Below are 72,089 nucleotides of genomic sequence, written 5' to 3'. Positions count from 1 at the left end.
GGGGAGAAGCTGACAGCGATGCAGGTGGATGCTTCCCTGGTATCATGGATTCTTGATTACCTGACTGGCAGACCACAGTACGTGTGCTTGCAACACTGTGTGTCCGACAGAGTGATCAGCAGCACTGGGGCTCCACAGGGGACTGTCTTGTCTCCCTTTCTCTTCACCATTTGCACCTCGGACTTCCAACTACTGCACAGAGTCTTGTTATCTTCAGAAGTTTTCTGATGACTCTGCCATAGTTGGATGCATCAGCAAGGGAGATGAGGCTGAGTACAGGGCTACGGTAGGAAACTTTGTCACATGGTGTGAGCAGAATTATCTGCAGCTTAATGTGAAAAAGACTAAGGAGCTGGTGGTAGACCTGAGGAGAGCTAAGGTACCGGTGACCCCTGTTTCCATCCAGGGGGTCAGTGTGGACATGGTGGAGGATTACAAATACTTGGGGATACGAATTGACAATAAACTGGACTGGTCAAAGAATACTGAGGCTGTCTACAAGAAGAGTCAGAGCTGTCTCAATTTCCTGAGGAGACTGAGGCCCTTTAACATCTGCCGGACAATACTGAGGATGTTCTACGAGTCTGTGGTGGCCAGTGCTATCATGTTTGCTGTTGCGTGCTGGGGCAGCAGGCTGAGGTTAGCAGACGCCAACAGAATCAACATACTCATTCGTAAGGCCAGTGATGTTGTGGGGATGGAACTGAACTCTCTCACGGTGGTGTCTGAAAAGAGGATGCTGTCTAAGTTGCATGCTATCTTGGTCAATGTCTCCCATCCACTACATAATGTACTGGGTGGGCACAGGAGTACATTCAGCCAGAGACTCATTCCACCAAGATGCAGCACGGAGCGTCATAGGAAGTCATTCCTGCCTGTGGCCATCAAACTTTACAACTCCTCCCTTGGAGGGTCAGACACCCTGAGCCAATAGGCTGGTCCTGGACTTATTTCATAATTTACTGGCATAATTTACATATTACTATTTAACTATTTATGGTTCTATTATTATTTATTTTTTATGGTGTAACTGTAACGAAAACCAATTTCCCCCGGGATCAATAAAGTATGACTATGACTATATACAGTTGTTCAGTGTGTCCCCTAGTGGTCACAGTATGTATATGCAGCTGTTCAGTGTCTCCCCTAGTGGTCACAGTGTGTATATGCAGTTGTTCAGTGTGCCCCCTAGTGGTCACAGTATGTATATGCAGTCGTTCAGTGTGTCCCCTAGTGGTCACAGTATGTATATGCAGTCGTTCAGTGTGTCCCCTAGTGGTCACAGTATGTATATGCAGTCGTTCAGTGTGTCCCCTAGTGGTCACAGTATGTATATGCAGTTGTTCAGTGTGTCCCCTAGTGGTCACAGTATGTATATGCAGTCGTTCAGTGTGTCCCCTAGTGGTCACAGTATGTATATGCAGTCATTCAGTGTGTCCCCCTAGTGGTCACAGTCATCGTCGTGGCTATCCCTCGGGGTCGAGGATGATTGTCTTCGTTCTGAAGAAGTGGCTCACAGAGCGAAGATGCCTGTGTGTGTATTTGTTTAACATGTACTTGATGTTGCACTCCAAGAAGCACACGATACTTCACAAATCAACCAACTGATTCCAATGGCATGGAAACCACGACGATTGGAGCTGATAGATTTGTTGCAGCCTTCATCCACCTTCACAGCAGTAGAGTTTGAAGTAACTTCGTCTGCCTGTTCCACCGTTGAGGTCTTGGTTGGATTGTTCTTTGTCAGGGACCTCACCCTCGACCTTACCACCATGGGTGACCTTACCAGGGCCATAGCTCCAGGCAGCATCGTTCTCGGGATCACAGGACCACACAAGCTTCTCCACCACGACAAGGTGACAATCTATGAAGAGTGGTCACAGTATGTATATGCAGTTATGTCTGCTCAGTAACCTCGTGACATTATTTGTCCTCTAGTGGTCACAATATGTACATGCACTTGTTCAGTATGTCCCTTCATGGTTACATTTGAATGATTCCGGAAGCTTCTTTGGTGTTGTACATTTTGAATAGGGGCTATCTGATTTGTTAACTCTTATCTACAAATTTGTATGGGATGTTTCTTATCTATGAGTATAAAAGGGGTCAACCTCAAGGTTCCTGCCATCATTACTTCTCTCTCCCTTTACTTAGTAGACCTTTATCACTGTAAGTTTTTCAATTTTCTTTGCTCTATTAGTGCTTCTCCACGTAAACTTTAACACCGTAACTAACCAAGAAACTATCGACACATACAAAATTCTGGAGGAACTCAGCAGGCCAGGCAGCATCCAAGGAAAAAAAGTACAGTCGAAGTTTTGGACAGAGACCCTTCTGAAAAGAGCTGTCTGGCGTGCTGAATTCCTCTGGAATTTTGTGTGTGTTGCTTGGATTTCCAGTATCTGCAGATTCTCTTTTTGTGAAGTAACTATCAACCTCCATTTTAAATATACCACTGGACAACAAAGATTTTGCTTCCTGAATACCTTTAGATGTATCTTATGAATTTTGGGCTACTGATCATGAAAATTACCATGAAATTTCCCTATCACGCACCATTTTTTGAAATCACTTATGTTTATTATTATTTCAATTCATAATTCAAGTCAATTAAAATGTTGCCCACAATGTAAGCTGGAAGGTTTCCTATCTTGTCCAGGCATGTTTGGGCATGCTTTGGCGGCGCGTGCTGCATGGCAGGACAGGTTTTAGTAATAATTATTGGGTTCAGGACTGTAAGGATGGAATTTGCTATCACCAGTTACAAAAATTTCTATGAAGGATTTTGATATTTGAAAAAGATGCTTTCCAGAATAACTGATGCCAAGATTAAGGAAGACATTTTTGTTGGTCCACAAATCAAACAGGTCATCAATGACAGGCAATGTGAAGAATTTCTAGTGGGACCGGAGAAAATCACATGGAAGGCATTCAAGAAAGTTGTTGAAATTTTTCTCGGCATCTACAGAGCACCAAACTACATGCAGCTGGTTGAAAGCATGCTTCGAGCATATAAAACCATGAAATGCAATGTCACTAAAGATTCATTTTCTGCATTCCCATTTAGACTTCTTCCCTGCAAATCTTGGTGCTGCTAGTGACCAGCATGGTAAAAGGTTTCACCAGGACATTGTGGTCACGGAGAAAAGATACCAGGGCAACTGGAATCCATCAATGCTGGCGAATTATTGCTGGACACTTAAGCGAGAAGCCTCAGACACTGAGTACAAATGAAAATCATTAACAAAATGTTTTTAACTTAGTTGAACTATTGCAAAGCATCAGCACCATTATGCAATTAAACACATTATAATCAATAAAAGTTAATTTCTTATTTCTCCAAATTCCTACATGGTACAAGTAGTCTGAAATTATATTTGTGTTCATCTTCCAGCAGTCTATCATAAACAGAAAAATTTACTGAGGAAGCAACACTTTTGAAAAAAAATTGTTGTCCTGTGTTAATGACTTGGGCTCCACAGCCATCTGTGGTAATGAATTTCACAGATACACCTCCATCTAGCTAAAGAAATTCCTCCTCATTCAGCAGGCCAGGCTGCATCTATGGAAAAGAGTAAGCAGTCAAAATTTTGGCCCTTTATCAGGACTGGTAAAAAAAATGGAAAGTTAGAGCAAGAAGGTAGGGGGAGGGGAGGAAGAAGTACAAGGTAGCAAGTTATAGGTGAAACTGGGAGGGGGACGGTTGAAAAAAAGAGCTGGGAAGTTGTTTGGTGAAAGAGATACAGGGCTGGAGAAGGGGGAATCTGATAGGAGAGGACAGAAGAGCATGGAAGAAAGGGAAGGAGGAGGGGCACCAGAGGGAGGTGACGGGCAGGTAAGGAGATGAGTTGAGAGAGGGAAATGGGAATGGGAATGGTGTAGGGGGGCCAATTACCAGAAGTTGGAGAAATCAGTGTTCTTGCCATCAGGTTGGAAGCTAGCCAGATGGAATATAAGGTGCTGCTCCTCTAGCCCAAGTGTAGCCTCATTACAGCAGTAGAGGAGGCCATGGACTGACACCAGAATTGGAATGGAGAAAAGACTTGAAATGTGTGGCCACTGGAAATCCTCCTTTTTCTGGTGAACAGAGCTAAATTGCTTGGCGAAGAATTCCTCCAGTCTACATCGGGTCTTACACCATACAATAGATAACTCCAAGAGACTCACAGGTAAAGTGTCGCCTCACCTGGAAGGTCTGATTGGGGCTCTGAATGGTAGTGAGGGAGGAGGTGTAGGAACAGGTATGGCTCTTGTTTCACTTGCATGGATAAGTACCAGGAGGGAGATCAGTGGGGAGGGATGAATGGACAAGGGAGGGAAAGATGTATTTGATGGTGGGATCCACTTGGAGATGGTGGAAGTTATGGAGAATTATGTGCTGGATATGGAGGCTAGTGGTGTGGTAGGTGAAGACAAGAGGAATCCTAACCCTGGTGGGATGGTGGGAGGGGATGAGGGTACACATGCGCGGAATGGAAGAGATACAGGTGAGGACAGTGCTGATGGTGGTGGAACAAAAACCCCTTTCTTTGAAGGAGGAGGACATCTCATTAGTGCTGGAATGGAACAGGTTGGGTCTGTTGTCTAGAGGGAAGCAGATGTAGGCAGGAAGGAACTGAACCTCGGGGAAAAAAACAGAGTTGACCTCACCTGCCTGTCCAGGTAGATCCATTGTTTCTCCTTGTTCCTGCCCCACCAAACTTCTATCTGCATACTGCAACGCAGTTTTATCTCCCCTAGTTCAGTCCCTTCCTACCTACATCCATGACAATTCACACACTCTGGATCTTTTCAATGATTTCAAGTTCCCTTGCCCCATTCGTTTCATTTTCACTATGGACATGCAGTCCCTATACACCTCAATCCCCCATCAGGAGGGTCTTAAAGCTCTCCATTTCTTTCTGGACAACAGACCCCACCAGCTCCCCTCCACTACCACTCTCCTCAGTCTGAAGGAATTGGTCCTCACTCTCAATAATTTCTCCACCAGCTCTTCCCACTTCGTGCAAACCAAAGGTATAGCCATGGGTAGTTGCATGGGTCCCAGCTATGTCTGCCTGTTTGTCAGCTACGTGGTACAGTCTATGTTCCAAACCTACACTGGTATCACCCTCCAGCTTTTCCTACGCTACATCAACAACTCCTTCCTGCACCCATACTGAGCTCGTCAATTTCATCAACTTTGCCTCCATCTTCCACCCTACCCTCAAATTTACTTGGCCCATTTCTAACACCTCCCTCACCTTTCTCGATCTCTCTGTTCATATCCCTGGAGACAGTTATCTTTTACAAAACTGCTATCTTTTACAAACCCACTGATTCACACAGCTAACTGGACTGTATCTCTTCCCACCCTGTCCCTTGTAAAAACGCCATCCTCTTCTCTCAATTTCTTTGTCTTCACTACTTCTGCTCTCAGGATGAAGCTTTTCATTCTAGAACAAAGGAGATGTCCTCCTTTTTCAAAGAAAGGAGTTTTCCCTCCTCCACCCTCAATGCTGCCCTCACCCCCATCTCTTCCATTTCGCAGACATCTGCCCTCACCCCATCCACCTGCCACCCCACCAGGGATAGGGTTCGCCCTGTCCTCACCTACCACCCAGCACATAACTCCCTGTAACTTGCACCATCTCCAACAGATAAGGGGCCCAAATCTCACCAATGCCTCAGCATTGCATCCTTGTTCTTGTGATAGCTTCCATTTTTATTCCGACAATCAGATGGCTTTCTGGGAGGGAATCACCAATTACTGCAGTAATGGACTCCTTGATCATCTCTTCTGCTATATCCCCCACCTGCTCATCACTTCTGAAACTTCTACATCCTGGAACATTGAGCTCCCAGCTCTATAAAGCCCTGGTTAGACCACACCTGCAAAATTGTGTTCATTTCTGGTTGGTCCCGTTATAGGAAGGATGTGGAAGCTTTAGAGAGGGTTGCAGAGGAGATTTACTCTGGACTGGAGAGTATGTCTTATAAGGATAGGTAGAATGAGCGAGGGCTTTTCTCTTTGAGGCAAAGGAGGCTGAGAGGCAACTTGAATATTATCATCATTATGTGCTGTGTCCTATGACATCTTCCTTCCGTCTTTATTCCGTCTACTGAGTGAGGGATTGTTGTCCGTGGGGAAGATCCCCTTCACACTGTTGATGTCCTATGACATCTTCCTTCCGTCTTTATTCCGTCTACCGAGTGAGGGATTGTTGTCCGTGGGGGAAATCCCCTTCACACTGTTGCTCTATCCATGACCATGATTGTTCTTGGCAATTTTTTCTACAGAAGTGGTTTGCCATTGCCTTCTTCTGGGCAGTGCCTTTACAAGACGGGTGACCCCGGCCATTATCAATACTCTTCAGAGATTGTCTGCCTGGTGTCAGTGGTCACATGACCAGGACTTGTGATCTGCACCAGCTGCTCAAACAACCGTCACCCCCTGCCCCCATGGTCACCTGACCCTGATCGGGGGCTAAGCAGGTGCTACACCTTGCCCAAGGGTGACTAGCAGGCTAGTGGAGGGAAGGAGCGTCTTGCACCTCCTTTGGTAGAGATGTATCTTTACCCTGCCACACACCCAAGATGATAAGAAGCACAGATCGAATGGACAGCCAGAGATTGTTTCCCAGGGCAGAAATGGCTAATACAAGGGGACAGAATTTTAAGGGTGGTGGAGGAAAGTATGGTGGGGGGATGTCAGAGGTCAGATTTTTATGCAGAGGTGCCTGAGAGACAGCTATATTAGGGGCATGTAAGAAACTCTTCAACATGATGATAGAAAAATGGAGGGCTGTGTGCGAGGGAAGGGTTCGTTTGATCTTAGGTTATAAGGTCAGTAAAACATTATAGGCCAAGTGTGTTGTAATGTTCGGTGTTCTGAGTTCTGTGTTCTGTGTTCTACCTTCTGTGTTCAAATTCCAACTCTGCAACACTCCCTCAGAATCCCAGTCCAGAGTATAGTCTGTAGTGACTGTGCAAGGACGTATCACAAACCTCCCGACTCCTAACACCTAACTCATGCAACTAAGGTTTTGGGTATAGGCCAGTCCATCAAGGGTGAAGCCCTCCCCCGCCCCACTGAGCACATCTACAAGGAGCGTTGTCACGGGAAAGCAACATCCCATCATCCAGGGCCCTCACCTCCCAGGCCATGCTCTCTTCTCACTGTTGCCATCAGGAAGAAGGTACAGGAGCCTCAGCATTCACATCACTGTGTTCAGGAACAGTTACTATCTCTCAACCAATAGGATCCTGAATCAAAGAGGATATCTTCACTCAATTTCTCTTGCCCCATTATCACAACCAGTGGTTTCACTTTCAATGAGCCTTCACCTCATGTTCTTGATATTTATTGCTTTTTTATTTATTATTATTATTTCTTTTCTTTCTGTATTTGCACAATTTGTTGTCTTTTGCACACTGGTTGCTTGTCCATCCTGTTGGGTACTGTCCTTCATTGATTCTATTGTGTTTCTTTGTATTTAGATCATAAGACATTGGACATCGAGTCTGCTCCAGCATTTGATCATGCCTGATCTATTCCCTTCTCAACCCCATTCTGCTGCCTTCTCCCCATGTGAATGCCCACAAGAAAATGAATCTCAGGGCATTGGAACCAGTGTACTCCACCGGGCACATTGTAGCACAGCATCCAGGCTGGAGTCAGTACTGCCCCCCAGTGTTCACTCAGCAGAAGACAAGCTCTGTTGTGGTCATCTGCAGATTTTGGTTTTGTTGGATAGCTTGAGTTAAACTCTTTTATTGAGTGGTTTTATCTTTCTATCTGTATGCTATGTGTGCTTTGTGCTGTGTGTGACTGTTAGTATTGTGTTTTGCACCTTGGCCCCAGAGTAACACTGTCTTGTTTCGCTGTATACATGAGTATTCATTTATGGTTGAAAGACAATCAAACTTGAATTGAATTGAATTGAATATGGTGACATTCGCGCACTTTGATAATAAAATTCCTTTGAACTTTGAACAAAGGAAGTAGGAATGACTCTGTCACAGGCTCCGTTGAAGTAATTTCAGGCTCTCTATCTTCTACACGAATGTACAGGCCTCACTTAGCAACCACATTTGATGAAGAGTACAGAGAATTCTTGTTACTATTGATTGATGGTCAGTAAGAAGTTCTTTTGGTTTGTAAGCTCTCCGCTAGTTATTTGACACTTTAACCTCGCCCGTCTCTCTGCATTACTTTAAGGATTGTAGCAGCTTTGCTGTATGAGCTGTCTAAGTTCATTTGATTTAATTCAATTTTCATGCAGATTTATCACTGAGACTTTCAAAGTCCCCCAGCTGTTATCAATATTGATTAGTTGCAAAATTTCATGGACTTTGCCATCCATTTCTCCGTTTAATGATATTAGTCAACTAGTTGTTCCACTTGGAAACTGCTGACTTGAAGAGCTTAAATCATTTACAGTACTTTGCCGAATCTTTTATGAACACAGGCCATTTATTGAATTCATTACCACATTCAGCTTACTTGATGGCTGTTTTCCCAACATCACACACACAGAAACAGGCATAATGTCCATTTATAATGTGCATTAATTTCATTTATTTATTTTTCCTGTGCTTTTTACCTCAACGTTTCTGTATCTGCAGTATTTTGCTCCTCCTCTGCCTTGTACCTCACATCTCCAGCAACTACAGTATTGTATAATTCCTGTGCCTTGTACCTCAACATTCCTGCATCTGCAGTATTGTATTTCCGTGCTTTGTTCCACCATTCCCGCATCTGTGATATTGTATTTTCCCTGTGCCTTATACGTCAATATTGCTGTATCTGCGGTATGGTAGTTCTCCTCTGCCTTGTACCTCCCCGTTCCTGTATCTGCTGTACTGTGGTTCTCTGCCTTGTACTTCACCATTCTGGCATCTGCAGTATTGTATTTCCCTTTGCTTCCCATTCCTATACTTGCAGTATTTTGATCCTCTTGTGCTTTGTACTTCACCATTGCTGTATCTGCGGTATTGTGGCTCTTCTGTGTCTTGTACCTCACCATTGCTGTATCTGCGGTATTGCGGCTCTTCTGTGTCTTGTACCTCACCATTGTTGTATCTGCAGTATTGTAGTTCTCCTTTGCCTTGTCCCTCACCATTTCAGAATTTTATTTATTTAATTTTGAAATACAGTGCAGAACAGGCCCTTCCATTCCACCAAGGCTCCTGCCCAGCAACCCACTGATTTAACCCCAGTCTAATCGGGGACAATTTACAATGACCACTTAACCTACTAGCTGGTATGTCTTTGTACTGTGGGAAGAAACCAGAGCACATGGGAGAAACCCAGACATTCAGTACAAGCCTCCTTAAAGAGGACTCCAGAATTGAACTCCAAACTCCGAAGCCCCATGCTGTGATAGTGTTGTGTTAACCACTACACCGGGGCCCATAATGAAGGCAGACAAGACAAGACTCTTCATGGAAGCATTATTTCAGCACAAAGTTTTGCAAAAAGACCTGAAGTCAGATGATCAAAACTCTGGTTGAAGAGGTAAGGTTCTAAAAGACAAGTGGATCGGTATAGGGAAGGAATTCCAGAACTCGGCATCCGGACAGCTAAAAAGCCAGCAACCGTGGGAACAATAGGAATCCAACTGGCTCCAGAGATCAGGGGTGGAGAAATGCAAAGAACTCAGAGGTACAGAGATGGGGTTGCAGAGGTAGGGAGATGTGTTGGGGCTAAGGAGGTAATTGAGGTAGGGAGGAGTGTAGGGGCTGGAGAGGTTTACAGAGATGGGGAGAGGCTGGGGAGCCAGAGCAGTTTGCAGAGGTGGGGAGGGGTATAAGTGCTGGAGATGGTTATAGAGATGGGGGTGGGTGCTGTAGGGGCCAGAGGGATTTACAGAGATGGAGAGCAGCATAGGAGCCAGAGGGGTTTACAGATTAAGCGGGTTTAGGGGCTGGAGGGTGTGTTCAGAAACAGGGAGGAGGTTAAAGAGGAGGGAGAAATGTAAGGGATGGAGGGAGATACAGAGAGAGGGAGGGGTATAGGGGCTGGAGGGGTTTACAGAGACAGGGAGGGGTGTAGAGACTGGAGGGGTTACAAAGACAGGAAGGGGTGTAGGGGCTGGAGGGGTTTACAGAGACAGGGAGGCATGTAGGGGCTGGAGGGGTTTACAGAGACAGGGAGGCATGTAAGGGCTGGAGGGGTTTACGGAGACAGGGAGGGGTGTAGGGGCTGCAGGGGTTTACAGAGACAGGGAGGCATGTAGGGGCTGGAGGGGTTTACAGAGACAGGGAGGCGTGTAGGGGCTGGAGGGGTTTACAGAGACAGGGAGGCGTGTAGGGGCTGGAGGGGTTTACAGAGACAGAGAGGCATGTAGGGGCTGGAGAGGGCTGCAGGGGCCAGAGAGGATTACAAAGAGAGTAGGAGGTGTAGGTACCAGAGGGTGTCGTGAGTCCTGCAGGACTGTGCTGTGAGCTGCAGAGTGTTGGGCTCTGAGGTTTCTGGAGCACCTGCATTTGTTAATTGCTTTCTTAACTAGAGTTATTATGCCCCTGTTTTTTCTGTTTAATCTTGTCAAGTTTATTTTGACTAGCATGGGTTTTCCACATACTGTGATTATTTGAAGTAGACTCCTGATTAGCATTTATCGTGGGGTCCTTGATTTGAGAATGATTTCCCACCAATGTTCTGTTGGAATTCCTATGTATAAACTCTTGTTTCAGTCTCTACGTGGAAGCATGTTATTCCTCTGCAACTGGATTCAAACATTGCCAGTGCATACTGTGACAGAAGGACCCCGAGGTCACTGGACCGGCGGAAATTCAACAGCAACTTGGATATCAGTCAGCTGGAGACAAGGGTGCCTTCTATACTCAGTTCATGGCCCGAGTCTATGTTCCGAGTGTCCCGATTCTACGTTCTAAGTGTACGTTCAAGCTTCTCCAGTCTATATTCAAGACTTTTTACAAGGTTCTCTAGGTTGATAAGGTTTGCTAGGTCTCCCATGCATTCAATGTTCCCAAGTTATATGCAACGTTCCCGAGTTATGAGCAATGTCCCTGAGTTTACTAGCCCTTCTCGAGCATCAGATCTGTCTTGAGTTTACCAACGCTGTCTCAAGTTTACCAGCCCTGTCTCAAGAGTATCGGGCCACTTTTGAGTTTACGAGCCCTTTCTGAAGAGCATCGGGTCTGTCTCACATCTACCAGCCCTGTCTCGAGTTCCCCAGAGCTCCCTGGGCTGCGAGCTGCCAGCCTTAGGGAAGGAGGTACTGCCATGCGCTGCAGAGCTTCGGCTCTGAGGTTGCTAGAGCATCTGTGTTTGTTAATTGTTGCTTTAGCTAGAGTCGTTAAGCCTTTCTGTTCTCTGTTTAATCTTGTCAAGTTTAGTGTGACTGGCACGGGTTTTCTGCGTACTGTGATTATTTAAAGTGGCCTCCTGATTAGTGCATCATGGAGACCTTGTTCTGAGAATGATTTGTCTCATGGTATTGCTCAGTGAAGCCACTGATGCTCTGCTGGTATTCCTATGAATAAATTCTTGTTTCTGCCTCAAAATGGGAGTCTGTCGTTCCTCCACCCTTGGGTTCAGTTGTTGCTACTGCACAATGTGACAGAGGGGAGATATAGAGGCAGAGAGGGCTTTAGGGGATGGAGGAAGTTACAGAGACAGGGAGGGCTGTAGGGAACAGAGACAATTACAAAGAGAGGTTTCATAAGTTGTGGAATTGAATATTCAATGGTGAAAATAGTTCAATGGTTCGACTTAAGATCAGAGAGTGTATACAGCGTACAACCCAAAATTCTTACTCTTTGCAGACATCCTCGAAACAGCAGAAAACCCCCAAAGAATGCATGACAGAAAAAAAAATAAGAACTTCAAAGTCTCCCCGCCACACTCCCACGCACAAGTAGCATCAACTCTCCCCCTCCCTCCCCCACTTATTCCAACATAAAGCATCAGCATTCCCACCAGCTACCATGCCAGCAACAGCAAAGCCCCCAAAGAGAGACCATGCTCTACAGTCCATCAAAAACTAACTGTTCACTCTGACATTTCAACATCCCACAGGCTCTCTCTCTCACTAACAAGGGAGAGACAGATATTACTTCCATCCGCAGTGAAAGAGTTCAGAAGCAGACGCTGCTTCAATATTACAGTCAGTCTGAAGTGTTGCTTTTTATTTTGAGTTCCCTGATCCGAGAAACGGCAGCAAACTCTTGCACACCATTGAGAGAGTGTGATCGATCACCAAGCACAGAGCTGCTGACAGCCACTCTTGCCGTCTCAATGTTCCGGGTTCCACTACGCTTCACTGGAGAGAATCCGTGTCCACAGTGATGGGCAAAGCCGCACCCCAAAGGCACTCCATTTCAGGCTGAACCTGGACATATCAAAATTGTGGCCAGTTAGTGAGCTCCAAGAACGGGAACCGCAGTTTGAGTGCCACTGTAGATCAAAGACCCCGATTTTACACAGGAGGTCACAGTAACATGAGGAAACATCAGTTAAACCAATGGTGGTGTACTGTGTGCAGCTGTGGGGGAATCGTGATGACACTGGAGAGGGTGTAGAGGAGACTCACTGGCTGGAGTGTTTCATGGAAGAGGAGAGACTATCAGGTGGGTGTGACTCCTTGGAGCTGAGGAAGCTTAGAGAAGAACTGATAGAGTTGTAGCAAAATTATGACGGTTTTGAATAAGGTGGTTGATTGTCTGTCATGTCCAACGATGACAGGAAGCCAGTGGGAGAGAGTTTTTAAGCTGGAAATGTCCTTGCACCAAGGCTATTCCATTCTCTCAGCCTTAGAGGTCCGAGCCCAGTGGTACCAGTTCATCATTCATTACGTGCCTTGTCGTATGACGTGGGCGATCATGGTCTTATCCATGAGCATGATTGTTCTTGGCAAATTTTTCTACAGAAGTGGTTTGCTGTTGCCTTCGTCTGGGCAGTGTCTGTACAAGACGGGTGACCCCAGCCATTAGATTAGATTATGAGAACACAAGTCCTCTTTTATTGTCATTTAGTAATGCATGCATTAAGAAATGATACAATATTCCTCCGGTGTGATATCACAGAAACACAGGACAGACCAAGACTGAAAAACTAACAAAAAACACATAATTATAACATATAGTTACAACAGTGCAACAATACCATAACTTGACGAAGAACAGGCCATGGGCACGGTAAAAAAGTTCAAAGTCTCTCGAAAGTCCCACATCTCACGCAGACGGGAGAAGGAAGAAAACTGTCCCTGCCGTGCCCGACCACAGTCCGACTCTGAGTCGTCTGAAAACTTCGAGCTCCGATCAGTCCTCCGACGCCGAGTACCGAGCACCATCTCTGCCAAATGCTTCGACCCCAGCCTTGGTCGCCAGCAGCAGGCAAAGCCGGGGATTTTCGGGCCTTCCCTCCGGAGATTCTCGATCACACAGTAACAGCGGCAGCGAACCAGGTATTTCAGAAATTTCTCCAGATGTTCTTCTGTGCTTCTCACATCTGTCTCCATCAAATCAGTATTGTGCATGGCATCCTACTTAAAAATACGATATCATTTCACCGGAGAGCTGCGCGCGCTGCATCGCGTCGCCATCTTCTCCTCCCACCATTATCAAAACTCTTCAGAGATTATCTGCTTGGCGTCAGTGGTCGCATAACCAAAGCTTGTGATATGTACCAGGTGCTCAAACAATAATTCACCACCTGCTCCGTGGCTTCACGTGACCCTGATCATGTTGGGGTGGTGGGGGGGCTAAGCAGGTGCTACACTTTGTCCAAGGGTGACCTGCAGGCTATCGGAGGGAAGGAGCACCTTACACCTCCTTTGGTAGAGATGTATCTCCACCCCACCACCCATAAGACCATAAGACATAGGCACGGAATTAGGCCATTCAGTCCATCCAGTCTGTTCCATCATTCAATCATGACTGATCCCGGATCCCACTCCGCCCCATGCACCTGCCTTCTCAGCATAACCTTTTGCTTTAAATATACCTATGGACTTGGCCTCCACAACTGTCTGTAGCAGAGCCTTCCACAGATTCAGTACTCTCTGGCTAAAAGAATTCCTCTTTACTTCTGTTCTAAAAAGTTGTTCCTCAGTACTGAGGCTGTGCCCTCTAATTCTGGATACCCCCCACCAGAGGGAACATTTTCTCCACATATACCTTATCCAGTCCTTTCAACATTTGGTAGGTTTTAATGAGATCCCCCTGGCATTCTTCTAAATTCCAGTGAGTACAGGCCCAAAGCTGCCAAACACTCCTCAAATGTTAACCCCTTCGTTGCTGAAATTATCCTCGTGAACCTCCTCTGGACTTTCTCCAATGACAACACCTTCTTTCTGAGATACGGGGCCCAAAACTTGACAATACTCCAAGTGCGGCCTGACTAGTATCTTATAAAGCCTCAGCATTATCTCCTTGTTTTTATATTCTATTCCCCTTGAAATAAATGCCAACATTGCACTTGCCTCCTTTACCACAGACTCAACCTGTAAACTAACCTTCTGGGAGCCTTGTACGAAGACTCCCAAGTCCCTTTGCACCTCTGATGTTTGAATTTTCTCCCCATTTAGATAATAGTCTGCATTCTTGTTCCTTTTACCAAAATGCATTTTCATACATTTCCCAGCACTGTATTCCATCTGCCACTTTTTTGCCCATTCTTCCAATTTGTCCAAGTCCTGCTGCAATCGCATTGCTTCCTCAGCACTACCTACCCCTCCACCTATCTTCATATCATCTGCAAACTTTGCCACAAAGCCATCAATTCCATTATCTAAATCATTGACAATGTGAAAAGCAGCGGTCCCAATACTGACCCCTGAGGAACGCCACTAAAATCCAAGCAAATGACATCTACTGCCTTTCCTTTGTCCACCCGACTTGTAACTTCCTCAAAGAATTCTAACAGATTTGTCAGGCAAAATTTCCCTTTACCGAAACCATACTGACTTCGACTTATTTTATCATTAGTCTCCAAGTACCCCGAAACCTCATCTTTGATAATGGACTCCAGCTTGTTCCCAACCATTGAGGTTAGACTAACTGGACTATAATTTCCTTTCTTTTGCCTTCCTCCCTTCCTAAAGAGTGGAGTGACATTTCAAATGTTCCAGTCCTCCAAACCATGCCAGAATCAAGTGGTTCTTGAAAGATCATAACCGATACATCTGCTATCTCTTCAGCATATGCTGGAAATCCAGAAAAAAAGCACACACAGGCCCCTTCACCTTGGGCAACCCATGCACCTCATTTAGACATTTACTGCGCAGTTTGGTGGCAAGTTGGAGATATGGTTCTACCAAAGGAGGTGTAAAATTCTCCTTCCCTCCGCTAGCCTGCAGGTCACCCTTGGTTTAGGTGTAGCCCCTGCTTAGCAACCCCGCCCCACCTGATCAGGGTCACATGAAGCCATGGGAGCAGGTGGTGACGGTCGTTTGAGCAGCTGGTGCAGATCACAAGTCCTGGTTATGTGACCACTGACGCCAGGCAGACAATCTCTGAAGAGTATTGATAATGGCTGGGGTCACCTGTCTTGTAAAGACACTGCCCAAAAGAAGGCAATGGCGAACCTCTTCTGTAGAAGATTTTGCCAACAACAATCATGGTCATGGAAAGACCACAATCACAATCCATATGACACAGCACATAATGAGTCTACAACACAGTAAGAAACTCTTTGAGCAGAAGTACCTGAAACTGGAGTGTTTAGAGTGAGGATTAAGAGATTTGGAGGGGATGGGAGGAAGAAGGATGTTAGAGTCAGAAACACACTGAGAGAGTGGTGGAATCAGAGCTTCTCTCAACAATTAAGAAGGATCGAGATAGTTCATACCATCCAGGACATCTTCTACCCCAGTAATGAATGGTTCCTTGGTACAATAAGATAGACCCTTGACCGCTCAATCTACCTCATTATGACCTTGCACCTTACCAGGGGGGCGCCATAAGAACGTAGCTGTTAGTATGACACTATTACAGCTCGGGGCGTCAGAGTTCAGAGTTCAATTCTGCGTCATCTGTAAGTCCTGCCTGTGGAATACGTGGGATTTCTCCGGGTGCTCTGGTTTCCTCCCACAGTCCAAAGACATACTGGTCAGTAGGTTAATTGGTCATTGTAAATTGTCCCATGATCAGGCTGGGGTTATATCGGGGGTTGCTGGGTGGTGGGGCTCAAAGGGCTGGACGGGCCTGTTCCACACTGTATCTAGGTATTGTCTACCTGCACTGCACTTTTTCTGTAGCTGTTACACTTCATTCTGTATTCCGTTCTGCCTCACTGTGCAGTGATCTGATCCATAAGAAAGGTACGCAAGACCTTTCTGACTTTTGCCCATTTCCTTTCCTGTTCTGATGAAGGCCGAAAACATCAATGGTTTATCTATCTCCACAGCTGCTGCCTGACCTGCTGAGGTCCTTCAGCATTTTGTGTGTGTTGCTCTGGATTCCCAGCATCTGCTGAATCTCTCGTGTTGCTGTTGTTGTAAGTTTTTCACTGTACCTCAACACTTCTGACAATAATTCAAAGGTTCAACGATTCAAAGTACATTTATTATCAAATTGTGCATGCCACAAAACAAATAAACCACGGAACCTGTAAAAAGAAAAAAAAACATCAACCGCACCCCCCCACGCGCAAAGAAGTCACGCAAACGGCAACAGAAAAAATGAGCAGAAAGCACAGACTATAAAACACAAAATCGAATGAGTCCAGGCATATTCAGTTCAGTTCAGCTCAGTGTCATTATCTGGAAGCCATCCCAATTCAAAATCACCCAGAATAGCAGTAAAAAAAAAAGGTGTGACCAGAAACCAGAAACACATCGTAACGCAAATGCAGAGTGCAATCTACAAACTGTGTCAAACTTCCTCCTCCAGCAACGAGTGAGAGACTGGTAGACAGCACTGAACACTCACTCGCCTGCCGCAATAATAAACCACTTCCAATTCCCAGTACAGACCTAGACACAGAAGGTAAGGAGCAGTGACAGGTCAATGGGATAGTGGAGATGGAAAAGAAACGGTTGCTGGATTGATAGTCAGGAAGTAACCAATTGACTAACTGAGAATCTATTTGTAATAGGATACAGCAAGTTGGAACCTTAGGCCAGCAGCCAATGTTCCCCCTACGGCGTGCGCGCGCACACATCTTTTGCTCCTAGCGCACAACGGAATTTAAACATCGCACAAAAGGTTGTCACCCTCTACTTCATGTTAATATACTTAACATGTTAAGTATATTTCACGATCGTACACAATCACATTTCCTTTTCTGGTTTCTGATGTGGACACTGTTGACAATATGGAGTTTGCAATGATTTGCCTGCAGATTTTAGGACTGGCTTACTTGTATTGTTTTTATTGAGGAAATTAGTGATTCACGATGTCGAAATCCAAAGAAGCAAAAGGCGTGAAGCGCAAAGGTCCTGCTAGTTCACTTAGAGCGGAATGGCTTAATGAAACAGTAGAAACACTATACTGAGATCTCATGATGTCAGGAACATGCAGGTATGAAGAATATTCATATACAATACAGAAACTAGTGTTACCTGTATGTATTGTCACGATGCAAAAGTTGCTGGAGAATTTGCAAGCGGGAGGAAGTGGACTGATATTTGGAAACTTGACTTTTTAAAGTGTTATTTAGCAAGCAAATCACATATGGATGACATGCAAAAGCTCCAACGGGAAAGTCCTTCATTATGCACTACAGACCTGCTACATATGTTTTCTGAGAGTGCAGAGGAATGAGAGCGAAAACAATCAAACCCAGAGGAGATCAAAGTTCTTATTGCCCGTGTTTTGCTGGCCTCTGTACTTAACGGTTCTTACACGTTGCTGTATAGTTATATGAGAAATAAGACTCACTGATATGTATTATTTTATTTATTTTAAACAATAAACAACACACTGGACTTGGTAGCTTATTATCCTTAAAATATCTTCAGGTTTACTTCCACTTAAAAATTCAGTGTGTACATGTTGTGCACACAGCAGAAGATTTTCCCGTACACAGGTCATTACAAATTAGAGGGAACTTTACAAGCAGCCAATGACGGGGGGTGGGGGGGTATGGTTTAGGAAACAGGATGTCATGTGATTCATCACATGACCTTATTCATACGTGAATAAATCACGGATTGAACCTGATTAGCACTAGTGACTTCCGATCTACGGGAATTGATGGGAGGAATTCTTCGTGTCAATAATCATTGACAGGGATACCAATTACTTGCCTACAAACTTGAGGCCATCACCGCTACTGGGGCACAGGCCACCGACAGCAGCTCACTGTCCTGGGCTGACTTCACATTGTGTCCAGATGTAGCCCCTCTTCTAGGTGAAGATCCTTCCTCTCCCAGGGAGCTCTGGAGCTTCTGCTGGCATTTCTGTACCTCCGTGTTTTTACGGGATAGCGTTGCTAGCCCTATGCCCAACCCTGCTCCTTTCGCAGCTGGGCTTGGCACCATCCATAGCAGAGATGCCAGATAACCACCCTTGACCCAAAACATCAGCTCCTTATTTCCCACCACAGGCACTGACTGACAGGTTGCATTCCTCTAGAAAGTTTCTTTAAAAACGTCTAGGTTGTGAGAATTTAATGCATTTTGAGATATCCTAGGGGACAGGATTTCAAAACAGGTGAATCTGTCTACACTTAGAGTCATAGAAATATACAGCACAGAAACAGGCCCTTCGGCCCATCTAGTCTGTGCCAAACCATTTAAACTGCCTACTTCCACTGACCTGCATGGGCACTACAGCCCTCCGCACCCCTTCCATCCATGTATCTATCCAAACTTCACTTAAACATTGAAGTAAAGCTCACATGCACCACTTGTGCTGGCAGCTCGTTCCACACTCTCACCACCCTCTGAGTGAAGAAGTTTCCCCTCATGTTCCCCTTAAACTTCTCACCTTTCACCCTTAACCCATGACCTCTGGTTGTAGTCCCACCTAATCTAAGTGGGAAAAGCCTGCTTGCATTTACCCTTTCTATACACCTCATAATTTTGTATACTTCTATCAAATCTCCTCTCAATCTTCCTCATTCCAAGGAATAAAGTCCTAACCTATTCAGTCTTTCCTTGTAACTCAGGTCCTTCAGCCCCGGCAACATCCTTATAAATTTTCTCTGTGCTCTTTCAACCTGATTTACATCTTTCTTATAGGTAGGTGAGTAAACCTGCACACCCAAATTAGGCCACCCACAGCTCCAATCCGCTAATTAAATTTGTTGACGACACTACACTGATTGGCCTAATCTCAAATAATAACGAGGCAGCCGGTAGAGAAGAAGTCATCACCCCGACACAGTGGTGTCAAGAAAACAACTTCTCCCTCAATGTTGCAAACACAAAGGAGCTGGTTGTGAATTACAGGAGGAATGGAGACAGGCTATCCCCTATAGACATCAATGGATCTGGGGTTGAGAGGGTGAACAGCTTTAAGTTTCTCGACATACACATCACTGAGGATCTCACGTTGTCTGTATATACCAGCTGTGTGGTGAGAAAAGGACAACAGCGCCTCTTTCACCTCAGACGGTTGAAGAAGTTTGATATGGGCCACCAAATCCTAAGAAATTTCTACAGGGGCACAGTTGAGAGCATCCTGACCTCTGCATCACTGCCTGGTATGGGAACTGTACCTCCCTTAATCGCAGGACTCTGCAGAGAGTGGTGCAGACAGCCCAGTGCATCTATAGATGTGAACTTCCCACTATGCAGGGCATTTACAAAGACAGGTGTGTAAAAAGGGCCCAAAGGATCATTGGGGACTCGAGTCACCCCAACCACAAACTGTTCCAGCTGCTACCATCCAGGAAACAGTACCACAGTGTTAAAGCCAGGACCAACAAGCTCCGGGACAGCTTCTTCCACCAGGCCATCAGACTGATTAATTCATGCTGACACAACTGTATTTCTATGTTATATTGACTGTCCTGTTGTACATACTGTTTATTATAAATTACTATAAATTGCACGTTGCACATTTAGATGGAGACGTAACGCAAAGATTTTTACTCCTCATGTATACGAAGGATGTAAGTAATAAAGTCAATAAAGTCAACCATAACTTCAACATCAAATCCCAACTATTGCACTCAGTATTTTGATTTATGAAGGCCAATGTGCCAAAAGCTTTCTTTACAACCTTATCTACCTGTGACACCACTTTCAAGGAATTATGGACCTGTATTCCCAGATCCCTTTGTTCCACCGCACTCCTCAGTGCCCAACAGCTCAGTGGCTCAGTAAAGCAGCCAACATAATCAAATATCTGATGAAGGGTCTCGGCCCAAAACATTGACTGCTTATTCCCCTCCATAGATGCTGCCTGACTTGCTGAGTTCCTCCAGAATTTTGTGTGTGTTGCCCAAAATAATTAAAGACCGGGGTGTATGGGGTGTCAGGGAGGGGTAGCACCTCTGGTGGGGGAACATGTCACGTCCTTTTCAAGGCGGTTAGTCCACCTTTGGTCTCCACCTGGCACTCAGCTCTCACCTGTGGCTCCCTGTAGCTGTTTGCATGCGACAGCGGCCACACCCCTGGCAACGGCTTCGACAAGCCGACTAAACCAGGTGAGGCTAGCCGACGGGTCTCAAACCCTCGGTGAGATAGGGAGTTGTCTATCCCAGCATGTGAAGACAGACCCTGGCGACTGAGCGGACGAGACCAACGGAAGGTCCAATGGTCAAGAAGGCGGTCTCTGCAAGCGTCGTGGAACGTGTAGAGCAGGACAAGACACAGAAGACGTCCTGGTCATCCACTGCACCTAGTCCCATCTCCAGCCATCTTGACTCTGTCTTGCCACTGGATCCAGATGAGAATTGGGAAGAGAGAGTGAGGCTGACGCTGCGCAACTCTCCCTCACTTAAATCCAAATCACACGCTAGTCTCAACACCATCATAATGGTGTCGAGGTCCTCATCGACGACAACGATGGACGAACAACAATTAAAGACCCCATGCATCCCAGACATCTTCTCTTCTTCTCTCTCCCATCGGGCAGAAGATACAAAAGCCTGAAAGGATGAACCACCAGGCTCAAGGGCAGCTTCTATCCTGCTGTTATAAGACCATTGAATAATCCCTTAGTATGATAAAGTGGACTCTCAACCTCACAACCTAACACGCTATGGCCTTGCACCTGACTGTTTAGCTGCACTGCACACTCTCTGTAACTGTTATACTTCATTCCAAATTCTGTTATTGTTTCACCCCGTGACATACACTTAGAGTCATCGGTATATATAAAGATTAGCTTTATTTGTCACATGTACGTCAAAAAATCGAAACATACTGTGAAGTACATTGTTTGTGTTAACAACCAACACAGTTCACAGATGTGCTGGGCAAGACATTACTTACTACAAAGCAAAACCCAATAGCATTAATGGCTACGAAGCTTCTTTCTATGCCCGCTTTGAAAGGGAGCACACAACTACAGCTGTGAAGATCCCTGCTGCACCTGGTGACCCTGTGCTCTCTGTCTCAGAGGCTGATGTTAGACTGTCTTTAAAGAGAGTGAACCCTCCCAAGACGGAAGGTCCTGGTGGAGTACCTGGTAAGGCTCTGAAAACCTGTGCCAACCAACTAGCGGGAGTATTCAAGGACATTTTCAACCTCTCACTACTACGGGCAGAAGTTCCCACTTGCTTCAAAAAGGCAACAATTATACCAGTGCCTAAGAAGAATAATGTGAGCTGTCTTAATGACTATCCCCCAGTAGCACTCACATCTACTGTGATGAAATGCTTTGAGAGGTTGGTGATGACTAGACTGAACTCCTGCCTCAGCAAGGACCTGGACCCATTGCCTATCGCCACAATAGGTCAATGGCAGATGCAATCTCAATGGCTCTTCACACGACCTTAGACCACCTGGACAGCACAAGCACCTACGTCGAGATACTGTTCATCGACTACGGCTCAGCATTTAATACCATCATCCCCACAATCCTGATTGAGAAGTTGCAGAACCTGGGCCTCTATAGCTCCCTCTGCAATTGGATCCTCGACTTCCTAACTGGAAGACCACAATCTGTGCAGATTGGTGATGACATCTCCTCCTGGCTGACGATCAACACTGGCGCACCTCAGGGGTGTGTGCTTAGCCCACTGCTCTACTCTCTCTATACCTTTACTGGTTGGGGAAAGTAACCGTTTTTGAGTCTGGTGGTCTTGGCGTGGATGCTACATCGCCTCCTCCCTGATGAGAGTGAGACAGTCTATGAGCAGGGTGGGTGGGATCCTTCATGATGATACTGGCCATTTTCCAGCACCTCTCTGTATCTATATCCTTGATGGCGGTTGGGTAGGTGGTCTATCATCAAAAGTCCCCACCATCCGGGCCATGCCATCTTCTCACTGCTGCTGTTGAGCAGCAGGCACAGCAGCCTGAAGTCCCACAGCACCAGAAAGTCATAGAACACTACAGGACAGAAACAGGCCCTTTGGCCCATCTAGTCCATGATGAACTGTGATTCTGCCCAGTCGCATTGACCTGTACCTGGACCACAGCCCTCCATACCCCACCCCCCCATTCATGTACCTATCCAAACTTTTTTTAAATTTTGAAACCAAACCTGCATCCATCGCTTCATAGAACATAGAATAGTACAGCACAGTACAGGCCCTTCAGCCCACAATGTTGTGCCGACCCTCAAACCCTGCCTCCCATGTAACCCCTCACTTTAAATTCCTCCATATACCTGTCTAGTTGTCTCTTAACTTTCACTAGTGTATCTGCCTCCACCACTGACTCAGGCAGTGCATCCACGCACCAACCACTCTCTGAGTAAAAAACCTTCCTCTAATATCCCCCTTGAACTTCCCACCCCTTACCTTAAAGCCATGTCCTCTTGTATTGAGCAGTGGTGCCCTGGGGAAGAGGCGCTGGCTATCCACTCTATCTATTCCTCTTATTATCTTGTACACCTCTATCATGTCCCCTCTCATCTTCCTTCTCTCCAAAGAGTAAAGCCCTAGCTCCCTTAATCTCTGATCATAATGCATACTCTCTAAACTAGGCAGCATCCTGGAAAATCTCCTCTGTACCCTTTCCAATGCTTCCACATCCTTCCTATAGTGAGGCAACCAGAACTGGACACAGTACTTCAAGTGTGACCTAACCAGAGTTTTATAGAGCTGCATCATTACATCACGACTCTTAAACTCTATCCCTCGACTTATGAAAGCTAACACCCCATAAGCTTTCTTAACTACCCTATCCACCTGTGAGGCAACTTACAGGGATCTGTGGACATGTACCCCGAGATCTCTCTACTCCTCCACACTACCAAGTATCCTGCCATTTACTTTGTACTCTGCCTTGGAGTTTGTCCTTCCAAAGTGGACCACCTCACACTTCTCCAGGTTGAACTCCATCTGTCACTTCTCAGCCCACTTCTGCATCCTATCAATGTCTCTCTGCAATCTTTGACAATCCTCTACACTATCTACAACACCACCAACCTTTGTGTTGTCTGCAAACTTGCCAACCCACCCTTCTATCCCCACATCCAGGTCGTTAATAAAAATCACGAGAAGTAGAGGTCCCAGAACAGATCTTTGTGGGACACCACTAGTCACAATCCTCCAATCCGAATGTACTCCCTCCACCATGACCCTCTGCCTTCTGCAGGGAAGCCAATTCTGAATCCGCCTGGCCAAACTTCCCTGGATCCCATGCTTTCTGACTTTCTGAATAAGCCTACCATGCGGAACCTTGTGAAATACCTTACTAAAATCCATATAGATCACATCCACTGCACTACCCTCATCTATGTGCCTGGTCACCTCCTCAAAGAACTCTATCAGGCTTGTTAGACACGATCTGCCCTTCACAAAGCCATGCTGACTATCCCTGATCAGACCACGATTCTCTAAATGCCCAGAGATCCTATCTCTAAGAATCTTTTCCAACAGCTTTCCCACCACAGATGTAAGGCTCACTGGTCTATAATTACCTGGACTATCCCTACTACCTTTTTTGAAGAAGGGGACAATATTCGCCTCCCTCCAGTCCTCCGGTACCATTCCCATGGACAATGAGGACATAAAGATCCTAGCCAGAGGCTCAGCAATCTCTTCCCTCGCCTCGTGGAGCAGCCTGAGGAATATTCCGTCAGGCCCCAGGGACTTATCTGTCCTAATGTATTTTAACGACTCCAACACCTCCTCTCCCTTAATATCAACATGCTCCAGAACATCAACCTCACTCATATTGTCCTCACCATCATCAAGTTCCCTCTCATTGGTGAATACCGAAGAGAAGTATTCATTGAGGACCTCGCTCACTTCCACAGCCTCCAGGCACATCTTCCCACCTTTATCTCTAATCGATCCTACCTTCACTCCTGTCATCCTTTTGTTCTTCACATAATTGAAGAATGCCTTGGGGTTTTCCTTTACCCAGCAACAGGCCCTCCAGTCTCAGCAACAGCCTTGTAAATTTTCTCTGTATCCTTTCAATCTCATTTACATCTTTCCTGCAGGTAGGTGCACGGTTGTACTGAACAAAGTGCCTGCTGACTGTATATCAAAACATACAGTGAAATGTGCCATTTGCAACAACAACCCACACAGTCCGAGGAGGTGCTGGGGGTAGCCCGCGAGTGTTGCCATGCTTCTGGCAGCAATATAGCATGTCCATGACACACTAACCCTAACTTGTACGTCTTAGGACTCAGAATGGGGTTTAATGTCATTGGCATGTGTCATGAAATTTGTTGTTTTTGCAGCCACTAATGTATACATATACGATAGTTAAATGGAATAAGTAATACAAAAAAGTAGTGAGGTAGTGTTCATGGGTTCAATGTCCAGTCAGAAATCAGATGGCGGAGGGGAAGAAGCCATTTATGAATTGGTGAGAGTGTGTCTTCAGGTTTCTGTACCTCCTCCAGAATGTGGGAGGAAACTGGAGCACCCGGAGGAAATCTACACAGTCACGGGGAGAACATACAAACTCCTTACAGAGGCCAGTGGGACTTGAATAGAGGAGCCAAGCAGCACTTCGACAAAACTTCAAGTGGTGTTTATTGTCTTGGGCACAAATACAGAACGAGGAAAGAATGTGCCAGTGGGTTTTGCAGACCCAGGCAACTTCTTCCAGTTCATCCACGAAGCTTGGAATGTAGAAGATTAGGAGATTTGATTGAGATATGCAAAATTATGAGAGGTATAGGTAGGGTAAATGCAAATCGAAACACTGAGGTTGGGTGGGACTACAACCAGAAGTCACGGGTTAAGAGTGAAAGGTGAAAAGTTTAAGGGGAACATGAGGGGAAACTTCTTCACTCAGAGGGCTGTGAGAGTGTGAGACGATCTACCAGCACAAGTGGTGGATGTGAGCTTGATTTCAATTTTTAAGTGAAGTTTGGGTGGTACATGGATGGGAGGGCTATGGTCCCAGTGCAGGTCGATAGAAGTAGGCAGTTTAAATGGTTTGCCACAGACTAGATGAGCCAAAGGGCCGGTTTCTGTGCTGTACTTTTCTATGACTCTATAAACTGCCCATTAATGCAAATATCTAATCAGCCAATCATGTGGCAGCAACTCAATGCATAAGAGCATACAGACATGGTCAAGAGGTTCAGTTGTTTTTCAGACCAAACATCAGAATGGGGAAGAAATGTGATCCAAGTGACTTCCACCATGATGTGATTGTTAATGCTGGATGGGGTGGTTTCGGTATCTCAGAAACTGTTGATCTCTGGGATTTTAATGCATACCAGTCTCTAGAGTTTAGAGAGAATGATTCAACAAGAAATCCAGTGGCCGGCAGTTCTGTGGGCAAGAATGCCTTGTTAATGAGTGCCGTCAGAGGAGGATGGTTCCAGCTGACAGGAAGGTGACAGTAACTCAAATAACTTTGCGTTACAACAGTGGTGTGCAGAGGAGCATCTCTAGACACACAGCACATTGATCCTTGAAGTGGATGGGTTACAGCAGAAGACCACGAAGATACACTCAGTGGCCACTTTATCAGGTGCAGGAGGCACCCAATAAAATAGTCACTGGGTGAACGTGTGACAGACAAAACTGATCTCTTTAATGCTGTCTGTTTCAGACATTTTTCCTAATGTAGCAGTTGCAGGTTTAATACTGACTACAGCTCGAAACACCTGATCTAATCTGTAAACATACTAAAGACAGGCATGTCGATTGAAGATTGTGTTGTTAATCATAATTTATCATCAGAGGGCAAGAATATTGACTTCTCAGACTGAATTTCCGTTTCTCCGGTGGGATCAGTCAACAGGTTAATCCACTTGGTAACTAGTGGCTCAGCTGAACTCCTAGCATCTCGCAAACAACAGGAATTCTGCAGATGCTGGAAATTCAAGCAACACACATAAAAGTTGCTGGTGAACGCAGCAGGCCAGGCAGCATCTCTAGGAAGAGGTGCAGTCGATGTTTCAGGCCGAGACCCTTCGTCTTCAATGGATCTGGGGTTGAGAGGGTAAACAGCTTTAAATTCCTCAGCATACACATCACCGAGGACCTCACGTGGTCTTTACACACCACCTGTGTGGTGAAAAAGGCACAACAGCACCTCATTCACCACAGACGGTTGAGGAAGTTTGGTATGGGCCCCCAAATTCTAAGAACTTTCTACAGGGACACAATTGAGAACACCCTGACTGGCTGCACCACTGTTTAGTATGGGAACTGTACCTCCCTTAATCGCAGGACTCTGCAGAGAGTGGTGCGGACAGCCCAATGCATCTGTAGTTGTGAACTACCCATGATTCAAGGCATTTACAAGAATAAGTGTGTAAAAAGACCCATAGGATCATTGGGGACCCAAGTCACCCCAACCACAATCTACTCCAGCTGCTACAATCCAGGAAACAGGACCGCGACATAAAAGCCAGGAGCAGCAGGCTCCGGGACAGCTTCTTCCACCAGGCCATCAGACTGATGAACTCACGCTGACTTGTGTGTACTCTATATTACATTGACTGTTCTACTTATTATACATTATTATAAATTACTATGGTTGCACATTTAGATGGAGCTGTAATGTAAAGATTTTTACTCCTCATGTATGTGAAGGATGTAAGAAATAAAGTCAATTCAATTCACTGTTGCAGGAAAGCAATATCCATCATCAGGGACCCCCACCACCCAGGACATGCTGTCTTCTCGCTGCTGCCATCAGGAAGGAGGTACAGGAGCCTCAGAACACACACCACCAGGTTCAGGAACAACTATTACCCCTCAACCCATCAGCCACTTGAACCACAGGGCATAACCTGACTCAACTTCACTTGCCCCATCATTGAAATGTTCCCACAACATATCAACTCACTTTGAAGAACTCTTCACCCCATCTTCTCGATATTTCTTGCTTGCTTATTTGTTTGTTTGTTTGTTTATTTATTTAGTGTTTGCACGGTTTACTGACCTTTGCGCGCTGCTTGTTTGCCTGTCCTGTTGGGTGCAGTCTGTTATTGATTCTATTGTGTCTCTTGGATTTACTGAGTATGCCTGTAATAAAATGAATCTCAGAGTTGTATATAGTTACATATATGTTTTTTTATAATAAATTTACTTTGAACTTTGGTTTGGTCTGTCAAGCTGACATGTACAGAAAAGCAGATCCAGGCTTAGAGAGAGCTGGGAGTACTGGGTGTTTGGGGTGGGGGGCATTTCTTAGCACTGTTATAGACAGGGGGATAGTGGGGACGCTTCCACTCCCTATTAAATGCTCCCAGTGGTGTGCATCTCAAATACCCTATGACAACCAAGTCCAGTTCCTGGCCTTCACCTGTAGCTTAGGTACTAAGCCCGGAGGAACCGTTTTTTCTGACAGGTGAAGGGGCAAAGGCGGGTTACTGGCACCTTGAAACCGGTCACTTCAGGCAGGAGGGGTTCATTAGCCGTGGTTGTCAGCTCTTCCAGGAGAAGGAAAACTCTGATCTCGAACCTCCACTGCCCTGTGGCTCTACCTACTCATGGGGAAGGCAAACTCCAAGGAAATATCCAGAAGCTGGAGAGTCCAAGGGAGCCCTACGTTGAGTTCAACTCTGTGACACCACAGGTACCAAACTGTATCGCTGTCATTGCCCTGTTATGTGGAGAGAGGGCGCCTGCTACAGGAGCAACAGCTTGTTCTCCTCATTGCACTGCCCTGGCTCGCGTATCACAGCTGAGGTGCAATGTCCATGATCGAGCCTGACCAACAGAGGCCTCAAGGGTGCGAGACTGAGGGAGCAGGCAATAAACAAGAATTGGGAATGTCAACGGAAAACATTGGTGAGACCCGCTGTTAATTTGGGAACCGCTTTGTCGAGCACCTTTGCTCCATCTGCCGGAAGCGGAACTTTCCAGTGGTCAAACATTTTAATTCCCATTCCCATTCCCATTCGGACATGTTGGTCGATGGCCTCCTCTTGTGCCAAGAAGAGGCCACTCTCAGGGTGGAGGAGCAACACCTTGTATTCCATCTGGGTAGCCTCCAACCTGATAGTATGAATATCAACACAAAATACTCTGCAGATTCCCTCCGCCTCCCTTCCCCTATTCCTATTTCACTCTGCCCCCTCCCCTAGCTGCCTATCACCTCCCTCATGGTTCAGTCTCCTTCTACTACCCATTGTGTTTTCCCCTATTCCTTCTTCACCTTTCCTGCATATCACCTCCCTGCTTTCGATCCCCCACCCCTTTATCTTTCCCCTTACTGGTTTTTCACCTGGACCCTACCAGCCTTCTCCTTCCCATCCTCCCCCCACCTTTTTTATAGAGCCTCTGCCCCTTCCCTCTTCAGTCCTGACGAAGGGTTCCGGCTCGAAACGTTGACTGATCGTTTCCATGGATGCTGCCCGACCTGCTGAGTTCCTCCAGCGTGTTGTGAGTGTTGGCATGAATATCAATTTCTCTTTCTGGTAAAAAAAATTTCCCCACTCCCTCCACTCTTACTCTATTCCCCACTCTGACATTTTACTTCTTCTCATCCACCTATCACTTCCCCCTGGGTCCCCTCCTCCTTCCTCCTTCCCTTTCTCCTAAAATCCACTCCGCTCTCCTCTCAGATTCCTTTGCATCCAGCCCTGGACCTTTTCCACCGACCCAGCTTCACCTATCACCTTCCAGCTATCCTCCTTCCCCTGCCCACCATTTTATTCTAGCGCAGAGATTCCCAACGAGAGCGGTTACTTGCTCTAAGGAGGGGTTAGGGGAAATAGAAGTTGTCGGGGGGGGGGGGACAGTAAGCAGCACCCTAATTTGAGGCATGAGACCTGACCAGCCGTTAGCAAAGTAGGCACTTCCAAAATAAAAGGATGGGCACTGGAACTCAGGAAGAACCACAGCTCTGCGGGCGGTCAGCACTCCGTCACAACGGGTCGCAAACTCATCCATCTCATCCGACCTTACCAACCAAACAGACGTTATTGGTGATGCATAAATTAGCAACCAGGGTGTCAAACAGTTTCCCTTGACTCATAGCACGGAAAGAGTTCATGCAATTTAACAGTCCATAAGTCAAGTACACCCTCTCAACTTTCTCTACAGATCTACAAAAAAAGCAGGTTGCATAACGAAACAGTGCTGGCCGGAACCAAACGGTGAAATAGAGCCAGTCAGTGAACCTGCCTCCCGAGGATTCCTCTTAAAGTGTTCATAAGAACATAAGAAATAGAAGCAGGAGTAGGTCATCTGGCCTGTTGAGCTTGCTCCACCATTCAATAAGATCATGGCTGATCTGGCCATGGACTCATCGCCAACTACCTCCTTTTCCCCATAACCCTTAATTCCCCTACTATGCAAAAATCTATCCAACCTTGTCTTACATATACTTACAGAGGTAGCCTTCACAGCTTCACTTGGGCACAGAATTCCACAGATTCACCACTATTTGGGAAAAGCAGTTCCTCCTCGTTTCTGTCCTAAATTTACTCCCCCAAATCTTGAGGCTACGTCCCCTAGTTCTAGTCTCACCTACCGGTGGAAACAACTTCCCTGCCTCTCTCTTATCTATCCCTTTCATAATTTTATACGTTTCTATAAGATCTCCTCTCATCTTTCTGAATTCCAGCGAGTACAGTCCCAGGCGACTCAACCTCTCCTCATAGTTTAACCCCCTCATCTCTGGAATCAACCTGGTGAACCTCTTCTACACCATCTCTGAAGCCAGTATATCCTTCCTCAAGTAAAGAGAGCAGAACTGCACACAGTGGTCCAGGTGCTGCCTCACCAGTACCCTGTACAGTTGCAGCATGACCTCCCTGCTCTTAAATTCAAGGCCAACATTCCATTTGCTTTCTTCATAGCCTGCTGCTCCTGCTAACCAAACTTTTTCAGTTCATGCACAAGCTCTCCCAAGTCCTTCTGCATAAAAGCATGCAGCAATCGTACTAATTAAATAATTTTACTTTTACTATTTAAATAATAATTTGATCTTCCATTTTTCCTTGCATTTACCAACATTGTATTCCATCTGCCAGATCCTTGCCCACTCATTTAACCTATCTATATCTCTCTGCAGACTCTCCATATCCTCTGCACAATTTGCTTTTCCACTCAATTTAGTATCATCAGCAATTTAGATACACTATACTCGGCTCCCTTTTCCAGTTCGTTAATGTATATTGTATACCACTCACCACTGATTGCCAGCCGGAGAAACACCCATGTATCCCAAATCTCTGCTTTCTATTGGTTAACCAATCCTCTATCCATGCTAATACATCACCCCCAAACTCTATGCATCCTTATCTTGTAATAAGTCTTTTATGTGGCACCTTATGAAACACCTTCTGGAAATCCGAGTAAATAATGTCCATCTGTTCCCCTCTATCCACTGTGCTTGTTACATTATCAAAGAACTCCAGTAAGTTTGTCAAACAGGACCTGCCTTTGCTGAATCCATGCTGCATCTGCCTGATGGAACCATTTCTTTCCAGATGCCTCAGTATTTCTTCTTAATGCTTCAAACATTTTCCCAACAACAGATGTTAAACTAGCTGGCCTATAGTTACCTGCCTTTTGCCTACAACATCCTTTTTTGAACAGTGGCGTGACATTCAAAGTGCCATTGGCTTCATGTGTGCAATCAAGAACCATCTTTGGGGATTATGAGACTTTACGTGATTGGTCAATTGCGCTAACTGGAATAGTATAAAGATAGTTTGCCGAACACCAACTTTATCCCAACTAACATTCAGATTCCAATCTGAATCCTTGTCAAAGAAATTTTCGCTGTTGTGATGTCTTCATCTTTGCTTCACATTCCTTTGCATGCCACTACCATCATTCAACTGGCTGCCGTTGTCAACATCCAATAGGAATTCTCAGTTTGTGTTAATTTTTTACTTTAATTTTAACCCCATTAAAGATGGATAAATACATATGGTATGAGCTCGATGAGTCTGAAGGCACACTCAAGTCATTTGCCAAGAAAGCTAAAAATGACCTTGCTAGTGCTCTCATTGCTTCTTACAACATTTCCAAAATGATAGCAAAGTGTGGAAAATCTCATACAAATGGTGAAAGATTAATAATGCCTGCTGTATCGGAAGTGGTCACCACTGTTCTCAAAATAGATACCAATATTTAAAAATCAATTCCTCCGAGTAATAACTCTGTAGATTGTCATATTGACGAAATGAGTGAAGACGTTGAGTATCAACTATGCACAGAGCTACAAAAAATAAAATTTGGTATGCAGCTGGATGAGTCGACTGTGCGAGACAAGGAGGCATTGCTAATGGTATATGTACAGTTTATCAAGTTGTAAAAGTTTATGAAAAGATTCTCTTTTGTAAAAATTTAAAAACAAATATCAACAGAAAATCAATCTATGACAAGCTCAAATTGTATATTGAGGATAAAAGTATTCCATTTAGAAACATGATTTCTTGTGAAACAGATGGAGTACCATGTGACAGGTCACCATGCTGGTTTAGTGACATTTATGAGAAAGGAAACTCCAAGTCTGTTTGCAATCCATTGTGTAATTCATCATCAATACCTTGCAGCCCAAAACCTCAGCCAGTGACTTTTTTCAAGTATGACTCTTGAAATATCTGCCATCAACAGAATTAAAACTCATCCATTTAATAACAGAATATTTTGTCAGTTATGCCAAGATAATGATGAAGAGTTAAAATGCTTGCTTCTTCACACTAAAGTGTGTTGGCTATCAAAAGGCTGCTGCTCAAAAAGCTTCTTTGATCTTTTTCACACTGTGGTTGAATTTTTGCTCGAAGATGACAAGAGTTTGGGAAACAAAATTGAACTTCTACATGAAGATGTGGCATACCTAGCCAATCTGTATGAAAAAAAAGAACATTCTAAATCTGAAACTGCAGGGTGAGAGTTTCAATTTAATCCAGGAAAAAAAGTGCAGTGTCCAGTTTGATTGGAAAATTGGAAACATATAAGCAAAACATTGGGAGAAGGATGCTCTCACAGTTCCTCTGTATGGAAGGTATGGCACTCTCTTTCACAGATGGTGATTTGCAAGAGTACTGCTTACACCTGCAGTCACTGAAGAAGGATTTTCAGAATCGATTCAAGGATTTGAACGATCTGAAAATTCCTGACTGGATAATTAACCCATTTCTTTGCAAGGTGGAACAACAGGAAGAGAGCTTGCAAGAAGAAATGATCAAAATTCAGAATGATGAAGAAGTTAAAATGCTTTTCAAAAATTTTGGCTTTTGTGGTATGTGGCTATACTGTCATACGAAGTTTCCTGGTCTTCAGAGAAGAGCCAAACTGCTCTTCATTGCATTTCCATCCTCCTACCTTGTGGAAAGAGGATTCAGCACAATGAACCACATACTCACAAAAAACAGAAACTGCTTGGACATTGTTACACATGGGGACTTAAGGCTTTTGCTGTCACAACTTGAACCAGATATCTCAACCCTTGCTAAAAACCATCAAGCTCAACGATCATACTGATATTGAAGCTGCTGTACAGTGCATAGGTACAGTGTAAGCCAGGTTTAAAGACAAATAAAAATTTAAAACAGAATCATTTTTCTCATGTTAGCATATGGTAGACATGTTTTTACACAATGGGGGTGTCAGAAAGACTGTTATGCCTAAGAGGGGTGCTGGCAAGTATGAAGGTGCTTTTAGGGGACATTGGGCTAAAAAAAGGTTGGGAAACACTGTTCTAGTGTCTTCCCCCTTGCTTCTTTGTCCTAAAGAATGGTCTTAGCCTAAAACTTTGACTGTTTATTCAGTTCCATAGATGCTGCCGGACTTGCTGAGTTCCTCCCACATTTTGTGTGTATTGCTTCAGATTTCCAGCATCTATACACTTTTTCGTATGTAGGATGGAGATTGAAAAGCTGGCTAAGTGGTGCCATGTTAACAGCCTCTTACTCAGTGTCAGCAAGACCAAGGAACTGATCATTGACTTCAGGAGAAGGAAAAAAGATGTCTATGAGCCAGAATTCTTCGGAGGATCAGAGGAGGACAGGGTCAGCAACTTTAAATTCTTCATTTCGGAAGACCTGTCCAAGGCCCAGCATGTAGGGGCAATTACGAAGATTTGGCATGGTACCTAAAGCATTGACAAACTTCTATAGGTGTGTGGTGGAGAGTATACTGACTGGCTGCATTGCAGCCTGGTATGGAAACACCAATGCCCTTGAACAGAAAATCCTTCCAAAAGTAGTGGATATGGCCCAATCCATCATGAATAAAGGTCTCCCCGCCAATGAGTGTTGATACAGGAAAGCAGCATCCATCATCAGAGATCCCCACCACCCAGGTTATGCTCTCTTCTCTCTGCTGCCATCAAGAAGGTGGTACAGGAGCCTCAGAACTCTCACCACCAGGTTCAGGAACAGTTACTACCCCTCAACCATCAGGCTCTTGAATGAAAGAGGATAACTACACTCAACTTCACTTGCCCCGTCATTGAAACGTTCCCACAACCTATAGACTCACTCTCAAGAACTCTTCAATTCACGTTCTTGATATTTATTGCGTATTCATTTATTGTTATTATTTCTTTCTTTTTGTATTTACAGTTTGCTGTCTTTTGCACACGGTTGAACACCCAAGTTGATGTGATCTTTTATTAATTCTGTTATGTTTATTATTCTATAGATTATTTGAGTATGTCCAGAAGAAAATGAATCTCAGGGATGTATATGGAGACCTATCTGTACTTTGATAACAAATTTGCTTTGAACTTTGAACTTTGAACGTTGAACGATAATTAAACTTGAACTTACTGCTGTGTCAGGCAGCATCTATGGATATGATGTTTCAGGGCAAGACCATTCATCAGGACTGGATCCAGCAGAGGAGGGAATGTCAGAGAGATCCATCGCAGGCAGAGGAGAGTGAGGCCTGGAGCTGTGGCAGAGACTGAAAGGGCCCACAGGTATCCCCGCAAAGCAGAGAGGGTGGCGTGCAGAACTCAGAGGGAGAAGCAGTCAACTGAGTGTGAGTACCTGGGATCCTCAGTGGGTCTGAACCAGGAGGCCTGGAAATGGATCTGGAAGCCATCTGGAATTTAGCATTTTTTGTATGTCGCTCTGGATTTCCATCATCTGCAGAAATTCTTGCATTTATCATCAGAAACCTGTGCCTCCATCACCCATCTCACAGCCCTGACTCAGACAGAATTTTTCACTGATAACAGAGTAATGGAAGTGTTGAAGGGAAGAGAAAACAATTCAGTGTTATATCCTGTTGTTCCCGCAGCTCTGCCTCTTAATTACTCTGGAGCACTGATATCTGCAGCTTACCTCATACTTATTTTCAGACCTAAGGCATGTGCTGAGAGACACAATGTGTGATTCCTACAGAGAGTGAGAGACATTACTACTTTAAGCAATATGACAAGTACATACAGCACTGTGCAAAAGACTCAGGCACATGTGTATAGCCAGGGTGCCTAAGACTTTTGCACGGCACTGCATTTGTCAATGTGGAGTAGAGAGCGAGTTTGTAAATCTAGCGGGAGTAATGGCTGTTGAGATTGGCAGAGAGTGAAGCACGGCGGGTGGGGTATAGGACTGTGGCAGTAAAGCAGTACTGGAGCAGGGAGCGGTGTGGGTGCAGGCTCGCCCAGCCCCGACACACCAGACAAGGTCATTTGATGTTGCATCCTAGCTTTCTAGGTAGGAAAGCCAGGGCAGTACAGTATGGAGAGCAAGCTGTTGCCCATGTAGCAGGCTCCCCCTCTCCACACGAAGGAACCCAAAGGAATGACAGAGACCGATACAGTTTTACGGTTTTGCAGGAGTTGCCACTCAGTGTTGAACTCAATGTAGGACTGCCTTAGGGACTCCAGCTCTGGGTTTTTCCCTCGGGGTTTAGTCCCAAATCCTTCCCCATGAGTTATAGCCACAAGGCAGTGGAATTTTGAGAATGGAGTTTGCCTTCTCCTACTTGAGCTGCCAACTATGGCTGACGAGCCCCATCTGCCCTAAGTAACTGGTTTTAAGGCACCAGTAACCCACCTTTGCCCCTTCTGTCACTAGAAAAGGTTACACCAAACTTAGTAGCTAAGACACACATGAAGGCCAGGAGTCGGACTTGGTTGTCAGAGGCTATTTGAGAAGCACCCCAATGGGAGTATTTAATAAATAGTGGAAACTTATCCCCATTACCATCCTCTGTCTATGACAATCTTAAGAAACTAATATTGTAAATATATTGTTTGATTAAGCATTCTTTATTTGTTTACATAATTCATTACCAGTTATATGTAAAAGTAAGTATATGGCATACGTCATTATGCCACCACATCATACATGCATGCCTCCCTAAAGTAAAATGAAGTAGACATTTTCTTTGAATCAGTTTTATGTTCTGAAGGTACAAATTGGATCACCCAAGAGTGGTGAGCTTACAGAACGAGCTGTCAGAGGAAGTGGTTGAGGCAGGTACAAAGGTATCATTTAAGAGGAACTTGGATAAGTACATGGTGGGACAAATATGAGCTGAACAGAAGGTGGACGATGTGGTTGGCATGAGCTTGTTGGGCTGAAGGGCCTGTATCCATGTTGCATTGCTCTAAGACTCTGATATTAGACTGACTCTTTGGCAATTCCCTGCTTTCTAAGGTAAGGACATGTTCGGCATAGCTTTATGGGCCAAAGGGCCTGTATTGTGCTATAGGTTTTCTATGTTTCTATGTTTCTCTTTCCCTCCTTTGGACTGTTGGCCAGAAAGAACTACAATCTACAAATCAATGAATTAGAATGAATCAAGGACAGTGGGAGTAGACAATCCAATTATCTTTGTTCTTGCCATGTGCTTGAAAGAGATGGCGGCTGCCAGTTTGTTCAGCTGCTCTGTAACCTCCATTTTGTGAACCGTTTGATAAACTGGTTCTTACTCTGGGATGATCTAATCAGAGCAATAGAATGGGGTTGCAAGGAGATTCTTCTATTGACCTGCTAAAGCTGACATCATTCTCAGATAAGCAGTGTACAGTGTACAATGGCAGTTTGTCAGAGATAATCTTGTTATCTTGGTTTAGTGTCTGAGTGACCTGGTTTGACTGGTTTGAACAAGAGTCGAAGAGAACAGAAGTCACCTAAGACATGAAATTGTGTAGCCCTTGAACTGGAGCAAATAAGAAGGTGTTATAGGTCAGTCAGATGACCCATGGACAATACTTGAGGTGCAACATTTGAATTGGTAAGGAAGGAATCCAAAAGCAGAGACTTTGAATGCAAAGTAGCGATAACGTTCCAACCACTAGTGTCCCACCATCAGCCGCAGATGTCAATGACCCCACAGACATTGAGAGACTGGAGTGGGACCATGAGGAACAAATGGCCAGCATAGACTCCTTTGACTAGTGTTACCTTTCCTATTGTTGGACTATTTGTGAAGGGTCAGGAAAACTTAGTATTCAGTTGTGTAAGTTCATGTGCTCTTCCACTGAGACAATAAAGGTACTTGTCAGTAATTACAGATTCTCTCTGTGCCTCCCTGATCATTATTACTAAGAGGCAGATCCTTGTAACAAGACTATGAGACCATAAGATATAGGAGCAAAATTAGACCAGTCAGCCCATTGAGTCTGCTCTCCCATTTCATACTGGCTGGTTTATCATTCTCTATTTCCTAAGTAGTGCGATCACACTCTGCAGGAGCCATTGCAGAATCAATCAGATTTTGAAAGATGGTGATTAATGTGCCAGTACCTCTGAAACCACCTCTTTCAAATCTCTGGGCTGAAGATAATCATGGTCTTGCAAATTATCATCTTCAGCTTCCCTCAGAAAAACATCTCACGTCCACAGGTATTCTTCTGTTCCATGGTCTTGCTGGATACCTGGCTCTTGGGTGGAGCTAAAGACGGCACCAGACAGTGACTTCTTCAAGTTTATCTGCAGAATAGTCTAAATTCTTCTCTCTAATGCCTCGTCTCTCCTTTTCAAGGTGGCTGGGGTCCTGTCTGAGTCTGTGTTCTACAGCTGCACTCAAACTGCAGTTCTTTACAGTGGTGAGTTCCTGCTCTCGGAGCTCACCAAGCAGCCTAGTGGCCGAGCGTTTTTGATATCTCCAGGAGTGGCCTGGAATATGTGTGCCCTTGGGCGGCTCTGTGGCCCTGTGGACAACCCGACTCCTCGCGGTGTTGCCAACGGAACTGTCGTGGGAAATCCAAACGTCGAGACAGGAGTGTACACTGCTGTCGAAATAAACGACGCTGCAGACTGTAATATCGAAACAGCGAGCAGTTGGCCCTCCTTCTCACTGTATCAGGAGTGATAACTCCCTCTCTTTTCATTAGTCAGTGTGTGTGTGTGTGTCTGTGTGTGGGAGGAGAGAGAGAGAGAGAGAGAGAGAGAGAGTGAGAGAGAGAGCCTGTGGCATGTTGAAGTGTTGGAATGAACAGTGTTTTTTTGATGGACTCTAGATCAAGGTTTCTTTTGGGGCTTTGCTATTGCCTGCATGGTGGGTGGTGGAGGCTGAAGCTTTTGTTGAGGCCGATGGGGGGCGGGGAGGAGGAGGGTTGATGCTTTGCTGCTGCTTGTGTGCGGGAGGGAGCAGGGGCACTTTGGGGTCCTATCATTTATCTGCCATTCATTCTTTGGGGTTTTTCATCTGTTTGGTGGACGTCTGTGAAGAGTAAGAATTTCAGGTTGTACACTGCATACATTCTCTGATATTAAATGGAACCATTGAACCAATATTTATAGTCTCTTTTTTCAAGTAAACAAGGACACAACTTATTTATTTAATTTTACAAACAGATGATTTTCCTTCTTACTGCTCACAATACTCCAAGTGAGGCCTGACTAATGCCTTATAAAGCCTCAGTATCACATCCTTGCTCTTATATTCCAGTCCTCTCAAAATAAGTGCTAACATTGTATCTGCCTTCCTTACAAGCAACTGAACCTGCAAGTAAACCTATAGGGAATCCTGCATGAGGACCCTTAAGTTCCTTTGCACCTCAGATTCTTAATTACAATTGCATTGAGAACTTAGTCTGCTCTTTTATTCTTCCTACAAAGGTGTAAAACCCCTATACTTCCAACCTGTCCAAATATATTCGAAACTATCGTGACCTTCACCATCCTGCTTACACACACACACACATACACACACACACACACACACACACACACACAGAGTTTGTATCCAATAAATGTCCAGTAAAGCAACAGAGTACAGTTTAACAAACTACAGTACTGTGCAAAAGTCTTCGCCAAATACTCCAAGGGCTCCTAAGACTTTTGCACAGTACTGTATTTGTCAATGTGGACCAGGGAGCTAGCTTATAAATCTGGTGGGAGTAAAGGATGTTGGGAATGATGGGGTGGAGCACTGTGGGAGGGGTGTGGGACAGGTGGCAGAGAAGGAGTGCCAGGGGTAAGGAGGGGGTGTGGCATGGGTGCAGACATACCCAGCCCTGAGACACCAGGCAAGGTTATTTGATTCCAAACAATCAGTTTATTGATCACTACAGAATGTCTGTCTGGTGCTTCCTGCTCCCTCCCCTCTCCCTTCCTCGTTTCCCAACCATGATTCCCCTCTCCCTGCCCCCTTCCCACTCTCAGTCCACAATAGAGATCGATATCAGAATCAGATTTATCATCACTCACATATGTCATGAAATTTTTTTTTTTTTTGTTCGGCAGCAGTACAGTGCAATACATAAATTACTGCAGTACTGTGCAAAAGTCTTAGGCACCCTAGCGATATATATGTGAGTGCCTGAGACTTTTGCACAGTGCTGAATGTTACCACAGTCAATACACTGATCCTTCACAATGCACAGAGCATGTAGATTAATTATTTTAATGTATGCATTGAAATTAGCAATGATGCTTGGCTAACTAACATATTATATGATTACTGCTGGCTTTATGCATTGAGAAGATTTCTTTAAATTCTTGAACATACTTCACGAAATCGAATTAATATTCATTACGACTCGAAAAGCAACCGCTCTTGGAGATGATGGATGATCCGTGGCTAAAGGCAATATTAGCGGAGTGAAGAGGTGGAGAAAATTGGCAACCGTGCCTGGGACACAGCTTGGTCGAGCAAATGGGACTTATGGCAACAGGGAAAGAGGCTAGTCAAGGTTCAAGGTTCAAGTACATTTATTTTCAAACAATAACCTTGAGATTTGCTTGCTCACAGGTGGCCACAAAGCAAGAAACCCAAAAGAATGCAATTAAAGAAAAACAAGAACAAGTATAAAAATAAAAGACCAATGCCCCATGTCCAAGAGAAAAGGAAAGAAAACACAGATCATGCAAACAACTGAAGTGAACAACAACATTTTGAACCAAAGCAGAATCCCCAGATCTGAACCCCAGAGGAGCCCAAAGCCTCACTTATAAGTTCATCGTATTAGTGGGCAAGGAGCACGTCAGCCGGGGCCCTTCATAGCCTCAGTGCCATGGAGACAGGAGAGACCATGGCGGAGAACAAACTAAATTAGTTCTCACCTCAGATCCCAACACCTTGTCTTTGCAGCATATCTGGGCCGGTGTTTAAGTTGACCAAGCAATGGAAGTGAAAGGCTTTGGCGCCCGAGAGGAGTGAACACCCTGGAGAGCGAGCAAAATCGGGTTTCGCCTCCGATCTGGGCCAGCGTGTAAATTCTCTAAGCAGCGGATAGCACCTCACACTAGGGCCTGGCTGCGATGCAAGGTTCCAGGCCTAGACCACGCTGTCCAGTGATTCGCTCCAGGCCCAGATTTCATCGCCCAGCCTGAAGCCGCTCTCAAGCTCTTCGAATCATCTCGGCACCCAGAGAGATCCAACCTCACACCCGGACCAGTTGTACGGGCATCGAATCTCTTCTGCCCCGGCCCCAACTTCACCTCTCGGTACCCAGAGTGATCCAACCTCAAACCTGGGCCAGTTGTACAGGCATCGGATCTCCATCTGCATCACATCAAGCTGGCTCATCCCCCGAACTCACCTCGCCACCGCTCGCCCCTTCACTGTTTGCGGCGATAATTTAACACAAATTACCTCAGATAAAGTATTTTAGTGATGTCTTTGGTCTGCTGTTCGGCCTATTGGGTCCATGGCTGCTACAACAAAAGCTCTCAGAGTCCATTTCCCCTCTCCATACATCTCCGCACCCCTGTGTTGTATCCTCTTTCTCACAACCTCATCAATCCACCTCTGATTCCTTTCTACCACCAACCTTCATGAAGGGGTCAGTTTCAGAGGCACATGGGCTGGGATGTGTGGGAAGGAACCAGAGCCATTGGGGGGGGGGGGGGGAGCTTGCACAGTTATGGCAAAAACTAAATATATAGTGCAAAAGAGAAAGAGTGGGGTAGTGTGCGCGAGTTTGTGACCTTTTCTTCCATCAATTTTTCCTGTCACTGCAATGTTCGAGCTTCACTTTCCACAGGTAGTGATGAAAGACAAGCTCGAACATCTTGCAGTGACGGGAAAAACTGATGGAAGAAGATGTCTCAGTACACAGTGCATGGTATTCATAAGTTACATCATGAGATGGATAGGCAAATGTTTTGAAGAGCTTATTAGAAGTTCTCGGATTAAAGACGGATGGAAGATCTTGATCGTACAACACGGCACATAATGATGATGATGTGTGTGTGTACATTGACCATTCAGAAATCTTATTAAGACTATAAGTCATAGGAGCAGATTTGGGCCATTCGGCCCATCGAGTCTGCTTCGCCATTCTATCGTGGCTGATGTATTATCCCTCTCAACCCCATTCTCCCGTCTTCTCCCCGTAACCAAAGATACATGATACTGTGCAAAAGTCTTAGGCACATATATATATAGCCAAGGAGCATAAGATATTTGTCAACGTGGAATGGAGAGTGAGTTTGTAACTCTGGCAGGACCAAAGGATGCTGGGAATGGTGGGGGTGGAGCACCGTGGGAGGGGTGGGGACAGGTGACAGAGAAGGAGTGCCAGGGTGGGAGTTGGCACTGGTGCAGACACACCCAGCCCTGAGACACCAGGCAAGGTCATTTGATTCCAAACAATTGGTTTATTGATCATTACAGAATGTCCCTCTGGTGCTTCCCACTCCCTCCCCTCTCCCTTCCCCTTTTCCCAACCATGATTCCCCTCTCCCTGCCCCCTTCCCACTCTCAGTCCACAATAGAGACCCAGATCAGAATCAGGTTTATTGTCACTCACAAATGTCATGAAATTTGCTTTTTTGTGACGGCAGTACAGTGCAATACATAAAATGACTACAGTACTGTGCAAAAGTCTTAGGCACCCTAGTGATGTACATATGCCTCAGAGTTTTGCACAGGACTGTATGTGTGCTTGGCCGGGAGGGAGAAAAGGGGCTTGTTTTGCTGTTGTTGTTTTGTTGTTTGTTGTGTTCTGTGTTGTTCTGCCGAGTGTTGTGCACATGCTACACTGGCACCTGAAGGTGTGGCCCCCTGCACACCCTCAGCTCCTGTTGGCTGTTAACGCAAACAAGACATTTCGTTTGTTTGAATGTACACATGATAAGTAAATCCCAACCTGAAATCTGATTGTCTTCCCCACTGTTTTCATTAATGAGGCCATTGGTAACAGACTCATCAATATCCTGGCAGAGAAATCAATCTGAGCTGTCACTGAAGGGCGTGTGCAAGGTGATCTCGCACACAAACGTGTGCACACACATTCACCCACACATATACTCTCACACACACACACTCATACACAAAGGTGTGTACACACATTCACCCACACATATACTCTCACACAAACACACGCTCATACACACACTCACACACAAACGTGTGCACACACATTCACCCACACATATACTCTCACACAAACGCACGCTCATACACACACTCATACACAAACGTGTGCACACACATTCACCCACACATATACTCTCACACAAACACACGCTCATACACACACTCACACACATTCACCCACACATATACTCACACACACACACACACATTCACCCACACATATACTCACACACACACACACACACACACACACACACACACACACATTCACCCACACATATACTCTCTCACACACACACACACACATTCACCCACACATATACTCTCTCTCACACACACACTCACACACATTCACCCACACATATACTCTGACACACACACTCTGTCATACACACACACACACTCACCTACCCACATACTCTCACCCACACACTCACCCACACACATACTCTCTCTCACACATTCTTTCTCTCTCACATACACATGCACTCTCTCCCCCCTTTCACGCACACACTCTCTCCCTCTCTTTCACACGCGCACACACACACTCTCTCCGTCTTTCACACATACAAACTCTCTCTCTCTTTCACACACACTCTCTCCTTCTCTTTCACACATACTATCCCTCTCTCTTTTTCTTTCCCCTCTCTCTCTCTCTCACTCTCTCACTCTCACTCCGTCTCTCTCTCTCTCTCTCTCTCTCACTCTCTCTCTCCCCCCCCTCACTCTCTCACTCTCTCACGCACTCCGTCTCTCTCTCTCTCTCTCTCTCTCTCTCTTCTCACACACACTCATTCTCATTCTGTAAACCCTGGAAGGCAGACGACAGAAGGACATTCTCTGTTGAAACTCGTTAGAGTGATTGACAACCATTGCAATTAGCACGGTCTAGAGACCGAGCATCATGGCTTCCCATCTGAACTTAGCTATTTATGAATCCCTTTTATCTGGAGAAATAATAATTCCCTCAGGAATTCAGCTCTCCCAGGCAATGAGAGTGAAGGTCTGTACAACCGATAGCCACTCTGTGTGTTAAAAGCAGCTTGCTCGGTTTTGATGGCTCCCCGGATCACCACTGACATTCCAGTTCCAACTGTTGTTCATGAAATCAACAACAGCCTGTTCATTCTCAGAACTGTTGAATCTTCCAGCACTGAGCAAAAGGCTATTTGGCCTCTTGCACTTGTGCCAGCCCTCTGGAAGAATTTTCCAATTAGAAGATTCAGAGAGCAAGATATATCAACTAGTAGAGTGGTATCGCAACAACAAACTTGCACTAATCGTCACTAAGACCAAAGAACTGATTGTAGACTTCAGAAAGGGTAAGATAAGGGAACACACACCAATCCTCGTAGAGGGATCAGAAGTGGAGAGAGTGAGCGATTTCAAGTTTCTGGATGTCAGTATTTCTGAAGATCTAACCTGGGCCCAACATTTCGATGCAGTTACGAAGAAGATAGACAATGAATTAGGTTGTCATTCAAATTACAAAGAAGAGGGTCAGAGCCGTCTCTATTTCCTGAGGAGACTGAGGTCCTTTAACATCTGCCGGGCGATGCTGAGGATGTTCTACGAGTCTGTGGTGGCCAGTGCTATCATGTTTGCTGTTGTGTGCTGGGGCAGCAGGCTGAGGTAGCAGACACCACAGAATCAACAAACTCATTCGTAAGGCCTGTGATGTTGTGGGGACGGAACTGGACTCTCTGACGGTGGTGTCTGAAAAGAGGATGCTGTCTAAGTTGCATGCCATCTTGGACAATGTCTCCCATCCACTACATAATGTACTGGGTGAGCACAGGAGTACATTCAGCCAGAGACTCATTCCACCGAGATGCAACACAGAGCGTCATAGGAAGTCATTCCTGCCTGTGGCCATCAAACTTTACAACTCCTCCTTGGAGGGTCAGACACCCTGAGCCAATAGGCTGGTCCTGGACTTATTTCCTGGCATAATTTACATATTACTATTTAATTATTTATGGTTTTATTACTATTTAATTATTATGGTGCAACTGTAGCGAAAACCAATTTCCCCCAGGATCAATAAAGTATGACTATGACTATGACTATGACTAACAGATATGTTTCATTAGGAGTTTCAGGAAATTTGTTATGTCACCAAAGACACTCGTAAGTTTCTACAGATGCACCGTGAAGTGTATTCGGGCTGGTTGCGTCAGCGTCTGGTGTGGAGGGGTCACTGCACAGGATCAAAGTAAGCTGCAGAAAGTGGTCAACTCCGTCAGCTCCATCGTGGGCACTGGCCTCCATAGTATCCAGGACATCTTCAAGGAGAGATGCCTCAAACAAGCAGCGTCCTTCATTAAGAATCCCCATCACCCAGGACATGCCCCCTTCTCATTATTATTATTATTACATATTGCATTGTACTGCTGCTGCATAACAACAAATTTCACGACATATGCCAGTGATATTAACCCTGATTTTTATTCTGAGACAGGTGCTTGGAAGGTGCTGCCAGGGTTACGATGGGGGCAGATATGATAGAGATCTTCTAGAGGTTCTTTAAAAAGGCACGGAAAAGAAATGGGAAGATACAGATGATGCATAGCAGAAGAATTAGTATAACTGGGCATTTGATTCCTAATTAGTCCAGCACCACATTGTGGGCCGAAGGGCCTGTTCCTGTACTATGTTCAAAATTCAAAGCAAATTTATTATCAAATTACATTCATGTCACCATATACAACCCTGACACTCATTTTCCTGTGGGCATTCTCAATAAATCCAAAATAGAACAATAACCATAGCAGAATCAATTAAAGACTGCACCAGCTTGGGCATTCAACCAAAGACAACAAACTGTGCAAATACAGAAATAAATAAATAATAAACAAACAAACAATAAATATCAAAAACATGAAATATCTCAAGAGTCCTTGAAAGCGAGTCCATAGATTGTGGGAACATTTCAATGATGGGGCAAGTGAAGTTTGTGATAAAGGAGGAGGTAGTGTTGGGCAAGTGAAGTTGAGTGAAGTTATCCCCTCTGATTCAAGAGCCTGATGGTTGAGGGGTAATAACTGATCTATGCTTAAATATTTCTGAGTCGCAGACTGGGAAGGGAACCTGTGGGTGGCGGTGTTCCCCCTGTCCTTGGGGTTGGTAAAAGTCGTGGATTTGAACACAGAGAGGATTAGATTTGGAGTATTATCAAATTCAGATTCAAGGTGAAGTGCAAGTTTATTGACATCTGACTGTACATATATTAAATCAAACAAAACAACGTTCTCCTGACCGCAGAGCACTCACAAAACATGCATCGCACACATCACATAAAACAAAATATTACTACAAATAAGTTAACAAAAATATAATTCAAAGTGCTTGTAGCACAGGTAAGAAGCAAATAGCTCACTGTCCTAGTGACAAGACGTTGGTGGTGGCAGGGTATTCATTAGTCCTCACAGCCTGAAGGGAGAAGTGTGGAGGGCTGGTCAGACCCCACTTGGAGAACCGTGCTCAGTTCTGGTCGACTCACCATAGAAAGGATGCAAAGGAGATTTACAAGATACAATGCAATATATAATAACACAAAAAACTGTGAATTACAGAAACTATATATATTAAATACCTAAATTAAATAAATTGTGCAAAAATAGAAGTAAAAAGTAGTGAGGTAGTGTTCATGGTTCAGTGTCCATTCAGTAATCGGATGTCAGAGGGGAAGAAGCTGTTCCTGAATCGCTGAGTGTGTGTCTTCAGACTCCTGTACCTCCTTCCTGATGGTAGCAATGAGAAGAGGGCATGACGTGAATGGTGATGGTTCTTGATGATAGATGCCACCTTCTTGAGCTAGGTCACCCTTCGAAGGTGGCCTCGTTGCACAGGAGGCTTGTGCCTGTGATTGAGGTCATTTGATGCTTTGCAACAGCAGTACTCCAACAATACACAAAAAAATTACTATAAGTTACAGTAATGAAGCAGGCAACTAATGCGGCTGCAAACAAGGCACGACAGTGGCTATATTCTGTTAGGACTTTGAGGAGATTTGGTAGCGTATATCACCAAAGATACTCGCAAATTTCTACAGGTGCACCACGGAGAGCAACTAACTGGCTGCATTGCCGCCAGGTATGGAGGGGCCACCACACAGGATTGGAAAAAGCTGCAGAAAGTTGCAGGCTCAGGCGACTCCATCATGAGCACCAGCCTCACCAGCATCGAGGACACCTTCAGAAGTCGATGCCGTGGAGAGCATCACCACCTGGTATTTCAGGTGGGCATCACGGGCACTAGCCTCCATGGTATGCAGGACATCTTCAGGAAGCGATGCCTCAAAAAGGTGGCGTCCATCATTAAGAGCCCCATCACCCAGGTCAGATGTTCTCATTGCTACAGGACAGGAGCCTGAAGACACACACTCAACGATTCAGGAACAGCTTCTTCCCCTCTGCCATCCAATTTCTAAATGGACATTGAACCATGAACGCTACCTGCTATTCTCTTTTGCACTACTTATTTAATTAACTATTGTATATATTTTTAACTGTAATTTACAGTTTTTATTCATATGTATTGCAATGCACTGCTGCAGCATAACAACAAATTTCACAAACATATGCCGATGGTATTAAACCCGATTCTGATTCTGATATTTGATGGTAATAATTGTAAAAGACGCAGAAGCAAAAGTGATTCATCCATGTCTGACAAGAGAATTTAAAATTGCATTAAATCCAAAGACGCTGACGAAGTTGCCAGAAATAGCAGTGGACTTGAGGACTGGGAGTATTTTTGATTCCGGCAAAGGAGGAGCAGGGAATTGTCAGAGAAAAATCAGGACAGCCATGAGAGTAAACTGGCAAGAAATATACATTTACAAATTTACATATACGTAAAGGAGACAGGCACTGTATACATGAAGGCAAAGACCAACAAGGGCAAACATAGGACCCTTAGAGATACAGAGCAAGATACAGCATGGATACAAGCCCTTCAGCCAAAAAGACCCATGCCCGTCACAGTGTCCACCCGGCCAGTCCCGATTTCCTGCATTTGGACAAAAGCACCTCATTAATGCGAGAGGTCAGAGGTGAATGGCCAGACTGGTTCAAGTTACAGGAAGGTGAGAATAACTGAAAAATCACATGTTACAACAGTGCATCTCTAAACGCGCAACACATCAAACCTTGAAGTGGTTGGGCTGTAGCAGCAGAAGACTAGATACAGGGGGTACATAATAAAGTGGCCACTGTGTGTACGCCTCTATCAGGTCACCTCTCGTCCTTCTTTGCTCCAAAGGGGAAGAGAGAAGCTGCTGCCACACACAGAGTGCAGTGAGGACTCTCTAGACTGGTTTCCCGACAGGTAGAAATTGGATTATCCCACCTGAATCCTCTGCAGAATTGTGGATGAATGACAGGACATCTCATTAAAACTGACAAGGTTCTGAGAGGGCTCAACAGATTAGATAGAGGGAGAGATTTTCCACCAGCAGGAGTCACAGTCTCAGAATAAGGGTTGGAATTTTAGGACTGAGATGAGATCAATTTCCTCACTCAATGATTGGTGAATCTTTGCAAGTATCTATCCAGAAGGACAGATCAGCCATTTTAATTCACTCTTAAGTGACTAGCATTCGGAGGAAGTAGGTATCACACAGAGATCTGACACAGAATAGAAACTAAAACTAATTCCTGCTCCTAATCCGTATTATCATCTGACAAAACCACTACTTTCTGGTTTACAAGATAAATAACATAATCTCCACACTCTCTGAATCCACAATGCAGCAGAAAATTGTCATCAATCTCACCGTACAGGAACAGCCCCTACAGCCCACAATGTTGTGCTGACCTTTTAACCTACTCCAAGACCAATCTAACCCTTCCCTCCTACATAACCCTACATGTTTCTATCATGCATGTATCTATCTAAGAATCTTTTAAATGTCCCTGATGTATCTGCCTCTACCACCACCTCTGGCAGGGTGTTCCACACACCCACCACCCTCTCCATAAAAAACTTACCTCTGACATCCACTCCCTATACTTTCGTCCAACCACCTTAAATTTATGCCCCCTCATATTCTTAAATGTCCTCAACGTACCTGTGCATATGACAATAAAATCTCCCCCCACCTCTGTTCCCCACTTTGACCTTTTACTTCTTCTCACCTGCCTATCACCTCCCCCTGTGTCGCCTCTTCCTTCCTTTTCTCCTCTGGTCCACTCTCCTCTCCTATCAGATTCCTTCCTCTCCAGTCCTTGACCTTTCCCACCCACCAGACTTCACCCATCACCTTCCAGCCATCCTCCTCCCCCCACCCCCGTACTATTTTACTCTGGCAGCTCCCTCCCTCCTCTTCAGTCCTGAAGAACGGTCTCGGCCCAAAACGTCAACTGTGGATTCACTTCCATAGATACTGCCTGACCTGCTGAGTTCCTCCAGTGTTTTCTGTGTGTTGCTGTCAATAAACTTAACTTTGATGTTCAACCATCCATCAGAAACAACTTTAACAATAAGGGTATGAAGAAGATGGTGTAGACTTTACTAATGATCTAGAATGTTCTGCCTTAGGTCAGGAAAATGAATCATGCAAACAGCAAGAACATCAAAGCCCCAAGCCCCACCCCCACCCCCACCCCACACGAAAAAAACTAACAAATTGCACCAAGCAGCAACAAGCAAAGAAAGGGCAAAAACACCAAGCATGGAACTGAAAGAGACCAACTTGAACTACAGTCTACAGTCCAATCCATAAATCAGAGAACTCCAGTAACATCCTCCAACAGCATCAAGGGAGAGAGAGAGAATACCCGAACGCAGACACCTACCCCTGGGAGCCGTGGACCGTCACACACAGACACCTTATCCGGCAGCAGCGAGCAACAGGCCATCACACACGTCCTTCTATTCTGAGACTGTCCCCTCTGGTCCTCAACTCTCCCACTATTGGAAACATCTCCATGTCCACTCTATCCAGGCCTTTCAATAGGTGACATCGCTGTACATCCCTGATAGACAAGCACTGGCCTGGCTCATCTACGACTGCATATCCTCAGAACAGGGACAGTGGTCACCTTTAGTCCCCAGGGGCTGGCTGAGAATTAATGGCGACTCAGAAAGAAGGCTTCGTTTTGCTTCGGTACCATGCCACAGAAAAGTTCAAAGTTCAAAGTATATTCATTATCAAAGTACAGTACAGTACTGTGCAAAAGTTTTAGTCACAGATCTATAGCTAGGGTGCCTAAGAGTTTTGCACCGTACTGTATTTGTAGACGTGGTGCGGAGAGCAAGTTTGTAAATTTGGTGGGAGCAAAGGATGTTAGGAATGAAGAGGGTGCAGCACCTCGGGGGTGAGACTGGGACAGGTGGCAGAGAAGGAGTGCTAGGGGTGGAGAGGGGGGTGGCACAGATGCAGACACATCCAGCCCTGAGACACCAAGCAAGGCTATTTGATTCCGAACAATTGGTTTATTGATTTCAGAATGTCTCTCTCTCTGGTGCTTCTTGCTCCCTCCCCTCTCCCTTCTACTCTTCCCAACCATGATTCCCTTCTCCTTAGACCATAAGACATAGGAGCTGAATTGGGCCATTCAGCCCATCGAGTCTGCTCTGTCATTCAATCATGGCTGATCTCGGATCCCATTCAACCCTATACACTTGCCTTCTCGCCATATCCTTTGATGTTCTGACCAAACAGGAAATGATTAAATTCTGCTTTGAATATACCCACGGACTTGGCCTCCACCGCAGTCTGTGGCAGAGCATTCCACACATTCACCACTCATTGGTTAAGAAAAAATTCCTGCTTACTTCTGTTCTAAACAAAAGGTCAGCCCTCAATTTTGAGGCTGTGCCCTCTAGTTCTGGACAGCCCCACCAGAGGAAACATCCTCTCCACACCCACCTGTAACTCTCGGTTTGGCTAGTGGCTTAATCTAGGGGAAGACAGCCCTCAGCCTGGCCAAACTTAAGAAATCTTGTTAGGGTGGATGCTGCACGATGGGTCCCCTGTTACAAATCAGTACACGAAATAACAAATAGTACACAATATGCAATTATACGATTGAGCTTTATCATTCTTAATTTGACTATATGGTTAGTAAAGGAAAGGTACGTCACATCCGGAATTTCTCCAGTTAGCTGACGACTTCCTCCCACACCACTCTTGACATAGCGGGAAATCGCATACGAGGCGTGTTACAGTAGTGGTTTGCCATTGCTTTCCACCGGGGGAGTTTTTCAAAGAGATCACCAGCTCGTAACCCAGCATGGATGATAAGCGTGCAGGGGAGCCGGCTGGATTCGAACTCGGGACCTCCCGCCCCGCAGTCCAGCGCTGATGCTACTACACCACCAGCCGGGTCCATGGTTAGTAAAGAAACAGAAAATAAGAAAAGGGCCCATTCTCATGAAACAGTCTAACTCGCAATGTTAGAGCTCCGGTTTAATCCACTGGTTTCCCGTCAACCTCCTCCGAGCGTAGCCACCCCTTGGACCCTCGCTCCAAGTCCACTCCATTCAGTGGTCTACCGGCTCTCTCCATTTGCGTCATCTCTCCTCGGCAAAGGGCCGCGAAATCCCTGCTCCCAGACCTACAAGAAAGAACAACTTCCCTCTCATTGGATAGCGCCACGTTCCAAAGCCCTGTTATCTCTAGTCATAACCCAAACATTGCTGCTACACAGAAGCTATTATATTAGCAGTGAAACCTTACAACACGTTACATGCCTTATCTAGTTCCTTCAACATTCACGACGAAATCTGCAGATGCTGGACATTCAAGCAACACCCATCAAAGTTGCTGGTGAACTCAGCAGGCCAGGCAGCATCTCTAGGAAGAAGTACAGTGGACATTTCGGGCCGAGACCCTTCGTCAGGACTAACTGAAAGAAGAGCTAGTAAGAGATTTGAAAGTGGGAGGGGGAGAGGGAGATCCAAAATGATAGGAGAAGACAGGAGGGGGAGGGATGGAGTCAAGAGCTGGACAGGTGATTGGCAAAAGGGACATGAGAGGATCATGGGACAGGAGGCCTAGGGAGAAAGAAAAGGGGGAGGGAGGAAAACTCAGAGGATGGGCAAGGGGTTAGTGAGAGGGACAGAGGGAGAAAAAGGAGAGAGAGAAAAAGAATGTGTGTATATAAATAAATAACGGAGGGGGTACGAGGGGGAGGTGGGGCATTAGCGGAAGTTAGAGAAGACAATGTTCATGCCATCAGGTTGGAGGCTACCCAGACGGAATATAAGGTGTTATTCCTCCAATCTGAGTGTGGCTTCCAGTGGCCACACATTTTAATTCCACGTCCCATTCCCATTTTGATATGTCTATCCACAGCCTCTACTGTAAAGATGAAGCCACACTCAGGTTGGAGGAACAACATCTTATATTCCGTCTGGGTAGCCTCCAACCTGATGGCATGAACATTGACTTCTCAAACTTCCGCTAATGCCCCACCTCCCCCTCGTACCCCCTCCGTTATTTATTTATGTACACACATTCTTTTTCTCTCTCTCCTTTTTCTCCCTCTGGCCCTCTGACTATACCCCTTGCCCATCCTCTGGGTTTTCCCCCTCCCCCTTTTCTTTCTCCCTGGGCCTCCTGTCCCATGATCCTCTCATATCCCCTTTGTCAATCATCTGTCCAGCTCTTGACTCCATCCCTCCCCCTCCTGTCTTCTCCTATCATTTTGGATCTCCCCCTCCCCCTCCCACTTTCAAATCTCTTACTAGCTCTTCCTTCAGTTAGTCCTGACGAACGGTCTTGGCCTGAATTGTCGACTGCACCTCTTCCTAGATGTGCTGCCTGGCCTGCTGCGTTCACCAGCAACTTTGATGTGTGTTCTTTCAACAGTCGGTAGGTTTCAATGAGATCCCCATACTTTCTTCTAAATTCCAATGAATACGGCCCAAAGCTGCCGGATGCTCCTCATATGTTAACCTCTTCATTCCCGGAATCATCCTCATGAACCTGCTTTAGACTCTCTTCAATGACAACACATCCTTTCTGAGATATCGGGCCCCTTAACTGTTAACAATACTCCAAGTGCAGCCTGACCAATGTCTTATAAAGGCTCAGCATTATCTCCTTGCTTTTATATTCTATTCCCCTCGAAATAAATGCCAACATTGCATTTGCCTTCTTTACCACAGACTCAACCTGTGAATTAACCTTCTAAGAGTCTTACACAAGGACTCCCAAGTCCCTCTGCACCTCTGATGTTTGAATTTTCTTCCCATTTAGATAATAGTCTGCACTATTGTTTCTTTTACCAAATGCATTATCATACATTTCCCAACATTGTATTCCATCTGCCACTTTCTTGCCCATTCTTCCAATTTGTCTAAGTCCTGCTGCAATCGCATTGCTTCCTCAGCACTACCTACCCCTCCACCTATCTCTGTAGCATCTGTAAACTTTGCTACAAAGCCAATGATTCCCTTACCTAAATTATTGACAAACAATATGAAAAGTAGTGGTCCCAATACTGACCCCTGAGGAACATCACTAGTCATTGGCAGCCAACCAGAAGAGGCTCCTTTTATTCCCACTCACTGGCTCCTGTCTTTCAGCCGTTTCTCTTTCCATGCCAGTATACTTCCTGTAGCATCTTAGGCTTTTATCTTGTTAAGTAGCCTCATGTGCGGCACCTTATCAAAGGCCTTCTGAAAATCTAAGTAAATGACATCCACTGCCTGTCCTTTGTCTATCCTGCTTGTTACTTCCTCGAAGAATTCTAACAGGTTTGTTAGGGAAAACTTCCCTTCACGGAAACTATTCTGACTTTGATTTGTTTTGTGCCCCTGTGAGCCTGTGCCCCTCAGCTATGTGGAGTACTTCGCCATGTTTTCAACCTGAGCCTGAGGCTCCGGAGGGTTCCTGTATTGTGGAAGATGTCCTGCCTCGTCCTTGTGCCGAAGGTGCCACGCCCCAGCGGCCTCAATGACTACAGACCGGTGGCATTGACCTCCCACATCATGAAGACCCTGGAGAGACTTGTTCTGGAGCTGCTCCGGCCTATGGTCAGGCCACACTTAGATCCCCTCCAGTTCGCCTACCAGCCCCGACTAGGAGTTGAGGATGCCATCGTCTACCTGCCGAACCATGTCTACGCCCACCTGGACAAGCCAGCGAGCACTGTGAGGGTCGTGTTTTTTGACCTCTCCAGTGCATTCAACACCATCCGCCCTGCTCTGCTGGGGGAGAAGCTGACAGTGATGCAGGTGGATGCTTCCCTGGTGTCATGGATTCTTGATTACCTGACTGGCAGACCACAGTACGTGTGCTTGCAACACTGTGTGTCCGACAGAGTGATCAGCAGCACTGGGGCACAGGGGACTGTCTTGTCTCCCTTTCTCTTCACCATTTACACCTCGGACTTCAACTACTGCACAGAGTCTTGTCATCTTCAGAAGTTTTCTGATGACTCTGCCATAGTTGGATGCATCAGCAAGGGAGATGAGGCTGAGTACAGGGCTACGGTAGGAAACTTTGTCACATGATGTGAGCAGAATTATCTGCAGCTTAATGTGAAAAAGACTAAGGAGCTGGTGGTAGACCTGAGGAGAGCTAGGGTACCGGAGACCCCTGTTTCCATCCAGGGGGTCAGGGTGGACATGGTGGAGGATTACAAATACCTGGGGATACGAATTGACAATAAACTGGACTGGTCAAAGGACACTGAGGCTGTCTACAAGAAGGGTCAGAGCCGTCTCTATTTCCTGAGGAGACTGAGGTCCTTTAACATCTGCGGGACGATGCTGAGGATGTTCAATGAGTCTGTGGTGGCCAGTGTGATCATGTTTGCTGTTGTGTGCTGGGGCAGCAGGCTGAGGGTAACAGACACCAACAGAATCAACAAACTCATTCGTAAGGCCAGTGATGTTGTAGGGATGGAACTGGACTCTCTGACAGTGGTGTCCGAAAAGAGGATGCTGTCCAAGTTGCATGCCATCTTGGACAATGTCTCCTATCCACTACATAATGTACTGGTTGGACACAGGAGTACATTCAGCCAGAGACTCATTCCACCGAGATGCAACACAGAGCGTCAAAGGAAGTCAATCCTGCCTGTGGCCATCAAACTTTACAACTCCTCCCTTGGAGGATCAGACACCCTGAGCCAATAGGCTGGTCCTGGACTTATTTCATAATTTACTGGCATAATTTACATATTACTATTTAACTATTTATGGTGTTATTACTGTTTATTATTTATGATGCAACTGTAATGAAAACCAATTTCCCCCAGGATCAATAAAGTATGACTATGACTATTTTATCATTAGGCTCCAAGTGCCCCAAAGCCTCATCCTGAATAATGAAGCCAACACTTTCCCAACCCTTGAGACTAGGCTAACTGGCCTATAACTTCCCTTTTTTTTTAATCTTCCTCCCTTCTTAAAGAGTGGAGTGACATTTGTAATTTTCCAGTCCTCCGGGACCATACCAGAACCAAGTGATTCTTGAAAGATCATGACCAATGTATCTGTTATCTCTTCAACTACATCTTTCAGGTCTCTGGGATGTAGTCCATCTGGTCCAGGTGACTTATCCACCTTAAGACCTTTCAGTTTGCCTGGCACTTTTCCCTTTGTTATAGCAATGGCACTCAGTCCTGCTCTCAGATACTCACGGACCTCTGGCATACAGCTGGTGTCTTCCACAGTAAAGAATAAAGCAGAATACCTATTAAGTTCTTTTGCCATTTCTTTGTCCCCCATTACTACCTCAGCAGCATCATTTTCTAGTGGTCTAATATTAACTCTCATCTCCCTTGTATTCTTTATATAGCTGAAAAAGCTTTTAGTATCTTCCTTGCCCCCTTCCCACTCTCAGTCCACAATAGAGACCCATATCAGAATCAGGTTTATCATCACTCACGTATGTCATGAAATTTGTTTTTTTTTGTGGCAGCAGTACAGTGCAATACATAAAATTACCACAGAACTGTGCAAGCCTTGGGCACCTTAGATATATATATATATGTGTGTGTGTGTGTCTAAGTCTTTGCACAGTATTGTCTGTAGACCATATACAACCTTGGGATTCGTCTCCTTGCAGGCAGCCACAAAACACACTGGAGCCCATTAAGGAAACATAGGATACATGCAGCAAAGCCCTATATTTCCTCCAGAGGACAGCACCTCAAATTACGCTGCACTCCCTCAGCACTGCCCTGCGAGCATCAGTCAGGGCCAGCCTGGCCTGAATCCAGCCACTGCTGACTTGGAGACAGTTTAACCAGTGAACCATAAATGGAACTGACAGCCGCTACAAATTTTCCAGAAAGCAGAGGCATCCCTTTAACGATAACTTATATGGAGTGTGCCGTGCTGATTGTAATCAAGTTAGGAACCAATTTGCGCCCATTGTGCAGAGAGTGATGCATTAAGTAGGTAACTACGGCGGAACTAATGATTGATGTAGAATTAAGATAACAGTCTGCTCCACCATTCAATCATGGCTGAATTATTATCCCTGTAAACCCCATTCTCCCTGTAACAAGTCTGATTCACTGAATGTGGAATGCTGCAAGTCTGATTCACTGACTTATTGGCGGACAGCAGGGACGGATGGCGGGGGGAGCTGCATGACCTCAGTCATAGCGAGGGATAGGCCTCAAGCCGTGGTGTTGCCTGCTAGCAGTCAGAGCTGGGGCACTCCACTAGGAGCAGTATGGCATGGCGTCGGTGCTGCCCCCAGCATTCGCTCGGCAGAAGACAAGCTGTATTGTGGTCAGCACGTAAATGGTATATGTCATCACCTCACCACGTGATACATACATACCTCACTTAAAGTAAACACTACTAAGACTCATATCTCTTGGGCTCCCATCCTTTGATTCAGTAAAGCTAGAATCGCCTTCAGATCAATCAACAACATATGAGATCAACCCAGTACAGCCTCCACACCAAGGTGAATCTGAAACAGAGCTGTGTTCTGTCCACACTCGTGTACGGGTCAGAATGCTGGCTCATCACAGAGAACGACCTCGCCAAGCTGTCGTCATCCACATCCTGAGCCTCCGTATTTTCAGGTCCAAGAAGGATTTCTAATTATGGCCTACTCTTTCAGTGTCACCAAGAGCATAGGTCCATAATCTTCACGAGGAAACCTTGGAGATGGATTAGGTGTGTGATGGGAAGAGAGGCCAGCTCATCATCAAGACAGTGCTCCACTGGACCCCTGAAGGGTGGAGGAAATGAGGGAGACCAAAGGCAACTTGGCACTGTACGGTCGAGGCAGAAATGAGGACCCTGGGGCACGATAGAGAAGATGGCCAAGGACAGACGGAGATGGAGGATTTTCACTGCTGCCCTAAGCACCAGTGGCGTAATGAGCATTTGATGATGATGATGATCCCGTGTTTTGCTTTCAATTCATTTAATGTTTGGCGTTACTAAACAATGACATGCCTCTTTTCTGAGGCTGTGCCCTCTGGTCTTAGACTCCCCCACTTCTTCTCCACATCTACTCTATCCAGGCTTTTCTGGATTTAACATAGTTACATATCATGAAAACAGGCCCTTTGGCCCAACTCGTCGATGGTAACCACCAAGCTAGTTGGCCCATATCACTCTAAATTTCCTCCCTGCAGACCTGTGCAAATATATATACTGTAACTGGGGTGCCTAACATTTTCACACAGTACTGTAGTAATTTTATGTGTTGCACTGTACTGCTACTGCAAAAAAAAAACAAATTTCACGACATATGTGAGTGGGAAGGGGGCAGGGAGAAGGGAATCATGGTTGGGAAAAGGGGAAGGGAGAGGGGAGCGAGCGGGAAGCACCAGAGAGACATTCAATAATGAACAATAAACCAATTGTTTGGAATCAATGACCTTGCCTGGTGTCTCAGGGCTGGGTGTGTCTGTACCCCTGCCATCACTCCTGCCCTGGCACTCCTTCTCTGCCACCTGTCCCACACTCCTCCCGTGATGCTCCACCCTTGCACTTCCCAATATCCTTTCATCCCACCAGATTTACAAATTCAGTCTGTAATCCACATTGACAAATACAGTACTGTGCAAATGTCATAGGCACTCTCCTATATACAGAATATGTGCCTCAGACTTTTGCACTATTCTGTAGGTGCTTCGATCACTTTTCAACAACTGTAAATGGACATTTCTTATTCTAACTGTGTTCTTTCTTGTCAAAAATTGTGTATAATTTATGTTTTTCTTGTGAATGCTGCTGATCTGATGCTGTGTACCTACGATACTCCTGCAGGTAAGTTTTTCATCGCACCTCTGCACCCTTGGACTGGTGTATCTGGCTATAAACCTGACTTTCTTTTAAGTTTAATGAAGGTCCACAACTTTTGGTCACAGATTCATTGAGACTGTGCACAGAGAGTCATAGAGAACTTCAGCCCATCTATTCCATGCTGAGCCATTCTTCTGCCTAGTCCCAATGATCCACACCAGGACCATAGCTCTCCATACTCCTCCCGTCCATGTCGCTATCCAAACTTCTCCTAAACATTGCAATCGAGCTCACATCCACCACTTCCACTGGCAGCTTGTTCCACATTCTCACCTCCCTCTGAATGAAGAAGCTCCCCCTCGGGATCCCTTAAATATTTCACCTTTCATTCTTAACCTGTGACCTCTAGTTCTAGTCTCACTCAACCTCAGTGGAAAAAACCTGCTTGCATTCACCCTGTCTATCATCATCATCATTATGTGCCGTGTCATATTGATGTAAGCAATCAGGGTTGTTCCGTGACCATGATTGTTCTTGGCAAGGTTTTCTACAGAAGTGGTTTGCCATTGCCTCCTTCTGGGCAGTGTCTTTACAAGACGGGTGACCCCAGCCATTGTCAATACTCTTCAGAGATTGTCTGCCTGGTGTCAGTGGTCACATGACCAGGACTTGTGATCTGCACCAGCTGCTCAAACGACCGTCACCACCTGCTCCCATGGTCACCTGACCCTGATCCGGAGGGGGGGGGGCTAAGCAGGTGCTACACCTCGCCCAAGGGTGACCTGCAGGCTAGTGGAGGGAAGGAGCACCTTCACTTCCTTTGGTAGAGACATATCTCCACCCTGCCAACCAACCCTATCCAAATCTGTTCATAATTTTGTATATTTCTATCCACTCTACCCTCATTCTCCTATGCTCTAGGGAAATAAGCCCTAACCAATTCAACCTTTCCCAATAACTCAGGTCCTCAAGTCTTAGCAGCAGCCTTGTAAATATTCTCTGTACTCGTATAAAGTGCTACGGATATCAAATCAAATCAAGTTTAATTGTCATTCAAACCATTTGTGGGTACAGCTGAATGAGACAGTGTTCCTGTGGGGCCATGGTCCCAAAACCTACACAAACATTCAAAATAATGAGAAAGGGGGAAAAAAGGACATAGTTACATAAGAAAACACAAGTCCAAGTCCCGTAAATTGATGGTTCCCAACAACCTGGCCTGTAATTCCACCAAGGCCACCCAAACCGAGCCCGGACGCCACACTACAACTCAAACCCAAGGACTCAGGGCTAGTCCTTGTCACAACCTGTTGCAATCAGTGGCTGGAGCGCACCCAAGTGCAGGACACGGGCACAGAGAGCGGGTTAGGATTCTAACGCAAACTTGAACATTGACTTGGACTCGGAGCCTGGATTTGGACTTGACTTGGATACCGAGCCTAGACTTGGACTTGGACACCAAGTGACAAAACCAAACAACGACAGACGATTCATATCACGGCTTGGAGCAGTGACAAACAGCCTGCGATACTCAGCCGGACACAAGCCGACAAAAACCAACAACGACAGTCCATTCGTATCTCGTCTCCGGGTAGCACGTGAAGCGGTAAGCTGCCAGCAAAACTCAGTTGGACAGCAGGCTCTGGACTCGACCCAGGAACTGTGGATGGCAGGCTCTCGACTCAACTCATTCTTGACAGCCTGGAACAAGCATAGCCACACTGCTGAGGTGACAAACCAGCGGCGAGTAGATGTAAGCCAGAGTTTTTATGCTGCTCGTTCGAATGAGGATCAGGTGCCCTCATCAAGGAGCCCAGTGGAACAGGGGGAAAAGGAAATTAACTGAAATGAGGAGTCAACGGACCGGACCATGACACAACCAAGGCGGCATTGCTGCCTCGCTCCCTGTCTCACCAGCAAACAAGGGAAGCAGGCCTGCAGCAATCAATATCCAACAGGGTCTTGCAATCGCAAATGAAATATCCAAGACAGTCACTCATGGTTTCACTGCACGCCGCCTTCTTGCCATCTCGAAGGCACCAACTCTGGTGCCTCCAAGTAGCACACAGCAGCATGGTCTGCACCCAGGTCAGCTCTTTTGACCCCAATCAGGCTTCTCCTGAACCCTGACAGTGCAACTCAAATTCCCAAGCCCAACAGCCTGACTCAAATCCCCAGGCCCAATGGCCCGACTCGAATCCCCAGGCCCAACGGCCTGACTTGAATCTCCAAGCCCAATAGACAGACTCGAATCCCTAGGCACAATGGCCCGACTCGAATCCCCAGGCCCAACGGCCTGACTTGAATCTCCAAGCCCAATAGACAGACTCGAATCCCCAGGCACAATGGCCTGACTCGAATCCCCAGGTCTGAAGGCCCGACTCGAATCCCCTGGCCTAACAGCTCAACTCAAATCTCCAGGCCCAACGGCTCAACTCAAATCCCCAGGTCCAACAGCCCAACTCGAATCCTCAGGCCCAAAGGCCTGACTGGAATCCCCAGGCCTGAAGGCCTGTCTCGAATCCCCTGGCCTAACAGCCCGACTCAAATCCCCAGGCCCAACAGCCCGACTCGAATCCCCAGGCCTGAAGCCCCGTCTTGAATCCCCTGGCCTAACAGTCTGACTCAAATCTCCAGGCCCAATGGCCCGACTCAAACCCCCAGGCCCAATGGCCCTACTCAAATCCCCAGGCCCAACGGCCCGACTCGAATCCTCAGGCCCAAAGGCCTGACTCGAATCCCCAGACCCGAAGGTCCAACTCAAATCCTTTGGCCCAACAGTCCACTTTGACATCCCCAGTCTGATGGCCCAGCTCACCTTTATTTAACTGCCAGCTGCTCACTGATGCGGTGGACCTGCCATACACGTAGTTATTGGAATCAAGCAAAGTCTTCCTATATATAAAAGCACATTTAACAAAGGAAAAAGGGAAAAGCGCGCCCGAAAGGCCACTGCGTCTTCCTGGAGGTTACAGAGAAAGTGCAGAGTAGGTAGACAATAATATACAAGATCATAACAGGATAGATTGTGAGGCCAAGAGCCCATCATGTCGTACAATAGCCTGATAACAGTGGGATTGAAGCTGTCCTTGTGTCACGTGCTTTCAGACTTTTGTATCTTCTGCCCGATGGGAGAGGGGAGAAGAGAGAGTGTCTGGGATGGGTGGGGTCCTTGATTATGCTGGCTGCTTTACTGAGGCAGAGAGAAATACAGACAGAATCCCCTTCAGAGAGAAGAGGTTGGTTTTTATGATCGTCTGAGCTATCTCCACAACTCTCTGCAGTTTCTTAGTTTCCACAAAGTCAAACCACAGGAGATTGGGATTAATTTAAGAGTTGTGACCTGGGACAGCACAGTAGCGGTTAGTGTCACGATGTGCGCTGGCGATATCGGAACCCAAGTGCAGAGCAAAGACAGCGTCTGATGTAGAGATGGCGATGAGAGTTTATTCCCCAGTTCTTAATCACTCCAATCAGTTGTCTCTGCGTTTGTCACTGAAGACTGTTACACACGAGTTAAGGACACAGGCAGACATGATCTCCACTTTATTCACTGCACGTGGAGCCAGGCTTTCCCATCGTGCTTGGTCGTTAATCATGTACCCTGTTCCCACTGAATGAAGATGGGATCTGTCTGAGTGAATCACACAAAGGCAAACTCCAGAGCAGCAGAGACAGCCAAGCAAGGGACCTGAATTATCAGGAAGGATTAAATAGTTAGGACATTATTCCTTGGAACGTAGAAGATTGAGGGGAGATTTTATGGAGGTATACAAAATTATGAGGGGTATAGACAGGGTAAATGCAAGCAGGCTTTTTTCCACTGAGGTTGGGTGGGACTACAACTAGAGGTCGTGGGTTAAGGGTGAAAGGTGAGAAGTTTAAGGGGAACATGAGGGGAAACTTCTTCACTCAGAGGGTGGTGAGAGTGTGGAATGAGCTGCCAGCACAAGTGGTGCATGCGAGCTCAATTTCAACGTTTAAGAGAAGTTTGGATAGGTACATGGATGATAAGGGTATGGAGGGATAGGCCTGGTGCAGGTCAATGGGAGTAGGCACGGATTAGATGGGCTGAAAAGCCTGTTTTTATGCTGTACTTTTCTATGACTCTATAATCAGCTGTGTCAGTCAGTCAGTGGGTGCGGTCCCGAATCTGGGGTTGGCGGCTATGCACCTCCATCTTCTTCGATCTTGCCACAGCACCAAGTACAGTCTCTCCTCCAGTTTGCTCTCGCTGGCTGCCTTGGCACCGCCCACCGCTGCCCCCGCTGAACTCGAGCCCGAGGCCATGTCGGCCATGACGGAGTGGCAAAGCATACACAATGGGCCAAATAGTTTTATTCTACTCCTATCTCTCGAGGTCTTATTGTCTGCCTGCTCTGCACTTTCCATAAGACCATAAGACAAAGGAGCAGAAGTCGGCCATTCGGCTCGTCGAGTCTGCTCCACCATTCTATCATGAGCTGATCCATTCTCCCATTTAGTCCCACCCGCCCGCCTTCTCACCATAACTTTTGATGCCCTGGCTACTCAGATATCTATCAATCTCTGCCTTAAATACACCCAATGACTTGGCCTCCACTGCCACCCGTGGTAACAAATTCCACAGATTCACCACCCTCTGGCTAAAAAAATTTCTTCGCATCTCTGTTCTGAATGGGCGCCCTTCAATCCTGAAGTCATGCCCTCTCGTACTAGACTCCCCCGTCATGGGAAACAACTTTGCCACATCCACTCTGTCCATGCCTTTCAACAATCGAAATGTTTCTATGAGGTCCCCCCCTCATTCCTTTAAACTCCAAGGAATACAGTCCAAGAGCGGACAAATGTTCCTCATATGTTAACCCTCTCATTCCCGGAATCATTCTAGTGAATCTTCTCTGTACCCTCTCCAACGTCAGCACATCCTTTCTTAAATAAGGAGCCCAAAACTGCCCACGGTACTCCAAGTGAGGTCTTACCAGTGCCTTATAGAGCCTCAACAGCACATCCCTGCTCCTATACTCTATTCCTCTAGAAATGAATGCCAACATTGCATTCGCCTTCTTCACCACCGACTCACCCTGGAGGTTAAGTCACTGTAGCTCTAACAATTTATTCTGCACTGTTATTGTTTTCCCTCATACTACTTCAACACACTGATGTGATGGCACAACCTGTATGAAAAGTTTCTCTCTGTACTGCAGGATGTGTGACAATAGTAAACCAATTTACCAATGTATCAATTTAACTTCTCTCCAGTAAGAGGCGGGTGTTCGGAGAAAAGCCCCCACACATCCCACACAAAAAGCAACAATCACCAGAACATCTACCCTCTGAATTGGAGCTTGACAAAAAATTACTGCCACCAGGAAGAAAGTACAGGACTCTCACCACCAGGATCAGGAACAGTTCTTACTCTTCAGCCATCAGGCTACTGAACCAAAGGGGGTAACTTCATTCAACCTTCCTTGCCCCACTGTTATGTTTTGGAACTTCAAAACATTAAATCAATTCAAAGGAAATATGGAAATCCAAAGAATGCAGGCATAACTTCGTCTTTACTTTAAGTGAGGCGCGCACGTATCACGTGGCAGCATAATAACATATGCAATTAATATATTTTACATATAACCCATAACCAATTATTTAAATAAACAAGGATGCTTAATCAAATAACGTGTATACAAGATTTCTGCAACACACATCAAAGTTGCTGGTAAACGCAGCAGGCCAGGCAGCAACTCTAGGAAGAGGTACAGTCGACGTTTCGGGCCGAGACCCTTCGTCAGGACTAACCAAAGGAAGAGTTAGTAAGAGATTTGAAAGTGGGAGGAGGGAGATCCAAAATGATAGGAGAAGACAGGAGGGGGAGGGATGGAGCCAAGAGCTGGACAGGTGATTGGCAAAGGGGATATGAGAGGATCATGGGACGGGGGCCCAGGGAAAAGGAAAAAGGGGAGGGGGGAAAACCCAGAGGATGGGCAAGGGGTATATTCAGAGGGACAGAGGGAGAAAAAGGAGAGAGAGAGAAAGAATGTGTGTACATAAATAAATAACGGATGGGGTACATGGGGGAGGTGGGGCATTAGTGGAAGTTAGAGAAGTCAGTGTTCATGCCATCAGGTTGGAGGCTACCCAGACGGAATATAAGGTGTTGTTCCTCCAACCTGAGTGTGGCTTCATCTTTACAGTAGAGGAGGCCGTGGATAGACATGTCAGAATGGGAATGGAATGTGGAATTAAAATGTGTGGCCACTGGGAGATCAGAGCGTAGGTGTTCAGCAAAGCGGTCTCCCAATCTGCATCGGGTCTTGTCAATGTATAGAAGGCCACATCGGAAGCACCGGACACAGTATAACACAAGGACAGTCTAGATGGCGCCACGACCAGCTCCTGCTGTCCCTTGCTGACATACTGGAGCGGGGGAGGTGTCCCTCTCCACCCCTCTCCGCTTTCTGCAGGGATCGGTCCCTCCTCGACTCCCTGGTCCACGCGTCCCTCCCCACGGATCTCCCACCCGGCACTTATCCCTGTAAGTGCTACACCTGTCCCTACACCTCCTTTCTTGCCACCATTCAGGGCCCCAAACAGTCCTTCCAGGTGAGGCAACACTTCACTTGTGAGTCTGTTGGGGTCATCTATTGCATCCTGTGCTCCCGGTGCGGCCTCCTCTACATCGGTGAAACCCGACGCAGATTGGGGGACCGCTTTGTCGAGCACCTCCACTCTGTCCACCACAACAGACAGGATCTCCCGGTAGCCACCCACTTCAACTCTGCTTCACACTCCCATTCAGATATGTCCATTCATGGCCTCCTCTACTGCCATGATGAGGCTAAACTCAGGTTGGAGGAGCACACCTCATATACCGTCTAGGTAGTCTCCAGCCCCTTGGTATGAACATAGAATTCTCCAGTTTCCAGTAATTCCCTTCCCCTATCTCTATTTCACTCTGCCCCCCTCCCCCAGCTGCCTATCACCTCCCTCATGGTTCCGCCTCCTTCTACTACCCATTGTGTTTTCCCCTATTCCTTCTTCACCTTTCCTGCCTATCACCTCCCTGCCTCCCCTCCCCCACTCCTTTATCTTTCCCCTTACTGGTTTTTCACCTGGAACCTACCAGCCTTCTCCTTCCCACCCTCCCTCCACCTTCTTTATAGGGCCTCTACCCCTTCCCTCTTCAGTCCTGACGAAGGGTTCCGGCCCGAAACGTTGACTGATCGTTTCCACAGATGCTGCCCGACCTGCTGAGTTCCTCCAGTGTGTTGTGAGTGTTGCTTTGACCCTAGGATCTGCAGATTATTTTGTCTTTACCATCAAACACCCCAGAGTGCAGAGAAAAAGAATAAATCATGCAAACAATACCTGTAAGCAACTAACATTCTGAACTGAAGTCCACAAAGAGAGTCCGAGACCCACAGTTCAGCACCCAGACAAGTAAATGTCATGGAACAGATGGCTGAACTGGCCCATCCCTCGCCTCAGGCCCCGAAACATTTCAATCTGGCCTAGCAACGTCCAAACCATTGTGATCGATCGCCTCGCTGCACCCTGGGTCCTGGACCCCACTGCCTCAAGTTGACCAGTACACAATCTGAAAGGCCTGGCACTTAAAACCCTGTCAAAGCATTGGGTTCAGTCACTCCAATACACTCTGGGACCTGGAGCCCAGCAGCTCGACTCAACCTGCACCCAACCTTTCCAATTCGACCCAGTGCTGAAATCATAGTGTATATGGGACCAAGTGTTATACTCCAGATTATTATTAACTTTAGCTAATCATTGTAGTGACAATATTAAGTGTTTATTGTAGTTCTAAAATGCACACTTACAGTGCCAATATAAAGTATTCACCCCCCTTTGAACTTTTCTTGATTTATTTGTAAGGGGTTTATTCTTTTATGTTACTGCTAAGGCCAATAAAAATGGTTTCTTTGTTATGTTAGAATAAAATGGATTCTTTGATATGTTAACTGCTGAGAAAATGCTTCTCTCGCAGCTTGTTTAGGTTATAATTACTGATAAAGAGAATTGTATTCATTTGCTAACCAACTGGGATAGGTGTTATTCTTCCTTGTGTGTCTGTAAGCTATTGTTTTCACGGGCTTTGGGGCAGAAGGCGGATGGGGACAGGGAGAGAAGACGCGATGCTGTAAGCTGGGCGGCGGAACGGACCCCGAGCAGGAGTCAGAGGTCCGGGGTCTTTGGCGAGGAGAGGAGACGAAGACAGATTCGTGTGGAGCATCTAGTCGACCACCGTGGTTGGTCCCAGGCGGCGGGTCGAGGAGGTCAGAGGGGATCGAATGGGGGAAGGACGACGCTGTTAATTGAGCTCAACGGTTGTGCATGAAGTGGTTGAACTTTGTTAAGTTTGGCGCCTTTTACTTTCCTTTTATATTTTATCTCTATTAATTACATAGTTCCAGTAAGATCTATAAAGTGTAATCATTTAATCGCATATGGTGTACTGTCTGTTATTTGGCGTGGTGGGGTACATCACACAGCATCCACACAAATTTGATTACCCAGTTTGCCAGGGCTGAGGGCTGCTCCCCCTAGACGACAGAGAGCTGAGCGAGCCTGAGGCTTACCAGGGAGCTCCATATTGTTTTACAAAATTGAATCACAATGGATTTAATTTGACCTATTTTTTGACACTGATCAACAGAAAAAGACTCTTTCTTGTCAAAGTGAAATCAGATCTCGACAAAGTGATCTAAATTAATTACAAATATAAAACACAAAATAATTGATTGCGTAACACATCAAAGTTGTTGGTGAACGCAGCAGGCCAGGCAGCATCTCTAGGAAGAGGTACAGTCGACGTTTCAGGCCGAGACCCTTCGTCAGGACTAACTGAAAGAAGAGTTAGTAAGAGATTTGAAAGTGGGAGGGGGAGGGGGAGATCCAAAATGATAGGAGAAGACGGGAGGGGGAGGGATGGAGCCAAGAGCTGGACAGGTGATAGGCAAAAGGGATATGAGAGGATCATGGGACAGGAGGTCCGGGGAGAAAGAAAAGGGGGAGGGGGGAAAACCCAGAGGATGGGCAAGGGGTATAGTCAGAGTGACAGAGGGAGAAAAAGGAGAGAGAGAGAAAGAATGTGTGTATATAAATAAATAATGGATGGGGTACGAGGGGGAGGTGGGGTATTAGCGGAAGTTAGAGAAGTCAATGTTCATGCCATCAGGTTGGAGGCTACCCAGACGGAATATAAGGTGTTGTTCCTCCAACCCGAGTGTAGCTTCATCTTTACAGTAGAGGAGACCGCGGATAGACATGTCAGAATGGGAATGGGATGTGGAATTAAAATGTGTGGCCACTGGGAGATCCTGCTTTCTCTGGTGGACAGAGCGCTGCCTACTACGCCGCTGGCGTTTAGGGCAGCAATGAAGGTCCCATTTCTAGCAGTGTTCAGGGCTTCCTTCATCAATTCCCGGGTGGAGACTCAGGAATACCATCACACTCAGATGTAGAAGGATTCTTCATTGCTGTTTCCATAACAGTTTTGTTTTACCAGTCAGGGTTGTTAGACCTGAGCTGAACCCTCAAACCAGGAGGACCAGTGGAGCACTCTTAGTCTGGCCTCTACCCTTTGACCTGTTTGGCATGGGTGACCCTACCAAGAGCCAAAGCATAAAGCCCTGACTCCAGCCAACATAGCTCTCTGGGTCATTGAGTCACTCAGGCCTCCAAACCCGATGACAAGGTTATGGTCCTCTTGGAGCGTATACAAGATTACTCAAATATTATTCAAATATCAAATACATGACACCATTCACTAAACTGTCCCCACAAACAAAGGGCTCATTTTCAAGGACCTTTCATCTCATGTTCTCAATATTTGTATTTCTTTATTATTATTAATAATTTATTTTTGTATTTGCATAGTTCATTGCCTTTTGCAGACCGGTTAAACGCCTTAGCCAGTGCAGTCCTTCATCGTTATGCTTATAACTCCATAGATTTATTGAGAATGCCCACAAAAAATGAATCTCAGGGTTGTATATGGTGACATGTATATACTTTGACAATAAATTAATTTTGAACTTTGATTTTAATTAGATCGATATAATATAAAACAGGAAGATGGCACCAGCGAATAACACTGTCACGGGCGACATTCTCCAGACGGGCCACAAAACTGTTTCTTTCACTTCTTTTATGTCTCCTTTTTCTCTTAAGTGTGGTTCTGGTACAGTTGGAGCCTGTGATCTACAGTTTGATGGTGTGCTTACAGGGCTGATCGAGCGATCTGGTGCCTTGCTGTCTCCAAGAATATTCAAGGAGGTGAATGGCCTCAAGGCCAAGAAGCTTAGAGACCCATGATCGGCTCCATCTCTCACCAATTAAAACGTCGAGAAAGATAGAAACATCAAGGCGAGTGCTGAAAGTGAGCGGGAGTTCAGTGCCGTCTACCAGCCTCTCGTTGGCTGCTGCCAAAGGAAGGTATTTTGGTGTGACAGTCCCTCTCTCTCTTGCTCATTACTCCCAAGGGAAGGTCCCTGAGTTCAAATGGTATCTCTCTCTCACTCCCTCGATGCTGTCAGAGGATGGTACCGAAGTTACGGGCCTGCAGTTTGTGGATTGGACTTTGAATCAGGGTTACTTGCTGATTGTCAACACCGAGCTGAAGTGAGTAATGGACTCTTCCAATTTTGTGTTATACTTTCTGTGTTTTCACTCGTTCTTTCTCGCTGCCACTGGCACGATTTCTTCTTTCTTTTTGCACGTTGGGGGCGAGTTGATGCTTTTCTGTGAACGGGTTCCTTGGTGTTTCTTTGTTTTGTGGCTGTCTGTGGGGTAGATGAATCTCAGGGTTGTATCTTGTATACATACTTTGATAATAAATGTACTTTGAATCCTTTGAAGTGTAGTAGATTTTGTGCAATTATTGTCCAATATTGAACCTGGTTGCATTGCTGCAAGTTAATTAATAGTCCGTGGATTGATTAATGGAATCTGCACTTCATAAGCATTCTGAGCAAATTACTGTAAAGTTCTCTGTACTGAATTATTAAAAGCATGCCTGTGGGTACAAAATGCCTATCTCTGCTCAGCAAATTCAGCAGCCAGCTTTGATCGTACTCTCTTGAGCTGCTGCAGATCACTCTCAGCTGGAGGCATGTCCAATATTGTTGGAAAGTGAAACCACAGGAGATCCCAGAGAAGTCTGGTTGAAGATGGGCCACTGCTCTGATGTCAGGAATCTGTCAGCTCATTTGTATAGCGCAAGACCCCACAAACAGCAAAAACGTGGTGAAATTTGTTGTTTAGTGCCAGTACAGTGCAAGACTAAAAAAATTACTATCAATCACAATAATACCTACAGTATATAAAAAGAAGGCAGGCCACCAGGCTGAAGGACAGCTCCTTTGGGTGGCACGGTTGTGTCATGGTTGCAGTAACGTTATTACAGCGCTAGTGGCCAGCTTTCAATTCCTGCCACTTTCTGTCAGGAGTTTGTGCGTTCTCCCCATGGCCGTGTAGGTTTCCTCCAAGTGCTCTGGTTTCTTCCACAGTCCAAAAGCGTACAGGTCAGTAGGTGAATTGGTCGCGTGGGTGTAATTGGGCGGTAGGGGCTCGTAGACAGGAAGGGCTTGTTACCATGCTGTATCTCCAAATAAGTACGGCAAACAGAGAGCAAAGTAGCAGGGTAGTGTCCATGGGTTCATTGTCCGTTCAGAAATCTGATGGTGAAGGGGAAGAAGCTGTTCCTGAATCATTGAGTGTGTGTCTTCAGGCTCCTGTACCTCCTTCCTGACGGCAGCAATGAGAAGAGGGCATGTCCTGGGTGATGGGGGTCCTTAATGATGGATGCCACCTTTTGAGGCATCACCTCTTCAATATTTCCGCGATGCTAATGCCCATGATGGAGCTGGCTGAGTTGGCAACTTTCTGCAGTTTTTCACCATAATGTGCAATGGCTCTTCCATAGCAGACGATTAGAATGCTCTCCACGATACATCTGCAGAAATTTGCAGGAGTCTTTGTTGATATATCAAATCTCCCCAAACTCCTAATGATTTAATATTTATTGAGACACAGAGCAAAACAGGCCCTTCTGGGCCTTGGAGCCACGCTGCCTAGTAATCTCCTAATTTAATCCGAGCCTAATCACGGGACAATTTACAATGGTCAATTAACCTACTAACTGGTATGTCTTTGGACTGTGGGAGGAAACAGATTCTATAATAGTTCTGGAAGGCTGGAAAATTGCAAATAGACAATAGACAATAGGTGCAGGAGTAGGCCATTCAGCCCTTCGAGCCAGCACCACCATTCTCTGTGATCATGGCTGATCATCCACAATCAGTACCCTTTTCCTCCCTTCTCCCCATATCCCTTCACTCTGCTATCTTTAAGAGCTCTATCTAACTCTTTCTTGAAAGCATCCAGAGAATTGGCCTCCACTGCCTTCTGAGGCAGAGCATTCCACAGAACCACAACTCTCTGGGTGAAAAAGTTTTTCCTCAACTCCATTCTAAATTGTCTACCCCTTATTCTTAAACTGTGGCCTCTGGTTCTGGACTCCCCCATCATTGGGAACATGTTTCCTGCCTCTAGCATGTCCAATCCCTTAATAATCTTATATGTTTCAATCATATCCTCTCTCATCCTTCTAAATTCCAGTGTACAGAACCCCAGTCACTCCAATCTTTCAACATATGACAGTCCCGCCATCCCGGGAATTAACCTCATGAACATACACTGCTCTCTCTCAATAGCAAGAATGTCCTTCCTCAAATTTGGAGACCAAAACAGTACACAATACTCCAGGTGTACTTGCATGCTTGCTTTCAGTGACTGATGAACAAGGACACCCAGATCTCACTGTACTTCCCCTTTTCCTAACTTGACACCATTTAGTTAGTAATCTGCCTTCCTGTTCTTGCCACCAAAGTGGATAACCTCACATTTATCCACATTAAACTGCATCTGCCATGCATCTGCCCACTCACCCAACCTGTCCAAGTCACCCTGCATTCTTATAACATCCTCCTCACACTTCACACTGCCACCCAGCTTTGTGTCATCGGCAAATTTGCTAATGTTACTTTTAATCTCTTCATCTAAATCATTAATGTATATTGTAAATAGCTGCAGTCCCAGAACCGAGCCTTGCGGTACCCCACTAGTCACCGCCTGCCATCCTGAAAAGGACTCATTAATCCCTACTCTTTGTTTCCTGTCTGCCAACCAATTTTCTATCCATGTCAGTACCCTACCCCCAATACCATGTGCTCTAATTTTGCACACTAACCTCCTATGTGGGACCTTATCAAAGGCTTTCTGAAAGTCCAGGTACACCACATCCACTGGCTTTTCCATGTCCATTTTCATAGTTACATCCTCAAAAAATTCCAGAAGATCAGTCAAGCATGATCTCCCCTTCGTAAATCCATGCTGACTCGGACCAATCCTGTTTCTGCTATCCAAATGTGCCACTATTTCATCTTTTATAATTGACTCCAGCATCTTCCCCACCACTGATGTCAGACTAACCGGTCTATAGTTCCCTGTTTTCTCTCTCCCTCCTTTCTTAAAAAGTGGGATAACATTGGCTACTGTCCAATCAGCAGGAACTGATCCTGAATCTATAGAACATTGGAAAATGATTGCCAATGCGTCCACGATTTCTAGAGCCACCTTCTTAAGTACCTCGGGATGCAGACCTTTAGGCCCTGGGGATTTATCAGCCTGCAGTCCCAACAGTTTACCCAACACCATTTTGTGCCTGATGCAAATTTTCTTCAGTTCCTCTGTTACCCTAGGTCCCCTGGTCACTATTAAATCTAGGAGATTGTTTGTGTCTTCCCTAGTGAAGACAGATCCAAAGTACCTGTTCAGCTCATCTGCCATTTCCTTGTTCCCCATAATAATTTCACCCGTTTCTGTCTTCAAGGGCCCAACTTTGGTCTGAGCTAATTTTTTCCTCTTCGCATACCTAAAGAAGCTTTTAGTATCTTCCTTTATATTTTTGGCTAGCTTACCTTTGTACCTCATCTTTTCCCCCCGTATTGCCTTTTTAGTTATCTTCTGTTGCTCCTTAAAAGTCTCCCAATCCTCTGGCTTCCCGCTCATCCTTGCTGTGTTATACTTCCTCTCTTTTATTTTTATACTGTCCTTGACTTCCCTTGTCATCCACAGTCATCCCTTACTCCCCTTAGAATCTTTCTTCCTCTTTGGAATGAACTGATCCTGCACCTTCTGTATTATTCCCAGAAATACCTGCCATTGTTGTTCCACTGTCATCCCTGCTAGGGTATCTTTCCAGTCAACCTTGGCCAGCTCCTCCCTCATGGGTCCATAGTCCCCTTTGTTCAACTGCAATACTGACACTTCCGATCTTCCCTTCTCCCTCTCAAATTGTAGATTATTGTCACTACCTCCTAATGGCTCCTTTACCTCGAGTTCCCTTATCAAATCTGGCTCATTACACAACACTAAATCCAGAATTGCCTTCTCCCTGGTAGGCTCTAATACAAGTTGCTCTAAGAATCCATCTCTGAGGCATTCCACAAACTCCCTTTCTTGGGGTCCAGTACCAACCTGATTTTCCCAGTCTACCTGCATGTTGAAATCCCCCATAACAACCGTAGAATTACCTTTGCGACATGCCAGTTTTAACTCTTGATTTAACTTGCACCCTATATCCAGGCTACTGTTTGGGGGCCTGTAGATAACTCCCATTAGGGTCTTTTTGCCCTTACAGTTTCTCAGTTCTATCCATACTGACTCTACATCTCCTGATTCTATGTCCCCCCCTTGCAAGGGACTGAATTTCATTCCTCAC

This window comes from Mobula birostris, chromosome 22 (genome assembly GCF_030028105.1).
Source record: "Mobula birostris isolate sMobBir1 chromosome 22, sMobBir1.hap1, whole genome shotgun sequence".
Classification (NCBI taxonomy): domain Eukaryota; kingdom Metazoa; phylum Chordata; class Chondrichthyes; order Myliobatiformes; family Myliobatidae; genus Mobula; species Mobula birostris.
Note: the sequence above shows the minus strand (reverse complement) of the source record.